Source organism: Pseudoliparis swirei, chromosome 12 (genome assembly GCF_029220125.1).
Source record: "Pseudoliparis swirei isolate HS2019 ecotype Mariana Trench chromosome 12, NWPU_hadal_v1, whole genome shotgun sequence".
NCBI lineage: Eukaryota > Metazoa > Chordata > Actinopteri > Perciformes > Liparidae > Pseudoliparis > Pseudoliparis swirei.
In genome coordinates this window covers 11,495,661-11,567,749 of record NC_079399.1, presented here as the reverse complement: position 1 = coordinate 11,567,749, position 72,089 = coordinate 11,495,661, and the positions used below count along the sequence as shown (strand labels likewise).

The 72,089-nt window shown below is 39.7% G+C and overlaps 1 protein-coding gene and 1 long non-coding RNA gene across 8 annotated transcripts; one reads left to right on the top strand and one right to left on the bottom strand.

The window, feature by feature from the left end:
• Positions 1-19,169: 19,169 nt before the first annotated feature.
• Positions 19,170-55,028, bottom strand: LOC130202868 (mucin-5AC-like). Of its 5 annotated transcripts, none has more exons than XM_056428677.1 (8): positions 54,576-55,028; positions 23,718-23,740; positions 23,582-23,615; positions 23,460-23,492; positions 23,038-23,209; positions 21,419-21,528; positions 21,086-21,260; positions 19,170-19,656 (listed from the first exon to the last, which is right to left on the bottom strand). In XM_056428677.1, exons 1-8 carry the CDS (start codon positions 54,667-54,669, stop codon positions 19,563-19,565), a joined length of 735 nt encoding a protein of 244 aa, XP_056284652.1. In that variant the 5' UTR covers positions 54,670-55,028; the 3' UTR covers positions 19,170-19,562. The 5 variants fall into 5 exon arrangements, with proteins under 5 accessions (XP_056284652.1, XP_056284654.1, XP_056284655.1 ...); XM_056428679.1 differs by having other exon boundaries at positions 21,419-21,525; XM_056428680.1 differs by having other exon boundaries at positions 23,718-23,745; positions 54,576-54,663.
• Positions 36,938-38,165, top strand: LOC130202869 (uncharacterized). 3 transcript variants are annotated; one of them, XR_008833415.1, is made up of 4 exons: positions 36,938-36,971; positions 37,570-37,623; positions 37,820-37,948; positions 38,083-38,165. It is a non-coding gene; the product is annotated as an uncharacterized LOC130202869 (long non-coding RNA). The 3 variants fall into 3 exon arrangements; XR_008833413.1 differs by lacking the exon at positions 36,938-36,971 and adding an exon at positions 36,978-37,483 and having other exon boundaries at positions 37,570-37,948; XR_008833414.1 differs by lacking the exon at positions 36,938-36,971 and having other exon boundaries at positions 37,494-37,623.
• Positions 55,029-72,089: the final 17,061 nt, after the last annotated feature.

Sequence of the window (72,089 nt, the reverse complement as noted above, 5' to 3'; positions counted from 1 at the left end):
ATTGTCATATTTGCTCATGAAATAGTGGGTAGTAAATAGAAAAAGGTAATTTGTTCCTCATGATAATTGCATCTCCTCTTTTGGTGGAATAAGATGCAGAATACACCTGACCTGCCCTGTCTTTTTTAACCCTTGTGTTGCCTTCGGGTCATTTTGACCCGAAGGCAACACAAGGGTTAAGTTCATCATGCTCCACCTTGGTTAAATGGGTCTCTGGTATAAAAAAAAAACTATATCCGCACTCTCTTTTTTTAATGTAGTTCAGTATTTTAATCTTTTTGATTGGGTTATTGGAATCTTAAATGTTCCAGCGATGGACTCTCTATTTTTGATTTCTAGGGATTTTCCATTTTGAATATATAGTCGGCAAAAAAATGATGTAACGTTTTTTAATTTAATTTCAGTTAGTTCATTTTGTATAGGGCTGGTTTGAACTGTGAGAGTCAAATGAAGAAGATGACAATATACATATTTTTTAAACAACATTTAAAAAAATAAAACATATCCCTTTTTGACTCCCTGAAGCTTCCGGATACCCTTAAACCTCTCACTCTGGCATACACCCATAAAGAGCATATGCCTAAGCTGCAACTATTGTCAGTTTCTAGTTTCCTTTACAATAAGAGCAAATCAGTACCGACTGAATCTATTCTCAGCCTTGACCTAAGAGTAAAAAATAAATGGACACAAATATTGAACGCTTGCTTTTAATAAATCCTCATTATATTCATATTATTCTGCATATAATTAACAATCCCTTTACATGATTACACCCATCACATAAACACACATCTTATAATATTGAGAGTATACATTTACTTTACTGCTAAAAAAATCATATTTTAAATCAAACATTACTGTTGAACAGCTATCCAGTACCTCCTACACTTCCGGATAAATTCCTAGTAAGATCGAAAAAGGTCTATTATACTTCCTCCACCTGGCACAATATTAAATAAAATATAACATGAATGAAAAATCAGACATTTGTAGTGATCAAAATGTAAATTTTTTCTCTTCTTATTGGGGCTTTTTTTTTCTAGCACGGGCAGCCAAACCGGACTTTGTAGTCTTTGCAATTAGATCCAGACTTCTGGTCCTTGTTGCGGCACTCCAATCCCTTGCTTGGACTTAAGCTGAAAACAAAATTCCAAACAGTAAGATAATCAGTATCATTTAAAGCAAGGACAATTTATTATTAGTGGTGACAGATTTTGAAAACATAAATTATTATTTATTTATTTAGTATTGTCTCTTCATTATTTTTTCTCATTTTGTTCTTGATGCCAGGTGTAGAATATTTTCAAATTCAAAATATCTCAGATAGCCAACAACAATTAGAAGAAAGTACCCATGAATAAGAAATACAATGATTTGGGTTATTAGTGTTTCTTACACTTCAAAGCCCAAAGACGCTGTTATCTCAAACAAAGCAGTTAGCACAAGAATAAAGTATGGCTCAGCAGAAACCCTGAGACAGTATGTGCCTAGAAGCCTCGTGGGGCTCATTAAAATGCCATCTAACTAATGTGAATCCACATCTACAAAAGTTTATATTCACAATTTTGGGAAAGAGGTTTTATTAAGAAGTAATGATTTTTTTATTTCGTGGTTATTTGGTGAAAGTATATACATTACAACTTACGTTTTGAATACGTCCCCTGTGGAGGTGGCTGGGGTATTTTGGTCAACGGTAACAGCCTCAATAGACAGAGGGTTTTTACAAATCCTTCCTTTGTAGTCTTTGTGAAGATAAGAGAGAGTTTCTTTGTCTCCACTTCCTTTGGGATCATCTCGGTTATACCAATCGGTCCAGCACACTCCAGGAAGCAATAAAAGAGAGAGGATGACTGGTGGGAAACTGCAGAGCAAAAGCAACATTCTAAATGAACGCTGATACACACAAACAATGAAGAGACGGTTATATCATCTTTGCATTAGTATCTTTACAATGAACATGAATGTGCTCACACATTACCATCTGTATCACAGTAAGAGGCAGGGCAGCTGAAATGAACGCGATAATCATTACACCTCTTGTTGTTGGGTTGGTCTTCGTTTCTGCAGACGAACCCTGAAGTTGGTTCATCTCTGATAAAGGGAAACACAGAGAGGTACGTAAATAAAACATTCTTGTCCCCAGAAGATGAATCCTCCTGAATTTGGTGATCCCCTCACCACCTTCCACCAGTGCAACCAGCAAGTTGAGATTCCTGATTTTGAGTGGAATCTTTTGATTTCTATTGAATGGATAAGAATTACAATTCTGAAAAACATTAATTAATTAATTAATTAATGAATTAAAATCACTTTTGTCATCACTGCATCACTTACCTATAAATCACATCCCCGGTGTCAGCCGCACTGAGTCCATTTAGAGTTTCGAACTCAATTGCGGTTGGATTTGGGCAGATCTTTCCTGGGTGCTCAGTTTAAAGAGCGGAGAGAGTTTCCCAGTCTCCACTTCCACTGGGATTGTCTCAGTCAAACCACGGGGTCCAGCATACTGAATCAAGGTTTTTAAATTTAGACCATCTACCAACAAGCCACGTGACATTTTTCAATCAGTGCACATGTTGTTTTGTCAAATGTTCTCAAAAGATACCAAGACAGATTAAATAAATGTAAAAACAAAAAGGTGGAATATTCGTCTGAATATAGGTGGGATAATAGCAAGGCCATCCTAAATGTAATTTCAAACTAAAAAAACAACAATGATTGGTTCTGTCTTTGCTTTGAATATCATGATTGCCTCTAAAAAGAATATCTTACTTTGGTCCACTTACCATCTTTGGTGTCACGAGAAGACTGCTGGCTTGCTGGTAATTTAGGGACAAATTGAGTTTAATGTGATTGTCAATTTGTGTACATTTGATCTTGACCATTGCAGTTATTGACAGGAACTTACCGATGAACAATCCGCAAAAAATGGCAACACTTAACTATCAAAGAAAATTAAAGGGTTACGATCACTAAATATGGCATACTGCATACAGAATGTGTAAATTATCTGCATCGACAAAGATTTTTAATATAATACGTTACCATGTTGATCATGATTGTAGATACTGCAGTGTTGAAACTGTAAGGAATGTTGTTTGCGTTTAGGAATATAAACAAAATCGTGCATTTTCAAAATAAGAACATATTCAGTGATATGTTTCACATTTTTACTTTCTCTCTTTATTTAACATGACAACCATTCACGCTCACATCCACACTTGCAGGATAAGGGATCGAACCCTGGCCCCATATAGCCACTCATTCAGCCATTCATCATGCATGAATTAACACTTTTAACAAATTACACTTTATGGAGACATACATCAGTTACATGTATATGTATACAATAGGTCAAAAGATAATGTATCCTGTTCCTCTGTCTGAGCTGGAGGGGAACACAATATGTGGTTTTATTCAATGTGTCTGCGGCACAAGGCTAGCACACTGCCTAATATGCTGCAGGCTTCTTCCACTGCATATTTTGGGACCTATTCAGATGTGATAATAGGTGTGGAATGCCCAGAAAGTTCACACCAGGAGTGATGAGGTCACAAATGAGTTGTTGCATTCGGGTCAGCCAGGACAGGAGCGATAACTCCCATCATTTCCGAGAGTATTAATCTCAAAGAGAGAAGTACCTCAAATGAACCTCAATGATCCATTTTACTGTTGATAATGGTGCTGTATATATATTCTAACCTCTTTGTGCAGTAGCAGCCAAATTGTCAACATTTCTTTCCTTTGTTATTAATGTATCTCTGAATTATAGCATGTATCATTTTGAACTCTGCATACTGTTACTCGGTCATCTGAAACTTCTCAGTCACGATTGATTAAAATGTTCTATTTAAAAAAAAAACTATTTAATTGTGCTTAGAGTTTAGTGGCCTAGAGACTTTTTGTTGATTTTGTTCATATACAATATTGAGAAACTGTAATACGTCATATGAATGGCTGGATGGCTAAATAGATAAGATAGATCAAGGCTTTAGACTATGAGAATATGAACATTTAATACCAGAGTAGTTACCATGTTGGCCTTTCCAAAACAGTGGCTGAAATTGCAAAGCGAATGCCATAAACCAATGTTAACCCAGAAAGAAATTTGGCTGCAATTATAAAAGGGTGATTCATGTGCAAGTATCTGATGGGAACAAGGGCTTTGTAGCAACTTTACCAGCATTAAAGTTATTTATAAGAAACGGATCATTTGTAACATAACCTCTTTATGGCCTGGGTACATCAAAAGTCCTTCAGTTTGAGAGGTTAAACTATAACCTGCTTTAGTAAAATCTTCCTAAGTTCTCCTTTAAAAAATTTGAGTTTCCATAATTTTCTTACAGTTAAAAAGAGTAAACATTTGCAGCAGGTCGACATGAGAATACTAAGAGAAGACAATATAGAAAAAAAGAAAACAAATCTCCTCCATTGTCTTCTTCCCTTGCCTTCAGAGACATTTAGTGGCAATGTTCTGGTTCATCTGATGAAAGTCGATCAACACTAAATATCGCTGAATGCATGTTTGTGTTGACCATTTTTTATTCTCAATTAAATATTACTTCAAAAAAATGATAAATATATATGTATATATATACATATATATATACATATATATAAAATATATGAAATACTGTGTATGTGTATTTCTACAAAGGATTATATTCAGTTATACGGTTGTGCTGCAATTATAGAAAGATTTCACAACATAATTTTAGAAAAGCAAAAACCTCTACGTATCCATTTGTCATAAAAATGTGATTCATTGTGTCAAAATGCTATATTTCATTTGTTCTCAAGTGTTTCTTTTTTTGAATTTCGTTGTGAAGCACACAACACGTTGCTGCCAAATTTCAGGATCCACCCTCTGCAGTGCTTGCTTAAACACTAATAAATTGCCCTTTGAGAAGAATAGCTACCTCTGTTCAATAGCAGCTGGGGATAGTCTTTGTCTATTTATACATCAGCATTAAACTTTGTCATATGAAGGGGCCAGTGTCATTTTTTACATTAATGTGTGGTATGGACTGGATGCCAAAGTACAAATGACAGCATGGTGTAGACTCGTTTATCATCCCCCCTCTCTCCAAACATACACACACTTCCCTCTATCTCTCTACCCCCACACACCCTCAGTCTCTCTCTGTCTCTCTCTCTTTCCCCATCTCCATGGAAATCATTGGTGTCTCCATACTCCTTTGGAGAAAGAGCTGACTGCAGACCTTCTGTTGACCATCAGTTTATACAGATGGAGGTCTGAGAAAACACCATTTTTTAGGGGCTTCACATACCTACACACTTTCTTGATCTTCTATCTTTGTGAGAGCTTTCCACTTACCCATTGACTGCATTCATCTCGTCAACGTGGCCTGTCCACCACATTCATATGGAACCAATTTGCTGTGAAAAAGTCAAATATCTAAGACATTTCATCACAGCACAGATGACCGATGTCGAAGACATCTATCGGCTATGCCGAATGATGTATGCGCAAGCAAACATTCTCACGCGCAGGTTTGGTATGTGTACCGACAAAGTGAAGATGTCTCTGTTTAAAGCGTACTGTACACCTCTGTGCACAGCACACTTTTGGTCGAACTACAAAAAAGCAAGCCTAAGGAGAACGCAAGTGTCCTACAATGATGCCATGAGGATACTGTTGAAGAGACCGAGGTGGACTAGTGCCAATGGGATGTTTGTGGCTGCAGGAGTCAAGACATTCAATGCGGTTTTAAGAAATCTAATGCACAAGTTTATCTGCCATGTTCATGACTCAGAAAATGAGATCATGTTTTTATCAAATATAAAATTCAGCACTACACGATAGCAGTCCCAGCTGTGGAGACACTGGTACAGCTGTCTATTTATAAAGCATGTGTAGTTCTTTGTTTGTTTTTTACTTGTGTTTTTGTATGTATTATATTATATTTTAATGTGTTGTACTATCTGGACCTTGAGTCTGTAATAAAAGTTGGATCTAATATTATTCAGTAAAGTATTGGAGAGAACTGATGTAGATCAAGTGAAGGATGAGTGTATACTGTTGTAGTCAACACATATTTTCACAAGTATACATATCTTCATCTTGATTGTGAGGCCTGGGATAGTTGTGATGAGTGTGTTATGTTACACTCACGTTTGCTCTTAAATAAAAAAGTATCAGTCACAGTAAGCTGCTAAATATGCCAGGAAATAATAAAGCCTCATATTAGTATTTCGTTTGGTCTCAGCATTGGTATTGTTGACCCTGTTGTGCTTTGTAGATAGGAAAATGCTAACAAAAAAGAAAAGAGATATCCAAAGTTTGTTCAACATCCCGAGGGTAAGTAGCTATCATGAAGCCCAGGCCGTTGTCAGTTAAAGTTCCATTATGTAGTTTTTCCCTTTTAGCGCCCCCTTCAGTTTTTGAGGTATTTAACGTTAGTAGGCTAACTACCCACACAGTGCCAACCTGCATCATTTTTATATGCATTCAGGAAACTCAGAAATCCAGTGCAGATATAGTGCAGGTTGAGAAAGCAGCAGCGGGACCATCAGGGCTTCAGGTGAAGTCTTACTCATGGCATTTTGTGAAGAATTACCATGCATTAGCAATGAAACTGAAGGGCGTTTGGGGAATCTGACCTAATGTCAGAACTCTTTTGGATTGTGAATTATGTAGAATAAAAAAAGCAAAGTTGTTCCATAAAGCCTGAAAATATTACCCAAGTATTTTAAATTGCTTTCAACATTAATACATATACTACTCATATAAGGTCTACATTTATTCATTAAGGCATTATTTTGAAATGGATTCAGGAAACTCAGAAATCCAGTGAAGATGTAGTGCAGGTTGAGCAAGCAGCAGCCGGACCATCAGGGCTTCAGGTGAGGTCTTACATTGATTCTGTGTTGTGGTGGATTATGACAGCTGACAGTGTTAACATTGTCTACCCGTTTTATGTAAATTATTGTTATGTTAAAACATGTACGTTTGTTTTGCTCTTTAGGGAACAGTCAGCGACAGTGACCATCAAGGAAGTGAGTGTAGCAGTGCCTTGGACATGAGGAGTGAACCATACCAGCCTGATCCGAAATTCATCAGCGTACAGCAACTTCAGCACAATAAGTTACGGTTTCAGGCAAAGTGGTATAGTCAGTAACTGTGGCTGCATTAGAGCCCTACATTTAAAAAGGCACTTTTTTTGTGTGTCAAAGCATACACCATCTAAAAGACCACTCTGGAAAAAAGAATGACCTAGCCTTCTGTTTAAATTGTTTTAGTATTTACATTTTTTTAATTAAAAGCTTTAATTGCCTTCAAGTGAGTAAAGAACACCATCATGCTGTAACAACAAATGCATTGGAGAAAATGTCAGTTCACACCCAACTACTATGTGCAATGGCTAAAACATTTTGGCTGGCAGTGCCAATGCTGTGACCAATCTTACTTCCTTGATCTATTCTCATTAAAAAGTTGCAACGCTCAAACAGGATTTGTTGTTACACAAGCTGTGTTTTAATTGAGAAGACAAACAAGTAATTTTGGGGTTGGATTGAAATGATGATTCAAAGGCAGTTTGATGATCAAAAGGCAGTCTACAGTTTGTTTTAATTACATGTATTAATGTATTTTCTATAAAGTAAAAGCAGAAAGGTTTGTGGATTAAACAATTGAGGCATTGTTGCTAAGAAAAGAAAACGTTGAACGTGAAATTTAAAATAAAAAAATTCTTTCATCCAAAGTTGAAGGCTGCTAACCAAAATAATACACCAAAAGTTGCTATAAAGTTCCATTGAGCTCTGGGGAACTGCAGAGTCAGGGGTCAGAACTATTTAGGTTCATCCTTAAAAGTGTAATATATTGATTGTCGCCCCTCTAAATGTATGCTTGTTCGTAAAATGTCATTCAGCTCCAGGACAAATAACACCAAATATATCTGCACTAGCTTCACCAGGGACAACATAGTTTTGTTTTCAATTTGTGTGATATAACCCAACTATCCTGACATGTAGGGTATCATAAAGTGGGAGCTAATATGTTGTAACTCCTAATAATACATACAATAATAATGCTTCATTCATGTAATCCACTGTATACTTTATATATTCTTAACTCTTATCTTCACCCCCAGCTCTAAAGCCAGTGCTCTGAAAAGTATCTTCAATTTTCAATTCAGTTTATTTTGTTTAACCCAATATCACAAATTACAAATTTGCCTCAAAGGGCTTTTTACAATCTGTACACAAACGACATCCCTGTCCCAGGAACTCACATCTATTGACAATTTGTATCATTATAAATAAAATTGATACGATTATTCAAATTGTTTTAACTTGTAACTTTTCTTTTTGTGGTGGGTGGGGCCAGGCCTCATGGCCCTCTATTGGCCAGCCACCACTGGTCATTTCACACAAACCACAACGCCGAAAATGCTAGTGGAAAATTCATGCAATCACTAAAATCATGTGGCCCCTTCCCAGTGCTGTAGTCTCAAGTCATCCAGCAAGTGTACATCGATAATCCTTGCATTGCTTTCACTTTTAAATTTGATACACTGCCCTGCTATTTTATTGTAGTGTATATGTTTAAACATGGTTGCTGCTGCTTCACTAAATGTCCCCCTGCTGCTGAATAAAGTTATATTCTATCCTACATGAAGCCTCCTTTTAATTAGTTGGAATGCTTCAGCAGTCCAACTATTGTTCTTGTCTTCTTTAATAAACTTATTATTCTATTTATTCCGTACCTTTTTTGTCCCTCTTCTAGTCCTTCATATATTCAGCTATTTGAACCATTCAAATATAAAAATATTCAGCTTCTTCAAGAATAGAGGGGAAAGACTTTTCTGTATTTTTAAATACTTTAATGTTATTTGTAATTCATCAGATCCTATGGAGAAAATCTACAACTTTAAAAAGCTTACAGTATCTTCATATTTTCAGCAAATTCATTTAATGTTCACATAGCCTTCACCTATCACTATAACTCCGCCCCCGTAACGAAAGACAGGCTCCGCCCCCGTCACAAAAGACAGGCCCCGCCCCCGTCACGAAAGACAGGCTCCGCCCCCGTCACGAAAGACAGGCTCCGCCCCCGTCACGAAAGACAGGCTCCGCCCCCGCCACGAAAGACAGGCTCCGCCTCCGTCACAGTAATTAAAGTGAGCATTTGTGCACTGCCAGTGACAGGAGGTCCGCTGAGATAGCCAGTGGTCTAATTAGAAGCGCATATCTCCATTTTTATCCATAAAAACACTTGTCATCCATGCTTTAACACCAGCTGTGGTTTAAGTATCCAGCTGCTGAATGGTTGATCAATGAAACTCTTTTGCTGCCGGAGTTTCAAGGGTGCTGAACAGCAAACAAAACAAAACACTCAGGAGAATTAGGAGTTTCTTTCCCACGGCGTTATCTCTGAAATTGTGATCACCTTTGAAGAAGAGTATTCTAAAAACGAGCCTTGCTTCTCACATGAAAATGTGGAACAACTTATGGTCACCATTCATGAATGCTGGTTCATCAAATGTGATAAAATATTAACCATGGAGAATATGTATTCATGTCTTTTCATTCATACCCGACAGGCCTCTGTGGTCAAGCAAATGATACGACCTGATTCATTATGCCAGAGGATCATGTTTACTCGGCTCCGATCTGTATTATTTCTCATTCACAGCCCTCACGATGCCTATGCACCATAAGGGCTGTGAACCGTGTAACAGCCAACTGTCAATCTGTCCTGTTGTGTGGGGCTGCTGACAAATGGCCCGGAGGAGAGGTCCGAGGAGAGTCCTGTCAGAGCCAGTCAGCGCTGTGCTGCTGCATACATCTGAGAAGATAATAGGGGGTGGGGGTCAGGGAGGGGACACACGTTACGAACTCTGCTTTCTCCCCGGAGTCCTTGTGACTTCACGTCTCATGGGGTCATCGGACCCTATGAGACGGCATAGATCCTATCTGCCTGATGGATCATCGAGGTCTGGGTCGTGGAATTCCTGCTACTGACTATGCCACTGCCCTGTTGAGACTCCGCCCACTCCTCCTCTCTACCGCCATCTGCCTGATGGATCGTGGAGGTCTCCATCGTGGAATATGCCTACTATGAACTATTCATACACTCTGTCATATTCATTGAATGTATTTTAACTCTAAATATGTCCTTCTGTACACATTACATCTATTGCACCTGTCCATCCTGGAGAGGGATCCTCCTCTGTTGCTCTCCTGAAGGTTTCTTCCCTTTTTTTCCCCCTGAAGGGTTATTTGGGAGTTTTTCCTGATCCGATGCGAGGTTTTGGGGCAGGGATGTCTATGTGTCCAGATTGTAAAGCACTCCGAGACAAATTTGTAATTTGTGAAATTGGGCTATACAAATAAACTGAATTGAATTGAAAATTCCGGTTGGCTAATCTAATACTACAACATGGCAGGGTTAAACGTCACGTCACTGCGAAGGCGCACTTTCGGTCAGCTGAGTAAAAATGTCCCTTCACAATAAAAGTCCAGTATGTTATTTTCCGGATTAAAATAACGGGTTACAACCGGCTTCGACATTTCTTAAATACTAACTAACATTCGTCCCCATGCAACATACATATAAACAGTACCTCTTGCTATTCACATTTAACATTTGCATAGAGAAAACAGTCTTTCCCTTATGCTTCATAATACATTCACAATACTATTCTCCCATAATATGTCTTAATATATAATATCTTTCTATACAGTCAGGTCCATAAATATTTGGACATTGACACCATTTTCATCATTTGGGCTCTGTACACCACCATAATGGATTTTGAATGAAACAATCATGATGTGCTTTAAGAGCAGACTTTCAGCTTTAATTTGAGGGAATTTACATCCACATCAGGTGAACGCTGTAGGGATTACAACACATTTTATATGTGGCACCTCCTTTTTGAGGGATCAAAAGTAATTGGACAAACTAATATAATCATCATTGAAATTGTCAATTTTGATACTTTGTTGGAAATCCTTTGCAGTCAATGACGCCTGAAGTCTGGAACCCAGAGACATCACCAGACGTTGGGTTTCATCCCTGGTGATGCTCTGTCAGGCCTCTACTGCCACTGTCTTCACTTCCTGATGCTTCTTGGGGCATTTTGCCTTCAGTTTGCTCTTCAGCAAGTGAAATGCAGCTCCATTGGATTCATGTCAGGTGATTGACTTGGCCATCGCAGAACATTCCACTTCTTTGCCTTAAAAAGCTCTTGAAATGCCAAGATTTCCCTTTAAAAGTATGAGGGTAAAACGTGAATGAAACTTCCCCAGGTGATTATTTACATTAAATCAATACATTTTTGTAATACAAGTTTTGCATCATTCATTTAGGTTATTATTCTTATTTTTGGTGAATTTAGGACACATATACAAACGCAACACATACATGTGTATGTTTGAATGGTTTTCTTAACACCAGACTGAAATATCCATCTCTGTGCCCTCAGTATCTCATCTTAAAATAGCCTGCTAAGGTGCTAGAAAAAAACACAGAGTTGGTGCATTATAAAAACACAAGAGGGCGCTATAGCTCAGAACATGCTAGTGTTTAAGACTTGGAAAAAAGTATTATAGCCCTGTTGTGTCTCTTTTAGAATCAAGGAATAACGTGTGTGCCGGCGAGATTCTTCTATGTTCAGCTCAGAATTAACTATAATAACTGAACATCTAGAAAACCAATAAAAACCCAGAACGACTATGTGTCTGTAAGACTCTTGACCACATCTCTTCTTCTATTCAGGACCAAAATTAGGTCCATTCTCTTATTCCCCCCAAATACGGTATTGTCACTCGCACTTTCCCTAAATCCATTAGCAGTCCCGGCATGATTCCTTCCCCTTCCCTTTCTCCTTCTCCTTCACTGCGCCAAGAAGCAACAATCCTCCGGGTCAAGGGACGGCGGGACATCCATGTCGAGGGGTACGATTCCAGTGGGGAGGGGGGAACCCAAGCATGGGCTGTAGGTAGGTACTGGAAAGGGTTGGAGAGGGGCTACACAGCTCCACGCATAGGATACGGCAGCGATATACAGCCCCCTATGAAGCGCTCTGGGTTGCTTGCGCTCCCATTATACGGCACTGCTGCATCACTTGTGTTGTTACTTTACTGTAAATTTAAATACATTTTTGCCGAGCCGTGTTGTCCGTTTTCTACAAGATTGGTCGTTGTAAGACTGGAACAGACCAAACAAAGAGATAACACATAAAACAATGAGGCACAAGGATAGCATCAGAATCAGAATCAGAAACAGTTTTATTGCCAGGAATGTTTTCACAAACAAACGAGGAATTTTTTTTGGTGGAAGGTGCAACATTTGGACATGACAAAACAAACAACAATCAACACGACAGAAAGACAACAAATAATGTGAAGTGTTTGGGTGTGTGCTTCAAGTGGTGTGTTTTAGTTAAAGTGCATGTTAAAGTGACGTGTGTGGAGGAGGGAAGAAGAAGGAGGAGGGAGGAGGAGTGAGGAGGAGGAGGAAGAGGAAGGAGCGGGAAGAAGGAGGAAGAAGAGGTGGTAGTCCTGGGGGTGACAGTCAGTCAGTCCGGGTTCCATTGATGAGCCCGACTGCCGACGGGAAAAAACTTTGGTGTGGCGGGTGGTCTTTGTCCTGATGGACTGCAGCCTCCTCCCGAGGGAGGGACTCGAACAGGAGTGTCCAGGGTGGGAGGGGTCAGCGACAATCTTTCTGGCCCGCTTCAGTGACCTGGAAGTGAACAGGACCTGGAGGGAAGGCAGATTGCAACCGATAACCCTCTCGGCCGAGCGGATGATGCTCTGCAGCCTGCGCTTGTCTTTGGCTGTGGCTGCAGGGTGCCAGACGGTGATGGAGGAGCAGATGATGGACTCAACGATGGCCGTAGAATTGTACCATCATTCTCCTGGCAGGTTGAATTTCCTCAGCTGCCTCAGGAAGAACATCCTCTGCTGGGCCTTCTTGGTGATGGAGCGGATGTTCAGCTCCCACTTGAGGTCCTGGGAGATGATGGAGCCCAGGAAGCGGTAGGACTCCACAGGGCCGACGGGGGAGTCACACAGGATGAGAGGGGCGGGTGGGGCTGCATTCCTCCTGAAATCCACAACCATCTCCACTGTCTTTAGAGCGTTGAGCTCCAGGTTGTTCTGGCTGCACCAGGTCACCAGGTGGTCAGTCTCCCACCTGTAGGCGGTCTCGTCCCCACCAGAGATGAGTCCAATGAGGGTGGTGTCATCCGCGAACTTTAGGAGCTTGACGGACTGGTGACTGGAGGTGCAGCTGTTGGTGTACAGGAGAACAGCAGAGGGAGAGAACACAGCCTTGGGGGAACCCGTGCTGGTGGTCCGGGAGCCTGAGACGTGTTTCCCCAGCCTCACGTGCTGCTTCCTGTCGGTCAGGAAGTCTGTGATCCACCTGCAGGTGGAGTCGGGCACGTGCAGCTGGGAGAGCTTGTCCTGCAGCAGGGACGGGATGATTGTATTGAAAGCAGAGCTGAAGTCCACAAACAGGATCCTGGCGTAGGTTCCTGGGGAGTCCAGATGCTGGAGGATGTAGTGAAGGGCCATGTTGACTGCATCGTCTACAGACCTGTTGGCTCTGTAGGCGAACTGCAGGGGTCCAGGAGTGGGTCGGTGATGGTCTTGAGGTGTGACAGGACCAAGCGTTCAAGGACTTCATGACCACAGAGGTCAGGGCGATGGGCCTGTAGTCATTGAGTCCTGTGATCTTGGGTTTTTGGGGACGGGATGATGGTGGAGGCCTTGAAGCAGGCTGGAACGTGGCATGTCTCCAGGGAGGTGTTGAAGATGTCGGTGAACACCGGAGACAGCTGGTCTGCACAGTGCTTCAGGGTGGAGGGGAGACGGAGTCCGGGCCCGCTGCTTTGCGGGGTTCTGCTTTTGAACAGCCTATTGACGTCTCTCCAGGATGACGAGGGTCGTCGCTGAGTTGATGGAGGGTGCTCCAGAGGTGTGAGCACCTGATGGGCTGGAGGAGGATGTGCTGATGGTCTGTGGCTTGTTGATGTGGCTGTGGGGATGGTCTCAGGACTGCTCCATTGTCTTTCAAAGCGGCAGTAGAACTCATTTAGCCTGCCTGCCAGAAGCACATTGTTCATGGAGTGGGGTGATTTGGGCTTGTAGTTGGTGATCTGCCTGAGCCCTCTCCAGACAGAAGCAGAGTCGTTTGCTGAGAGCTGCTGTTGCAGTTTCTCAGAGTACAGACATTTAGCATCTCTCACCGCCTTGCTAAACCTGTATTTGGACTCTGTGTACAGGTCCTTGTCCCCACTCCTGAATGCCTGGTCCTTCTGCAGTCTTAGCTTCCTGAGCTCCGCTGTGAACCAGGGTTTGTCGTTGTTATAACTCACCCTGGAGCTGGATGGAATACAGCTGTCCTCACAGAAGCTGATGTAGGAAGTTACAGCCTCTGTGTACTCATCCAGGCTGTTGGTAGCAGTCCTGAAGACATCCCAGTCAGTACAGTCCAAGCACGCCTGTAGATCCTCCAGAGCCTCACTGGTCCACTTCTTGAACTTCCTCACCACAGGTTTGCAGAGCTTTAGTCTCTGCCTGTATGAGGGAATCAGATGAACCATGACGTGGTCAGAGTTTCCCAGTGCAGCTCGAGGGACGGCGTGATAGGCCCTGCTGATTGTTGTGTAGCAGTGGTCCAGAATGCTCTTCTCTAGTAGGGCATTTTATTAACTGTCTATATTTAGGAGTTCGTGGCTGAGGTTTCCTTTGTTAAAATCCCGAGTACAATAACTAAAGAGTCCGGGAAGGTCCGCCCACACACCGTATCTGTTCGGCGAGGGTCCGCTGTGCCTCGTTCACGTTCCCGCGCGGCATGTAAACTCCGCCAGGATGAATGAAGCGAACTCACGGGGAGTAGAAGGGTTTGCAGTGAATGATAAAGATTCCAGGTCCGGCGAACAGTGCTGTAGGATCACCGTTACGTCGTTGCACCAGCCGTTGTTGAGGTAAAAGCAGATTCCTCCACCCTTTGCTTTTCCGGAGAGCTCTGTGTCCCGTCCGCTCGAACAGCTGGAAGCCAGCGAGCTGGAGCGCAGAATCTGGTATCGATCCACTAAGCCATGATTCCGTGAAACACAGGGCGGAGGATGAGGAGAAGTCTCTGTCTCTCCCACCAGCAGCTGGAGTTCGTCCAGTTTGTTGCACAGTGAGCGGACGTTGAGAGAAATATGCCCGCAGCGCTGTACGAGATCCCCGCTCGTAGCCGCATAAGCGCCCTGAGCGCTTCTCTCCGCCGGCGTTTCACCAGGGCGAAGGTGAGCACACCTTTTACAAAAATGTCCAGTAACTCCACAGAAGTTAAAAACGTTGGAAATAAATCCGCTGGAGTTGTTCCCCTGATGTTCATGAGCTCTTCTCTGGTGAAAGAGCTCTGGGAATCACAGCAGAAAACAGTATTTAAAACGAAAACAACAAAAAACATCGCGCACCAACACACCGAGGCGGCCGTCCGGTGCAGTTGGAGCTAGCATTGTTAGCATAGTCCAACTGCTATTTTCTAGCAGTAAATTCTCGTGACATTTATATAAACATACTTTCAACATAATTTCGAAATTGTCTAAACAGCATTTATACAACACAAAGAAGATGCCTGGCGAATCTCTCTCTCTCTCTCTCTCTCTTCATTAAACATGACGTCAGTAAACTGCTGCAAGGCTTTGAAATCACGGATTTCGTGAGTTTTTGTTTTTGTCCGGGAGGTCCTCAACTCCCACCTCTGGATGAACTTCTCACACATCCTGAGGGAGGATCGGGACATGCAATCCGAGTGGACCATGTTCAAAGCCTCTATTGTGGAAGCGGCGGACGGGAGCTGTGGTCGAAAGGTCATCGGTGCCTGTCGTTGCGGCAACCCAAGAACCCGGTGGTGGACACCGGGGGTCAGAGAAGCTGTCAAGCTGAAGGAGGCCTTCCGGGCCTGGCTGGCCCAGAGGTCTCCTGAAGCAGCTGACAGGTGTAACGTTTTTCCAAAATTGGATGTCTGGTAAAGTAATAATGTAGCTTTTAAAAAGGGGGACCGGAGAGTGTGCTCGAACTATTGTGGTATCACACTTCTCAGCCTCCTGGGGAAAGTTTTTGCCAGGGTGCTGGAAAGGAGGCTCCGACCATTGGTCGAACCTCAGATTCAAGACCAGCAGTGCGGATTACGACCCGGTCGTGGAACTGTGGACCAGCTCTTTACCCTCGCAAGAATCCTCGAGGGGTCCTGGGAGTTTGCCCAACCAGTCTACATGCGCTTTGTGGACTTGAAGAAGGCTTTTGACCGTGTTCCTTGGGGATTGTTGTGGGGGGTGCTGCGGGAGTATGGGTTTCCGGACTCGTTGCTACCGGCTATCCGGTCTCTGTACGCCTGCAGGAAGAGCTGTGTTCGCATTCTCGGCATTAAGTCAGACACGTTCCCAGTAGGTGTTGGTCTCCGCCAGGGCTGCCCTTTATCACCGGTCCTGTTTGTGATTTTCATGGACAGCATATCAAGGCGCGCCTGGGGGTGGAGCAGGTCAGGTTTGGGGGTCTCGGGATTCATAATAATATTTGCCCTCATATTTCCGAATATATAATATCTTCCTATATGTATTAATTTAAAGCATAAAACTTCAAAATCAACTATTGTAACTTAACAGTTTCCTTCGGTTTGGCTGACAACACCTACACTCCATTACACACACATTCATATTGACACTACTGATGTTACAGAATACCACGCTCCATAGCATTAACTATTTATTAAGTTAAATAAACATTATACCTTACAACCAACTGCTGTGTCTGCGCCGTATTCGCCATTGCCTAGGAGCCGGGTTGTGGCAATCTCATAAACACATTTATAAAAATAAAAACATGTTGATGTATCATCATGAGAATCATCTTTCCAAACACATTCAATGAATTTTTTTGCATCTCTTGTAATGTACCTGCACAAACAAAGAAATAAACAACTCTGGACAAGGACAACAGCGCTATAGTGCAAAGAAATACATTCCAATGGATATACATTGACTGGATTATGTGAGCCGTAAGTACATGTAATGATATATGTTGTTAATTCCTTAAAAAACTGTAAAATGATAATCTATCATACAATATCATGTAATGTTTTCATAATTGTGGGATATGTTGATGGTTAGAGGGTTATTGGCAATGTATGAGAACAAAGAGAAAGATTTAAAAAGGAGTCATGTAGGGTATATTATTGTATATTATTAGTAAACAACTCATGCATTTGTATCATAACACTGGATGTAAAGCTGTGTATTCATTATTTGTGAACTCTAAAGCAGTAATGTCAGATTCCTGCTGATGCCTCTGCAGTAAAGTAAAACTAAGCTGACACCCAGTGGTGAAAATAGTTATCAACTGCTCTACAGTACTTTTCTCTTTTACTTTAAGGCAGGGGTGTCAAACTCAAATACACAGTTAGCCGAAATAAAAAAATGTATACAAGTCAAGGACCAGATGGGTTCAACGTTTATTGAAAACGTATTGAAAGAACCTTTGTACACATATTGAACCTGGAACTAACAACGCCTATAGAGTATTGCCTATAAAACATTAATTATGAAATAAATGAAATACAAATTATAAATAATACATAGATAAATACAAATGAAAGTAATAAAATCTGTTTCATTAATTGCTTATGGTTCTATCTGCAGATTCTCCAGAGTAATTGCGAAAACATAATACAAGTGAAAACATTTTTGTTTCAGGTTTCTAGCCTTCACCAGTAGGTTCCCCTCTTAGCACCAAAGAATGAGCAGCCAGAGTGATGTTCCAGAATAACTTTTATTGTCTTAGGCCCGCAGACTGTGTCTCTGCTCTCCACGCTCCTGATCTTCCGTCTGTCCAGCTCCTTTATGGAGACAGACTCAGATACACAAACACAGATCGTCATCAGCTGGACTGATTACCAATCTGATTACCAATCAGTCCAGCTGATGACAATCAGATACCGTTCCCTGAACCACACCCCCGCTCCACCCACTCTGCAGCCGAGCCTAAACACCCCCGCTGCCACAATTTTCTACAGGCAAACAACAACCAAAAATAATTTACTTAAATCAAATGTCTTGTAGTAGCAAGAGAAAAAAAATGCAAAAATTAAACTACATTAAAAACTGAAAATGCGTCAAAGCACCGTTTGCTGCTGTGTGATGCTCACTGTTCTGGGCCAGACACTTGGTGTCTCATCTTGGATACAAGTGCATCAATATCTGGGGTCAGGCTGCTCTGAGCTGAGGAAATCCTCAGGGTTGAGTGAAGGTGCTCATCAGTAAGACGAGTGCTGTGTGAAGTTTTGTTGATATTCATTCAAGAGAACAGTTGTTCACACAGATATGTGCTGCCAAACGGAGAGAGCGTGTGAGCAGCCTGTGAGCGCAGCTGGGGCATTGTCAGTGCCGCTACTAGATCCCATAATTCGGGATGTCCCGGACAATTCGGGACGGTTGGCAACCCTACTTGCACCTAAGTTATAACATATTTGAGTGTGCTAACATTAGCAATAACGTCAGCTAGTTTGAGGTTTATGCATAGGCTAACCATTAAATTACCAGCACATTTCTCGTATTTATCAATGATTAAACATGGACTAACCTGAAAGTGATGCACGGGCATCATCTCGCAGTTTCTTTCTTTTCCTTTTTTCTGCCCCTGACTCCTGTTGTCTTTTTGACAGTGGCCTGTCAAAGTTCGTCAAGCCACTGAGAGAGGAAAGGGCACCCACGGCGAGCTTGGGAAGTTGAATGTGTATTATTTTTTTTTTTGGGGTGGGCACCATCGTAACTTTTTTTTAGCAATTAAATATAACTCTTATTCTGCCTGTTTTGTGATATACATGCCTAAAAGGTGCCTTGTATTTCTATACTGAAATAATATCGGCATTATAATTATTATAATGCAGCGACCCTCGAGATAGTCTAGTGCCAATCCGAGGTCAATGTAAATTGATGCATGAAAGCACCTGTAAAATGATCTGGGGATCAACCGTCAAACCTCTCACTCTAGCATACACCCATATAGAACATATCGCTAACCTTCATGCGACTATTGTGAGTTTCTATTTTCTTTTACAATAGGAGAAAATAAGTAGTACCGGTTGAATGTATTCTCAGCCTTAACCTAAAAGAGTAAAAAATAAATGGACAAAAACATTGCATGATTGCTTTTAATAAATCATCATTATATTCATATTATTCTGAGTCTAACAATCCCTAATCCCACATAAACACGCATTTTATAAGATTGAGTGTATACATTTACTTTACTGCAAACTAAATCTGTATTTTAAATTATAAAATTACCATTGAACTGCTTTCCAGTACCTCCTACTGACTACGTAGATACTGCTCAGACCATCTGTCGTAAACACACCACACTTCCGAATAAATTCTTTTAAGATCGAAAAAGGTCTATTGTACTTCCTCCACCTGGCACATTATGAAAGTAAATTTAACATGAAAGAAAAATCAGACAAAATTTCAAGTGATCAAAATTGAAATAATGACTCTTCTCCCCAGTGATTGTGGTAGAGTCTGGGCTTTTTTCTAGCACGAGCACCCAAACCGGACTTTGTAGTTGAGGCATTTACCACATTCCTGGTCCTCGTTGCGGCAAATGAATCCCTTGATTGGACAGGAGCTGAAAAAGAGAATTCCAAGCAGTAAGATAATCAGTATCATTTAAAGTAAGTACAATTTATTGCTAAGGGTGAAAAATGTTGAAAACAGGAATTATTATTTATTTATTTAGTATTTTTGCTCAAATATAAATTAAATTTCATTATCATATTTAGAAATTTTGTTCTTGATGCCGGGTGTAGAATATTTTTTAAATTCAAAATATCTCAGATAGCAAACAACAATTAAAAGAAAGTAACCATGAATAAGGAATACCAATAAATTGGGTTATTTCTTACTCTCCAAACCCCAAAGATGCTGTTATCTCAAACAAAGCAGTTAGCACAAGAATAAAATATGACTCAGCAGAAACCAGTGGACATTATGTGCCTATAAGCCAGTTTCCTCGTGGGGCTCATTAGAATAGCATATAACTAATGTGAATCCACATCTACACAAGTTTATATTCACGGTTTAAGCAGTCGCTCAAGGCATTACATCTTGAAAGAGGTTTTATTAAGAGGTATTGATTTTTATTAGGGCTGTCAGCGTTAACACGTTAATCTATGCGATTAATTTGGCCGCGATTAACGCACTAAAATATTTTAACGCAATTAACGCAACTTTGTTTACTTCCTTGTGCATTGAAGTTGTTGCACTCCTGTGAGTGTCAAGCCGCGGCAGTCCGCCTCCTTCCTCCCGTCTGCTCCTCGATATTCACAGAGAAACAGAGGGCGACGTGTCGGTGACGCGGGGCGGAAGGTGCAGGTGACATTTTTTTTCTTTCTCCGCCCGATGCGCGCGTAGACACGCCGGCATGGAGCTCTGCCGCACGCGAGACGGCGAGCCGAGAAATGTTAATGCGACACGTCGAGACAGAATGACATGCTGAATATATGCTGATAGAATGGTGGGGGAAACACTGGGATGTGTCACATGCAAAAGCCTTTAAAAGGTGAATTTAATTTTTTTTGTAAAATCGAGAAAATGAGCCCAGACTCCAGAGGGTTAACATTACATATTTGTCAGTTTACCAAGGCCACTGGTTCTGCTGCTGTTCAATGTTAAAGATGACAGGACCAATGGGGTCTCTAATACACCTTTTCTTACTAATCTGGATGTTTCACTGAAGAAACAATTTATCATCTACGATATTAAATACCTCGCTGGCACTTTATAGGTAGAAGCCTCTTTGAAAACACAGCTCTGTGTGAAGTTTTGTCTTTAAAAAAGAATACAATTAAACAAGTGTCTAAAATACACGCTGTCTGAAGGGATTACTCGTTCATTTAGAAGATTTAGTCTTTTGAAGAAAAAAAACTTTTAATCGCGATTAATGAATTTCAAAATGTGCGATTAATTAGAAGAAAAAAAAGTAACCGATTGACAGCCCTAATTTTTATATTTGGTCGTTGGTAGCAACATTTGAAAGTATATAAATTACAACTTACAGAAAGATTATGTCCCCTGTGGAGGTGGATGGGGTATTTGTGTCAGTAGTAACAGCCTCAATGTACAGAGGATGTTCACAGATCTTTCCTGGGTTCTCTTTGTGAAGATCGACAAGGGTTTCCCAGTCTCCAGTTCCACTGGGATTGTCTCGGTCATAAAACTCGGTCCAGCACACTGCAAGAAGCAATAAGAGACAGAGGATGACTGGTGGTAAACTGCAGATCAAAAGCAACATTCTAAATGAACGCTGATACACACAAAAAATGAAGAGACGGTTATATCATCTTTGCATTAGTATCTTTCCAATGAACATGAATGTGCTCATATATTACCATCTGTATCACAGTAAGAGGGAGGGCAGCTGAAACGAACGCGATAATCATAACACTTCTTGTCGGGTTGGTCTTTGTTTCTGCAGACGAACCCTGAAGTTGTGTCACTTCTGAAAAAAAGAAACACAGTGTGATATGTAAATAAAACATTCTTGTTCCCCAGAGGATGAATCCTCCTGACTTTGGTGATCCCCTCACCACCTTCCACCAGTGCAACCAGCAAGTTGACATTCCTGCTTTTGAGTGTACTGTTTATATTTCTATTGAGTGGATAACGATTATAGTTCTGAAACACATTAATTATTAATTAAAATCACTTTTGTGATCACTGGACTTTTCATCCATCATCTGGTCAAACTGCATTACTTACTGGTCACAAGCATCCCAAACAACTATACAACACATCATATATGTATAACCAGACATATGAAATCATGGACAAAACAATCAATGATGTGGCACCATTGTCAGATCTTGCAAAAACATAACATGTTCTGCTTTGAATGCTGTATGAGCTATTCCAACTTAAAGCTTTTTCTAAATGCCAACATGGTCATGCTCCTTCCCTGCTTAATGAATTTGAAACAAGACACCAGCCGACCAGTAGACTGAACACACAGGCCTCAGTAAACGGGAACTGTCATATTTCTATGCGCAAGATCTTATTTGGACAATCAGTCTTCTCTGTTCAAGGAGCGAAACTATAGAACAGTCTACCAACTGAATTTAAAATGCAACACGATTTCAATGTTTCTAATAGAGCTAATACATCATGGATAAAAGAATAACAACATTGTTCTCACACTTAACACCCATGTAAACACACTTGTAATGTGTCTATGTATCTGTGTATGTATTTATGGATGTATTTTCTTATTTTTCTCAAGGAAAAAAAGAAGAAGAAAAAAGCCTCTTGTGGACAAGGGTTGCAAATTAGTGTTTCCTTACAAACACTTAACACAGTACATCTAGATGTTGTGAATACATTTATGCTACGATTATAATGCCTCTGTGATGCACATCTCAAATATAGTCAAGTCAAACTTGCTTTTTTAAACACCAAAACGAAAGACTTTCCTATCAGCCTCAGCTGAACCTCATGTTCATTGATAATTATCCAATCTTAGAATGCAAACAAACATGCTAAACGAAGATGATGCACATTGTAAACATTATACCTGCTTAATATCAGCATGTCCCTTTTTCATTGTGTTAGAATTCAGCTCAAACCATCACTGGTCCTACAACCTCACACAGATTATTTGTTGTACTAAATTAGTGTGTGTTATAACTTATGATGAATCTATCTTTTTAAATTTCAATTATTTAAAAAAATTCAATATTAAACATACTATTTGTTTGTGGCTGCTCAATGACATTTTTAATAGAAGTAATATTTACATTGTACTACCACACAAATAGTTCAATAGTTTTTCTACGTATATGCTGCTGTTTCCTGATGCTCAGTGATTAGCAAGTACAGATATGATCAATATAACAGAATAAAATGTCGAAATATATTTAGTCTCACAAACACATCGAGTACCAACATTAATGCATCACATTCAGTAGAATACAATAAGACTTATTGAAATTATTCATACTCGGTCAGAACTTACATTTGAATCACCTCCCCGGCTGCAGCCACACTGAGCCCAGTTAGAGTTTGGGCCTCAATAGCTGCTGGTTTTGGGCAGATCTGTCCTGGGTTCTCTTTGTGAAGATGGACAAGGGTTTCCCAGTCTCCATTTCCACTGGGATTGTCTCGGTCAAACCACTTGGTCCAGCAATCTGCATTAAGGTTTTCAAGTTTAGACCATTTACCAATAAGACATTTGACATTTTTCAGTCATTACACATGTTGGTTGGTCAAATGTTATCAAAATATAGCGAGAAGATTAAATAATAGTAAAAACAAAGAGGTGGAATCTTCTTATGAATATAGGTGGGATAGTAGCAAGGCCAAAAACAACAATCAATGGTTCTATCGCTGCTTAAAATATTGTCTTTTAAAAAGAATATCTTACTTTGGTCTACTTACTTTTGAAGGCGACACCATCTTGCTGCTGGCTTGCTGGTAATTTAGGGGGAAATTTAGTTTAATGTGATTGTCAATATTTGTACATTTGACCTTGACCATTGCAGTTATTGACAGGAACTTACCAAAGAATAATCCGCAAAAAATGACAACACCTAACTATTAAAGAAATTAAAAGGGTTACGATCATTGAATATGGCATACTGCATACAGCATGTGTAAATTATCTGCATCGACACAAGATAAAATGTAATACGTTACCATGTTTATCTTGATTGTAGATACTGCACTGTTAAAATTGTAAGGAAAGTTGTTTGCATTTAGTAATATAAATAAAATTGTGCATTTTCAAAATAACATTTCACATTTTTACTGTCTCTCTTTAATTAACATGACATCACATTATTCAAACCGCTTATCCTATTCAGCATATAGGAGCTGACATTCACCCTCACAGGTCGACAGTTTATCGCAGGGCACATATCGAGATAGACAACCATTCACTCTCACATCCACACCTGCGGGTAATTTTGAGTCTCCAATTAACCCGAGCTGCACGTCTTTGGACTGTGGGAGGAAGCCGGAGAACCCTACACTGGAACACGAGGAGCATCTACCCGGGATAAGGTATCAAACCCTGGCCCCATTGCTATAAGGTGACAGTGCTAGCCACTACACCACTGTGCATGAATTCTCTTCTTTTTTTAAAAATGACAATTTATAAAGACATACATTGATCTATAAGAGTAGGCACGTGCACAGATAGACCCCAAGTGGTGCTCAAGCACCAGCCCTTTTGCCCTGGATGAGAAAAGTGCTCTTTTTGCTGGAGCCCCTTTTTTAAAAATTCATCAGTATTTAAGAATAAAAATGACTCTCTGTCATCAAGTCCCCCCAAATGTGTTTTGATATCCGACAGGGCATTTATTTGAGTTCTTGTGAGAATTTCACCCCGACATGCTCCGCGCCGCTCACGAGCCCCCGCCTCCCTCCTCCTCCTCCACTTAGTGCTCGCGCAGTGCTCCTCACGCCACGCTAACCGGGTGCACCTCCTTCTCCTCTGACCAGCAGCATCAGACACACAGGTCATGACGGTGTTTGTCCCCTGACGTTGTTTGGTGATAAATTAACCACGTCGACATTAGCGCTGGTAAAAACATGACGTCGCAACTGGTCCGAAGAAAATAAACAAAAAACTCACGAAATCCGTGGTTTCACAGCCTTGTCCAGCTGTTTACTGACGTCATGTGAACAAAGAGAGGGAGAGATATCCAGGCAGGCATCTTATTTGTGTTGTATAAATGCTATTGAGACAATTTCGAAAGTATGTTGAACTTATTAATTCATTTTATGAATGTCACAAGAATTCACAGCTAGAAAATTGCAGCTAAACTATGATTGCTATCCTTGTACCACATTGTTTTATGTGGTATGTTTCTCTTTGTTTTGTCTGTTCCAGTTTTACAAAGATCAATCTTGTATGAGCATTGCAGAGGGTGAAAAGAGTAAACGCAAGAAAAACTAGAACGGGCACTCGGTAGAGCGCATACCTTCGCCGCAGCCACTTTTTTGGTACTTGGCATGAGAGTGTGGTGAGCTTGATGTCATGTGAACATGTTGGCATTAGTTGCATGCCAATTGGATACAAATTGACCGTGCTATGGAAAAAAGAAGATTTTGACCTTTTCATGACCTTGACCTTTAAGCCGATCGATCCCAAAATCTAATCAAATGGTCCCCGGATAATAACCAATCATCCCACCAAATTTCATGCGATTCGGTTTAATACTTTTTTAGTTATGCGAATAACACACAAAGACACACACAAACACACACACAAACACACACACAAATACAAATAAATACACAGCGATCAAAACATAACCTTCCGCATTTTCAATGCGAAGGTAAACAACACTTGTAATAACTACTTACTAACCCAGAGTGAGGTCATGCCGGGAAATATCAGACTGAGGCTTTTTAATGCTTTTACAGAGGTTTGGTATTTCCCGGCATGACCGAGTGGTCGAGGTTAGTAAGTTGTTTATTATATGGCATTTTTTGCTCCTATCATTTTGTAAATAAAAACTAATTGTAATTGTTCATAGAAAACAATTTCATTTTGTTTAGCTCTCATGTCTTCTCACAACACAATGTGTTTCAATTACTTGCTAACTTCTAGTTACAGCAATCAATATAAAAATCATTTTGCCGATGGGTGCCCCTTTTTTTGGTTTGAGCACCTGCCCCCCAAAATGTCTGTGCACGTGCCTGTATAAGAGTATCTATGAAATTACATGAAATTCTAAAACTTAAGTTCAGAAGAGACACTGTGTTACCTTTTTCTGCAAAAACAAAAGTTTCTCCGTCCAAGATGAACAGTTTGGTTTTGTCAATCTCAGTAGGGCTGATCAAGCTTCTCCAATTTATCATCGGTTTGGAGGCTATTTAAATAGTGAAACTTGTCAAACCTGCTGACTGGAATTGTGTGACACAGAACACACCCAAAGAAATCATGAAACAATGCGACTGAGCAAGATACGTTTCCACAATATTGTGCCAAAATGACGAGCAGAGAGGTGTTGATTTGGCAACCCTCCTGTTATGTTCGTTTCTTACATACAGCCGTGATGCTCCCGGGTCAATTTGACCCGGTTAATGTTGAATCATCCAAAAGTGGTCAGAAACAAAAAAATCCTAAAAACTATAGTTTGTACCTCATCACCAACACCATTACTAACAATTCAATCCGTTTTTAGTGGAATTGAGTTATTCACCCCTTCATAGATCAGAGTTCAATCAGGAGAAAATACATGTTCAAAGTATTTTTTAGGTACATTGAAAAAATCTAAATCTAAATTGCATTAGTATACCGTAACATGTATTTTCTCCGAAATTGTATTAGCATTTTGTAAAAAAAAAAATCATGTGGTGATGTAGATAAATAGAGATGAGACGCCTGTGCTGTTCAGGGTCATAATCAAGCCAAATGAGTCATAAAGGATTTCTATTGAAAGTAAACTTTAGTTATGTTTATGTTTAGTGTTAAATGAGCACAAGGCAACATTCAACATGATAAACAAATCTATCTTTTTGAATATTGTTGTGGCAAAAATGAAGAGTAGAGAGACAATGATTTGATGTAGCAATCCAGCGGGACTGTATTAATGAGCACAAGGCAACATCCAACAAGTGAACAAATCCGTCTTTCTAGAATATTTCGCACATATTTGTAGTGTAAATGTAACCCTCCCATCAGACCTTTTAACCAATGACATCAATTATTTGAAGAGCCGGACACATGATTTACTCCGGTTGGATCAAGGTGACAGTGACCCAACCGCACTAGATAACAAGGGATCGTAGTCCGCATTCAGGAGAACATCTGTTAAATAACCGAGTATCATAGCAAGGTACATAATTATTTATGTTGGCTAACTCTAAGGAGTTCAACCAAGGTTATATGATTTCCCCAACATAGTCCCCCCTCTGGGAGTCTCTGGACCCCCATCCTAATTTCATATAACATTGGTCTGATAGGACATGGAACCCAAAGTATTGATCTCTTACAGCATGATAACAACGTAGTGGTTATACACTCTATACAGAATCCATGACTGAGTGGTTATGTAAATTATATATGCTTGATTATATAAGAATACATAACATTTTAATTTAACAAGATAATTTCAAATACATCATGCAATATTAAAGGTTCACTTTCATATAAGGACGAAAAAACCCATAGGTTGCTGTTGCAGGAAAGACTTCCTTATGGTCCTTGCCCGCCAAGCGACCACCATACTGGCATGAAGTGAACCTGTTCTTGCAGACAAACATGCATTTAATAGTAACATACTCTTATTTGTTTTAAATTTCGCGCTTCGTCCTTCTGGAAAGATAATCCAACATGTGACGTGTAGGGATGAGAATTGATAAGATTCTAACGATTCCGATGCCTTATCGATTTATCGATTCCTGCTTATCGATTCGATTCCTTATCGATTCTTTTATCGATTCTTATTGGGCAATGGGTGAAAAAAAGAGCACAAACGGGTTTATTTACATTAATTTTCTTTTATATAATTTTCTATAATGCTGCACACACCATATACAGTATGTATACATACACATTTACATTTTTTTAAATAACCAAAAACATTTATACATATTCCTCTTGAACTTAATATAAAACTTACATAACTTAAATAAAATGTATTGTTTAATTTAAACATGTTCCTATAAATTACTATCCAAACGTGAAGTGATCAATAATGGGAGACCAATGCCGGAGCTAAAATGTATGATTCAAACGAAGGGACAGAAGATAACTTGATTGACTACACACAATAAAGGCAAATTGCTTCACACAGTGAGTGGTTGTGATCACTTTTGAGGAGTTTACCTTGGACCAGTGGTCCCCAAACTACGGCCCGCCTCCACATTTGGACCGGACCACTAAACAATACCAGAGACGCGTACCGATTTATTATTTTTTTCACCCTGCCCGCTGCCGTTGAGATTGCAGTGAGACGCGGAGAAAATGTGAAGTGGTGCTCTTCGCAATAAAACATCTTTGATGGGACGTGTCGCGTCTCGGCCAATCAGCGTTCAGATGTCCACAGCGTTTGGGAAGTTAGGTTAGCTTCAATGTTAGTCCGCTACATCTGCTGCTGTCACGCTGCACGGTGTAGCGATACTAACAAAGTATCCGTACGTTAAAAACAATATGATTTAGCATATTTTTAGTATCGATACTTCATTAAAAGAGCGATCAGAGCGCACACGCTGCTCCGCTCCGTTAAATGCTGTCTGCACGCGCAGCGCTCACAGCGCTCAGCCGTAATGCGCGCACACAGGTGAGCACACTCTCACCTCACACGAGCACTTTTTGTCGTGTGAAATAGAGCCAAACTTTAGAACGCCTCTGCCTAGTTGCCATGTTTGCTGCAGTCTGAAGAAGAAACTAAAAAAGTTTGCGCATGCGCAACGCCACAGAGGACCGTTAGCAGAACCGTTAAAGAATGTGGCTGACGATCCCAAACAATTGGTTCACTGGGAACCGGTTCTAAAACAGAACCGGTTCTCGATGCCCATCCCTAGTGACGTGTGAGTGTTTCGAAACACTGATGAATTGCCCTTTGAGAAGAATAGCTACCTCTGTTCAATAGCAGCTGGGGATAGTCTGTGTCTATTAATACATCAGCATTAAACTTTGTCATATTATGTTTTACATTAAATTGTGCTATGGACTGGATGCCAAAGTACAAATGACAGCATGGTGTAGACTCGTTTATCATCCCCCCTCTCTCCAAACATACACACACTTCCCTCTATCTCTCTACCCCCACACACCCTCAGTCTCTCTCTGTCTCTCTCTCTCCCCATCTCCATGGAAATCATTGGTGTCTCCATACTCCTCTGGAGAAAGAGCTGACTGCAAACCTTCTGTTGACCATCAGTTTATAAAGATGGAGGTCTGAGAAAACACCATTCTTTAGGGGCTTCACATACCTACACACTTTCTTGATCTTCTATCTTTGTGAGAGCTTTCCACTTACCCATTGACTGCATTCATTTAGTCAACGTGGCCTGTCCACCACATTCATATGGAACCAATTAATAGTATTCAGTAAAGCATTGGAGTGAACTGATGGAGATCAAGTGAAGGATGAGTGTATACTGTTGTAGTCAACACATTGTTATACATATTCATATCTTCATCTGAGATAGTTGGGGTGAATGTGTTATTTTACACTCGCGTTTGCTCTGAAATAAAAAAAGGATGTGCCAGGATATTATCTATTCACATTCAAAAGTTGTCAAGGCAACACTCAAACAGGATTATCAGGCAGTTTTGAAGTAACTATGTTTTAATTGAAAAGAAAAACAAGTAATGTTGGGGTTGGATTGAACTGATGATCCAAAGGCAGGCAGTCTACAGGTTTAATTACATGTATTAATGTATTTGCTATAAATTAGTAGCAGCAAGGTTGATGGATAAAACAATGGAGGCATTGTTGCTAAGAAAAGAAAACGTTTGGAACAAAATCATTTTGAAAGGTTGCTAACCAAATTTATACACCAAAAGTTGCCCTAAAGTTCGATGGAACTCTGGGGAACTGCAGAGTCAGGGGTCAAAACGATGTAGGTGTATCCCTTAAAGTGTCATCTTTCATAAAAATGTGCTCTAGTGATCTATTTACAAATATTAATATATTGATTCTCGCCCCTTTAAATATATGCTTGTTCAGTCCTGTACGCTCCACAAACAAAATACCATTCAGCTCCAGGACGAATAACACCAAAGCAATCTGCACTGGCTACACCAGGGACAACATAGTTCAGTTTTTAATTTGTGTGAAATAACACAAATCCATGAAATGCAGGGTATCATAAACAGGGATGGGTATCGTTTGGGTTTTTTCCGATACCGGTGCTAAACCGGTACTTTTAAAACGATACCGGTGCCTAAACGGTGCCTGAACGATACTTCTTTTTTTTTTAACGCACAATGAGGACATTAAAAACCTCTTTGGCCATATTCCCTGTAGAAGCCGTTATCATGGAGCACTGACAAACAACGGATATCAGACTGTTAACATACACAACACATGTTCTCCATTATATGATGTGATATGTATTGTCATGTGCAGACTTTATAGGGTTAATCCTGTCACTGTTTTGATGGGCAAAGAGAACAACCAATCAGAGGGACTGAAGATGACACGTGACAAATAAAGTTTTGCTTCTGACAGCGAGAGTTACACTGAAATAAAGTGATGCCCCACGGTCTTTATTCCTCCGTCATTATATTCCCGGTAACACCGGGTATACAGCCGGGACCGCTGTACATCAACACATCTGAAGCAGACTGTCAGCTCAGAAGCTCGAAACTAGCCAAACATGGTTATAATGGCTAATTTATTATTTCTTGGGCTACTTTTATGAATACAAGACTTGCAATCAACGATACGGTACTAATCTGAGTTAAAGCTGCTCGTCATCAGCGGTCTCCACGTGTTCAGGGGGACCGGTGACGGTCTCCCCATCGCGCCCAGCCTGACGCTGGTGTGCTCGACACGGGTTCACGTAGTCACACACGGCGCAGCCTCCGCTGTCAACGTTAAATATGAGCGGCTCGTGACCTGCTGACAGGGCGGAGTCACCAGAGAAGTTCACAACAATATTTTTTTTCAATTTCAATCGGCTCAGGCACCGGAAAGAAGCACCGAAATGTGCGTTGCGTTTCGGTCCGGGTAATACCGGTTGTATTGGAACCGGTACTATATTGGCACCGGTTTCCGGTACCCAACCCTAGTGACGTGTGAGTGTTTTGAAACACTGATGAATTGCCCTTTGAGAAGAATAGCTACCTCTGTTCAATAGCAGCTGGGGATAGTCTGTGTTTATTAATACATCAGCATTAAACTTTGTCATATTATGTTTTACATTAAATTGTGCTATGGACTGGATGCCAAAGTACAAATGACAGCATGGTGTAGACTCGTTTATCATCCCCCCTCTCTCCAAACATACACACACTTCCCTCTATCTCTCTACCCCCACACATAGGCACGTGCACAGACATTTTGGGGGGCAGGTGCTCAAACCAAAAAAAAGGGCACCCAATGCAAAAAAAAAATTATGACAGAGTTGAAGCATTAGCAGCAATACACTGATGATGCAATACATCCTCGACCTGCGTTTCCTCTGGGCAACATCAGACCACTCGCTTACATTTTCTTTATGAATAAAGATGAATTATTATATAGCAACAACAGTACAAGCGTTCTGATTGGCTAATGGGCGTCATGCCAACCACGTATTGCCCTCCTCACTGGTCTGATACGGATCCGTATTGCCCTCTGACGTCATTTTCAAAATGAGTGATATTGATAGACATCAACAGCCAAGAGCAGTGGTCCTCAAACTAAGGCCCGCGGGCCGGATAGGCCCGCCTCCACATTTGGCCCGGCCCTCTGAACAAGAGAGGCTTTATGATTTTTTTTTCAGTCTGGCCACGCAAATCCTAGACTAGCCCCTGTTAAATAGAACGGAATAAGAATTATCTCTCTCTTTTCTCTCTCTCCTCTCCTCTCTCTTCTCTCTCCCTCTTTCTCTTTTCTCTCTCTCTCTTCTCTCTCTCCCTCTCTCTCTCTCTCCTCTCTCTCTTCTCTCTCTCCCTCTCTCTATTCTCTAAACATAACTAACGTCAGTAAACAGCTGGATGAGGCTTTCAAATCACAGTTTAAAAAAAAATTTTTTTAGGAAACGTTGGACCAGTTGTGACGTCATGTTTTCAGCAGCGCTAATGTTGTAGTTGATTTATCACAAAACAACGTCAGGGGACAAACACCGTCATGACCTGTGTGTCTGGTGCTGCGGGTCAGAGGGAAAGGAGGCGCACCCGTTTGGTGGCGAGAGGAGACCTGCGCGGAGGAGGAAGTGGAGGAGGAGGAGGAGGGAGGAGCGCGGCGGGGGAAGGGAGAGGAGGGGGGGGGGGGGGGCTCGTGAGCGCCGCAGGGTTGCCAGGTCTGTGTGACAAAACCAGCCCAATGGCCAATTAAAACCAGCCCAATATCAGAACTCAAAATATGCCCGTGCCAAACCATATACACTACAAATATTAATATATTGATTCTCGCCCCTTTAAATATATGCTTGTTCAGTACTGTACGCTCCACAAACAAAATTCCATTCAGCTCCAGGACGAATAACACCAAAGCAATCTGCACTGGCTACACCAGGGACAACATAGTTCTGTTTTTAATTTGTGTGAAATAACACAAATCCCTGAAATGCAGGGGATCATAAAGTGATAGCTATGTTATAACTCCTAATAATACAAGTAATCTGCTTCATTTATTTAATCCACTGTATACTTTATATATTCTAAACTCTTATCTTCAACTCCACTTCTGAAGCCGGTGCTCTGACAAGTATATACCTTGTCTAAAACTCAAGAAGGTTCCCAGCAGAAAATAATTATATGTGCAGGTAAACGATGAAAGGAAATTAAAATGACTAGACCCAATCATGGATCATAAATAATTATGTATTACATACTACTCACAAAAAAGACCTTGCTATAAACCCAAAAACTACATTATATTATCATATTCTAAAATGTCCGATCCAACATAATTTAGGCAAAATGGTGGGATTTCACAAAATAATCAAGACAAATAAAACAAAAACAGTTGGTTGAACAATGTCAATTCATAAAAATTAAATGGCAAAACAGAACAATAGAGGGCAGGGCCTTAAATACACGATTAAAACCAAACAGGGAAGGGCAAAACAAAACCAAACAGATGAATACCGGTCAGGGCAAAATCGGCCTCCGTCTACACTGCAAAAATTTAAATCTAAATTAAATATCTTAAATCAAAGCAATGTATGCTTGTTTTTTGACTGACAAGATATTTATTCTTACCAGGCAGTTTTTTTGTTGGAGCATTTGGAGCACTTGTTTCAAGCGTTTTAGTCCTTAATTATTTTAATATGGTATTAAATCTTGTTAATGAGATTTTGTACTGGTTCTGAGCAAGTTAATGCTTGAAACAAGAATCACCATAATAATAAGGCTGTTTGATCAACACTGACAAGTACAGAACTGCTTTGTCAAAGTCAGACTTTCTTATTTCAAGCTTCCCATCCTTTCCATCTCTTTACAAATTTAAAACAGATGACGACTCAATGGAATGTATTGTTGTATTGTCAATATTAACACAGCACAGCAATTATTCATAGACAAAATACAGAACACAATTGTATATAATAAACATATCTGGGAACAACACTATTAGTCATTTGAACTGTTGTGCAATTATATTCCATCCCCAAGATGGTATTTTACTTGTACGCTTGGCTCTTGCTGCTAATTGTGTGGTAAAAGATCAACCAGCTTTTCAGCATCTACTAAGTGGCCTGTGCACGGTGTGGCACCTCAATTCGATAAGCCATGACGTTGCTATTAAAGCATACAGTTTGAAATGGTTGATATTCCAAATAATAAAGCCTAGAATCAACAAGAAATATGTTTTTCACCAGTCCAAATTCTGGCATTTTACAATTCAGTACTTTGGCAAAGATCATGGACTTTTGATTCATGGATTTATTACCATTTATCACAAGCCATTTGACTGATACAGCACGGTTTACTTCATTGAAACCTAGGAAGTCTCTAACTTTTCCGCGTAAATACTGGAGATCTTTAACCTCAGATACATGTCCCTTTTCCCTTTCATTTTAAATAATTGGGTGCATTAAAGCTTTAATATTTTGGCAGCTTTCATATATTTGGTTCTGATTAATCAGAGACTTGCAAATATACTTGCTCTGAGATGTCTCTAATCAACGTATATTTGCCGTTTGTTGTCTCGCTTTTCTACAATGCTGTTATTAATTGGAAAAATCGTACTCTAATCTTATTTAATTATTTTTTATGTTGTATGTTGCCTGCGTATTATTTAATTCTCATAAAACCAAAAAGCAGGTATCCTTTAAAAAGGCAAATAATCTGGGAAATAATTTGGGAATCGTTAATAAAACATGATTTAAAAAGAAATAATGGAGCTATGAACTTGTTTTTTCGTCCATCCGTTCCTGGGACATGCGAGTCTTTCCGAGGAAGGCACAGTCTCCTGCATTGGTAATATCTACCTGAAAATATGTTAACCTCTATCACTAATGTCAGGTTAAAATCAGTTCAAACAGTGTATGCATGTTACATAACTTTGACTTTGTCAACATATGCCTATTTTTATTATGTATTTAACATTTTTATTCTACTCTTTTTCAACATTTTGTACAATTATTATTTTTTATTCTTAGAACCCCTTTGTTACGGTGTGAGTGCTATTTAAAGTTATATTATTGTTATTGGTAATCTTTCCTATTTTGTCTTTTTTCTGGCAGGAGAGAGAATCATGTCACATAGTGGACAACCGATTGACTTGTGAGTCTTCAAGCAGTAATGATGACCACGCGTGCCTTTAGTTCCAGTTTCCTGAACATCATGCCATGTCTGCATGAGATTCCGTCCCCACCTGTCTTCAGTCTGGACCCAATGACTCAGACACCTGTCTTGTCAAGGCTGAATTGATGTAAGCGGTGATGTAGTTCAGTTTAGCAAATGATAGGATATCATGGCCGGATGAAGCAACTAACGCTACATGTGCGTCCGCTTCGTAAAACACCACAGCAATTGGCGACGAGGATAATGACTGTACGTTCACGCAGGGGAGGAGAGACACACTGTGTCAGTAGGCTACTAGTGAGTATGATGGCCCTGTTTGGGAGAATTGATGAGTTTAAGCTAGAAAAAGACAAGAAGAGCTTATGGAAGCTGGAGGAAACTAACATGATATTTCCAGTTAAGCACAGCAAATGGGCAGCACACATAGTGCCAGTGGAGAAAAAAGACAAGTCGCTCCGCCTGTGTGGGATATAAAGCGTCAGCTAATCGGGCAGTTGAAACCGAAACCTATACCCCTTGCCACGTTTCGAGGAGTTGATAGAAACCCTTAGTGGACGGCTTCAAGTAAATGGACTACGAGTTAAACGGTCCAAGTGTGAGTTTGGAAAAGCTTGAATAGAGTACCTGGGCCATGTACTGAATGAGCAGGGCACACACCTTCGAATGACGAAGTGAGAGCTATTCAGTAGGGTTGGGTACCGAAAACCGGTGCCAATATGGTACCGGTTCCAATACAACCGGTATTACCCGGACCGAAACGAAACGCACATTTCGGTGCTTCTTTCCAGTGCCCTGAGCCGATTAAAATTGAAAAAAACTATTGTTGTGAACTTCTCTGGTGACTCCGTGCTGTCAGCAGGTTACGATAGCCTATCATTAAACTTTGAGAGCGGAGGCTGCGCCGTGTGTGACTGCGTGAGCCCGTGTCGTCACCGGTCCCCCTGAACACGTGGAGACCGATGATGACGAGCAGCCTTAACTCAGATTAGTACCGTATCGTTGATTGCAAGTCTTGCATTCATAAAAGTAGCCCAAGAAATAATAAATTAGCCATTATAACCATGTTTAAGCTAGCTCGTAGCTAGCGCGAGCTACGAGCTACGAGCGTGACAGTCTGCTAGCAGATGTGTTGATGTACAGCGATCCCGGCTGTATACCCGGTGTTACCGGGAATATAATGACGGAGGAATAAAGACCGTGGGGCATCACTTTGTTTCAGAGTAACTCTCGCTGTCAGAAGCAAAACTTTATTTGTCACGTGTCATCTTCAGCACCTCTGATTGGTTGTTCTCTTTGCCCATCAAAACAGTGACAGGATTAACCCTATAAAGTCTGCACATGACAATACATATCACATCATATAATGGAGAACATATTGTGTATGTTAACAGTCTGATATCCGTTGTGTGTCGGTGCTCCATGATAACGGCTTCTACAGGGAATATGGCCAAAGAGGTTTTTTATGTCCTCATTGTGCGTTTAAAAAAAAAATATATCGTTCAGGCACCGTTTAGGCACCGGTATCGTTTTAAAAGTACCGGTTTAGCACCGGTATCGGAAAAAAACCAAACGATACCCATCCCTATTCAGAAGGCTCCGGCTTTTAATGTCAAACACCTCCAGTGTTTTTAGGATTTGTGAATATTAGTGCTGTGAAAAATAACGCGTTAACTCAGTTAATTAAATTACAGGTTTAACTTCGTTATTTTTTTAAACGCTTTTAACGCATGCGCAGAATGAGCTTCCAATCCGTCTGTTGTTGGTCGTCTCTCCAGCAGCATGTCATTCTGTCTAGTGTCGCGTTAACACGACTCCGATCTCCGTCTCGCGTGCCGCAGAGCTCGCATGCCGGCGTGTGCGCGCACATCGGGGCGAAAAAAAGTCACTTGCAAAATGAGCTTCCAATCCACCACTTCAATCTGAACTCTGTCCGCTCTCATGCAGACGGTCTGTTCATCGGTAATGATCCTTCCGCAGGTTCACCTACGGAAACCTTGTTACGACTTTTACTTCCTGTAGATCAAGGGTCTCAACACGTCGATCGCGACCCGCCAGTCGATCGCGGCGTAGTGTCGGTAGATCGCATGACATTAAAAAGATTGGCCCGCCCCCTGACCAGGGGCGTGTCTAGGGGGTGGCCAGGGGTGGCACGTGCTACCCCTGGAATCTGATTGGCCACCCCAGGTGCCACCCCATATGCTAAACTATGATTGGCTATCTGCCCACGGAGGCGGGAACGTTTGAATTGTGTGACTACCGAACTTTCATTTTCAACCGACAAGAAGACATCAAGAAGACATCAAGAGATTGCGGCTACTCGCTCCTGAAAGATGTGAGTAGCTAGAATTATTGATAACAGTTACACATAATGAGTCAGTGGTTTAAAAAGTTTGAACTGTAATAAGCTAAAACGTTTTTTGATTTTCACGATATGTGGTGCAGGTCTGTCATCATCGCGACTGTCGACAGTGTCGACTGACTCAGTTTGCTGCCTAGCAAACCTGTCCAGGGATTCTTAGCTCCTGAAAGATGTGAGTAGACTTATTGATACACATGTGTGAATGGTTTAAAAGCTAAAACGTTTTCCCATCTTATTTTATTATTTCCTGACTCAGCTTACTAGCAAACCTGTCGTCATCATTGTTTGGTTATTGTCAACGATGCTAACGCTAATGCTAACGCTAATGCTAACGCTGATGCTAACGCTAGCTAACTTAACGTTACAGTATGTAAATCTGTCTTGTATCTCTTCTAACTTTGTAACATTAGACCTGAGTAAGTTTTGCATGTCACATTCATTCATGCATTCATAATTAGGCTAAATGTATTGTGCAAGATATAGTGACATGCATCATGACATGCGACTATTACAGTATGAAAAGAAATCAGAACATTCAGGGATTCTTCAAAAGAAAGAAATCCAAAACAACAGAGCAGGACAGAGCAGCAGAAGCCAGCAGTGCTAGTCAGTCTGAGGATGAGAGCCAGCTTGACTCTGCTAGGGATGTACAGCAGGAGCCTCCAGCTTCAGCTGTACACATGGGTATGTAAAATCCTGATACCACTTAGCCTACTTACAAAAAGGCTGATTTTATTATCATTCTGATGACAACGTATGTGTTTTTGTAGACTCAGACAAGGATACTGGTGATGAAGGCCCTTCATCTTCACTTGCACATCAGGGTATGTAATGTATGCATCTTTATAAAACTATCTGCTATGACTTGAGATGTTTCACTTTTGCTATACTTATAGTGGCTTATACTGAGATTCAGGGCAAAGCCCTATTTTTAACAATACAGGTGTGAAAAAGCTAAATATGACTAATTTGACATACAAATAAATTGATACAACTGTTAAAATCCCTATATTACTTCAGGTGTGTCAAGTCAGCCACTCTCTGACAATGACACTGACACTGAGAACCATCCAGCAGTACCTGCAGGCCATGCAGTGACACGTGGGGATGGTGATGCAGCAGCCCTTGTGGCCCCACCTGGACCTCATGGTATGCCTTAATATTTCATATGAAATATATTGTACTTAATTCAATTCTTTCATCTGTACTAATGCCCCAATGAGCACTTCTGTCCCAACAAGTACATGACACTGATCCAATTCTCATGCTTTTGTCACTTTCAGATATTTCACAGTCAAGAGCAGCAGGTCCCTCTCAGCCTCGTTTAAAGGTTTTTCCAAGAACCCTCCAAGGTGAGAAGAGGAGGCGTTCAATCCAGTGTGGTTTAACCACAATTCCTGGCTTGAATACTCACAAAGCAAAGATTCAGCCTACTGTTACGCATGCAGACACTTCTCCCTGCCTGGCGGTCAGAATCTGTTTTCTCCTCAGAATCAGGCTTTTCACACTGGGAAAAGCAACGTACAAAGATGCTGGCTTTAAGTTGCATGAGAAATCTGAGTCTCACATTAATGCCATGTTTGCTTGGAATGAGCACAAGAGGCTATTGCTTACAGATTCTTCTATCTTAGATATGATTAACAAAGAGTACAAAAAGAAAGTTGAAGAGAATCGCAGTTACATTAAAACAGTTGCAGATGTACTGCTTTTGACAGCAACACAGAATATAGCACAAAGAGGTCACCGTGAATCGGAAGAATATGACAACAAAGGGAATTTCTTAGGAATTCTATAAATGATCGCTAAACACAATCCTATGGTAGCCCAAAAAATGAAGGGACAACGCAATGCAAAATAAACAAGCAATACCATACAGAATGAAATTCTGCAGTGCTTAGCAAGTATGGTGCGTGATGAGATTGTGAAGGAAGTGAAGGAGAGTGTGGTATTCTCTGTCATTGCTGATGAAACCAAAGATCTGAAAAAGAAGGAGCAGCTGTCATTAGTAGTTAGGTATTACTACAACGGGGCTGTGCATGAAAGCTTTCTTGATTTCCAACATGCCCAACATCTAGATGCTAAGTGGCTCAGCGAAATGATCATCCAGTGTTTAGAAAGATATGGCCTTCAGTACAAAGAAAATCTTGTTGGACAAGGTTATGATGGGGCCTCAGTGATGAGTGGCAAACACACAGGTGTGGCAGCCAGAATTAAGACAGAGGCTAAACATGCGTTTTATGTCCACTGTAATGCGCACTGTCTGAACCTGGTCTTAGTTGACACTGTGAAGTCAGTTCCAGAGGCTGATTGCTTCTTCTCACTGCTTGAGAAGCTCTATGTGTACATGTCAGGATCTTATGTGCACCAGAAATGGCTGGATGTTCAAAAGGAGATGTATGGGGCCAGCCTAGGAGTTACAAAAACTTAGTGACACAAGATGGGCATGTAGAGCATTGGCTTGCAGGAACTTCATGGATAGGTTACCAGCTGTGTTGTGTGTCCTTCAAAATATAAGCGAAGAAAATCATAGAGACAGATCCACTGATGCTCGAGGTTTGCTTGCACAGATTGACCTCACATTCATATCCCTCCTTGCAACCTTCCGAAAACTGTTCGGAAACACAAAGCTGCTTTCTGACCTGCTACAGTCACCCTCAGTTGATTTAGCTATGGCAGTAGACATGGTGGAGTCACTTCACGATACACTTCAGGAGTACAGGACTGAGACATTTTGTGATCAACTGTGGCATGACATAGTAGAGACAGCCAAACAGTGTAATATAGCTGTTGAGAATAGTGAGAAGAAGAGATCACAAAAAGTTAGCTCCAAACTTGGTGGGTCTTATGTGACATGTACTATAGGCCTGCGGAAGGGTAATGATGACAAAGATACATTCAGACAGAGACTACTCTACCCCATCCTTGACTCCATGATTGGTGAATTGGAAAGAAGGTTCTCAAAACCTAACTGTTTAATAATGAAGGGTTTACAGGCCCTAAACCCTAAAAGCAGTACATTCCTTCAAGACAACCAAGTATTTGGTTTGGGTGAAATGTATGGTTGTGATCAAGAAGATCTTACTCATGAGCTTCACCAGGCTAGGAGAATTTTGAAAAGGAAGGCTGAGAGTGGGGCAAGAGAGTTGGCAAGCATTCTAGACTTGACTGTGTTTTTAGAACCGTACCAAGAGGTGTTTCATGAGCTCTTCAGGCTGTGCAAAATAGCTGTAGCCCTTCCAGTCAGCAGTGCTGCCTGTGAGCGGAGCTTTTCTGCTCTAAAGCTAATTAAAACCATTTGAGGACAACAATGGTAGATAGCAGGCTAAGCCATTTAGGTGTGCTAAGCATTGAGTCAAGAAGAGCTAAGGCATTGAACATGGATGACTTTATAAAACTGTTTGCAAGCCAACACAAGAACAGGAGAATTCAACTGTTTTAAATGTATCTGGGCTGTTGTTTGTTGGCACTTTACTTTATACTGTGACAGTTTTTAATTGTATTTATTTTATTGGCACTTTACTTTATACTGTGACCGTTTTCAATATTGTTGGCATTATTACTTTATTTTAAGTTTGTTGGCACTTACTCTGAGAATGTGCATTTTCTTTTGTATATACAGTACTGTACAAGTTGTTAAAGAATAAAGTATGGAAGTTTTATATTACATTTGTATGGTGTCACTCTGTTGAGATTGGTAGGTCTGTTTATCTTTTAAATTAAACTTTAAACACAGGAATGTAAGACACTATAAAGTAATTAAAGTAGATATGGATAGTAGAGACAAAAATGGTAAATTAATGCTATGCCGTGCCCCCCGCCCCGATGTGCACTCGTACTTCATGCCACCCCTACATAAGTCAGTTCCCCACTTGGGCCACCCCAGTCAAAAAGGTCTGGACACGCCACTGCCCCTGACATGTTCTCTATAGCACGTCTTTGTTCTTTTATTAAACTAAACGTCTGTTGTTGATCGTATCTCCACAGCAGCATGTCATTTCTGTCTCTTCGCGTTGCGTTAACACTTATCGATCTCCGTCTCGCGCGCCACAGAGCTCCGTGCGCGCGCATCGGGACCGAGCAAAAAAAAAGTCACTTGTCAATCTGTCCACCTGTCCGGGCCGGTGAGGCTTCAGCTTTGCAGCGGTGTCCCCGCCGTCCCTTTCATCACGGCCCAGTTCATGAAGAAAACCCACACAGTCAGTTTGCCTCAGCAGCTGCTAGAGGAAGACTAGAGGCCTTTAGATTGTATCATGGTGGAGTTAATGGTTGACAAACAAGAGAAAATGTTCTGTTTAACCCTCCTGTTACCTTTACATTTACTAACATATTTTACCCTCGGGGTCAATTTGACCCCAGCAATTAAAACTTCCAGAAAATTATTAGAATTAATATTGCTTCCCAAGTTTAAGTGTGAGGTACTTTATGTTTGTTTGTTGACTACCTAAATAGCCCTTTAAATAAATAAAAAAGTTGATATTTCTTATATGTTTGACACAGTGAAAAACAGCCTGGGGTCAAATTGACCCCAAAGAACACCGACATTAAACATTGAATGGGGTCAAATTGACCCGAAAGGTAACAGGAGGGTTAAACATTCTGTTTAGGATGAAGATGTATTAATGTTCCATATGGAAGAAAACTGCTAAATAACTGCTGAGTTGCAGCACCATTGTATAGAAGAATGTATAAATGTATATATCCATCTTTTGTCATAAATCTCTATGTTCTCACAAAATATACCGAGAATACCTGTGATTAACCCGATTAAAATTTTTAATCGTTTCACAGCCCTAGTGAATATATAAGATTTCTTCCACATCAAAGCACAATCTTCGCAGCATTGTACAGACTGATCGGAACCCAAGTGATTTGTAAATGCACTGAGGTTGAACAGGCAGCTTGTCAAGTGTACATAACTGTTGACTACTGACCGGGTGTTAGCCCACTACGACCTTTAGCTTGCGATAACTCTGCCTATAGCATCGGAGCAGTTATCCAATACGCCATGCAAGGTGGGGAGCAACAACCCATGGTTTGTGCCTCCCGTACATTGTCTCCAGCTCTTGGCATACCTAAATTCCACTATGTACTTGTGGGGTAGACATTTTAACTTAATGACTGACCATAAACCAATGCCGACCCTGTTTGGTGAGCATAAGAGCCTGCCTACACTGGCCGCAGCACACATTCAGTGCTGGGCGACTTTATTGTCAGCGTATGACTACCACATTGTTTATTGCAAATCAGAAGAACACAGTAATGCTGATGGACTCGCCCGCTGTCCCCTGCCAGCTCCAGTCCACTCACTGCTGGCAAAGCATATACAAGAAGCACTACTCAACACAACACAGATTGCAAGGACGACACACACCGACAGCGAGTTGTCAGGAGTGTATAAGTTTGTCATGGAAGGCTGGCCCATTCAAGTAGAGGAAAACCTGAAGGAGTTTTACACCAAAATAAATAGGTTGTCCACAGAGCAATGTTGTGTCATATGGGGGAGCAGAGTCATTGTACCCTCCAAGATGAGAAGAGCTTTGTTAAAAAAGATTCACTCTGGCCACCGGGTCAGTCCTGTAAGAGACGACACACAGACTTTGCTGGATCATTCCTGAATCATATTTTCAAGGTTGTGGTCGATGCACATACAAAGTGGTTGGATGTGTTTCATATGTCACAGGTCACCTCTCAAGCAACAGCCATGAGGCTCAGGAGAGCTGTAAAACACGTATGCGCCATGGCATCCAGCAACAAAAGGGCCCGGAAAATTTTTTTTTTTTCCCAAAAAATAAAAAATTTTTTAAAAAAAAATTTTCCCCCCCAAAAAGGAAAAAAATTTTTTGGGCCCTTTAAAAAAAGGGGGGGGCCCTTTAAAAGGGGGTTTTTTTTTAAAAACCCCCCCAAAAAAAAGGGGCCAGGGGGTTTAAAACCCCCAAAGGGGGAAAAAAACCCCCCTTTGGTTTTCCCCCGGGTTTTTCCCCCCAAAAAAAACCCCTTTATTTTTAAAAAAATTTTAAAATTAAAAAAAACCCCCCCCTTTTTGGGAAACCAAAACCGGCCCCCCCCCCCCTTTTTTTTTTTCCCCCCCTTTTTCCCAAAAGGGTTTTAAAAAAAAGAAAAAAAAAAACCCCCCGGGCCCCCGGTTCCCCCCCGGGGCCCAAAAAAAACCCCAAAAAAAAAACCCCAACCCCCAAAAAAATTTTTTGGGGGTTATTTTTTGCTTTTTCCCCAAAAAGGGGGGGGGGAAAAAAAAAACCCCCAAGGGAAATTTTGGGGGGAATTTTTCCCCCCCCCCCCCCTTTTTTTTTTTAAAAAATTTCCCCCCCCCCTTTTTTTTGGGCCAAATTTGGGGGCCCCCCCCCTTTTTTTTTGGGAAAACAAATGGGGGTTTTTAAAAAAAACCCCCCCCCCCGGGGCCCCCGGGGGGGAAAACCTTTTTTCCCCGGGGTTTTTTTTTTTGGGAAATTTTTTTTTAAAAAAAAAGGGGGAAATTTTTTTTAAAATTTAAAAAAAAAATTTTTTTTGGGGGTTACAACAAAAAAAAAAATTTTGGGGTTTTTTTTTTTTTTTTAAAAAAAAGGGAAAACCAAAAAAAAATTGGGGAAAAAAAAACCCCCTTTTTTTTTTTTTGGGGGGAAAAAGAAAGAAAAAACCCCCCCCCCCCCCCCAAAAAACCCCCCCAAAAATTTTAAACTTTTTTTTAAAAATTTTTGGGGGGGGTTTTTTTAAAATTTTTTTCTTTTTTTTGAAATTTTTTTCTTTTTTTTTATAATTTTTTATTTTTTTTTTTTTTTGGGTTTTTAAAAAATTTTACAACCTTTTTTTAAAAGGGGGGAATTTTAATTTTTTTCCCAAAAAAAGGGGAAAAACCCCCAAATTTCTTTTTGGGGTTTCCTTTTCCCCTCCCCCGGGGGGGGTTTTTTTCCCCGGGGTTTTTTCCCTTTTTTTAAAAACCCCGGGGGTTTTTCCTTTGGGGGTTTCCTTTTTTCCCCAAAAAAACCCCCGGGGGTTTTTTTGGGTTTTGGGGAAAAAAAAAAATTTTTTTTTTTGTTTTTAAAACAAAAATTTTCCAAAAAAAATTTTAAAAAAAAACATTTTTTTGGGTTTTGGGGGAAAAACCCCCCCCCCGGGGGGGCAGGGGGAAAAAAAAAAATTTTTTGGGCCCCCCTCCATTTTCCCCCCCCCCCCCCCAAAAAAAACCCCCTTTTTAAAACCCTTTTTTTTTAAAATTTTTTTTTAAAAGGGGGAAAAAAAAATTTTTTAAAAGGGGGAAAAACCCCCCTTTTTTTTTTTGGAATTTTTTTCCCCCCCCTTTTTTTTTGGGACCCCCAAAAAAAAATTTTTTGGGGGGGCCCCTTTTTTTAAAAATTTTTTTTTAAAAAAAAAAAGGGGGGGGTTTTTTTGTTTTTTTTCCTTAAAAATTTTTAAAAATTTTTAAAAAAAAGGGGGGCCAAGTTTTTTTAAAAAAAAAACCAAAAATTTTTTTTTTTTTTTTTTTTTCCCCCCCCTTTTGGGTTTTTCAAGGAAAAAAAATTTTTTTTTTTGTGGGAAAAAAAAACCCCCCCCCAAAAAAAAAATTTTTTAAACCCCCCCCAAAAATTTTTGGGTTTTTTTTTCCCCCGGGGGGAAAAACCCCCCCGGGGGGGAAGGGGGGAAAATTTTTTTTTGGGGAAAAAACCCCCCCCCCCCAAAAAATTTTTTAAAAAACCCCCCAAAAACCCCCCCCTTCACCCCCTTTTTTTCCCTTTGTGTTTTTTTCCCCCCCGGGGGAAACTGGAAGGGGCCCCTGGGGGGGGAAGGGGGGGGGGTTTTTTTTTTTTAAAAAAAAACCCGGGGGGGGAAAAAAAAAATTTTTTTTGGGGGTTAATTTTTAAAAAAAAATTTTTAAAAAATTTTTTTCTTTTTTTTAAAAAAAGGAAATAAAAAGGGGGGGGAAAAAAAAAAAAATTTTTTTTGGGGAAAAAAACCCAAAAAAGTTTTTTTTTGTTTTTTTTTAAGGGGGCCCTTTTTTTTGGGGCCCCTTTTTTTTTTTTTTTTTTTTCCCCCCCCAAAAAAAAAACCCCCCCTTTTTTCCCCTCCCCCTTTTTTGGAAAAAATTTTCCTTTTTTTTCCCGGAAGGAAAACCCCCCCCTTTTGGGCCGGGGGTTTTTGTTTTTTTTTTTTTTAAAAGGGGGGGGTTTTTTTCCCCCCCCCCCCCCAAAAAAAGCCCCCAACTTCGGGGGTTTTTTTTTTTTTTTTTTTTCCCCCAAAAAAAACTTTTTTTTTTGGGGGGGGAAAAAAAAAAAGGGGGGGGGGGGGGGTTTTTGGAAAAGGGTTAGGGAAAAAAGATTTTTTGGGGGTTTTAAAAGTTTTTTTAAAATTTAAAAAATTTTAAAAAAACCCCAAAAAAAAATTTTTTTTGAAAAAAAAAACCCAAACCAAAAAAAAAAAATTTTTTTTTCTTTTTTTGGGGGGGGCCAAATTTTTTTTTTTTTTTTTGGGGGGGGTTTTTTTGGGGCCCAAAAAAAAATTAAAAAAAAAATTTTAAAAATTTTTAAAATTTTTTTGGGGGCCCTTTCAGAAAAAAAAGGGGAAAAAAACCGGGGAAAAAATTTTTGGTGGGGTTTTAAAAGGGTTTTCAAACTTTTTTTTTTTTTTTTAAAATTTTTTTTTTAAAAAAAAAAAAAACAATTTTTTTTTAAAGCTTTTTTTGTTTTTTTTCCCTTTTTTCCCCCGGGGGGCCGGGGTTTCCCTTTCCTCCCCAAAACCCCCCCCCGGGGGGCCCGGGGGGTTTTTTCCCCCCCGGGGTTTAAAAGGGGGCCCCCAAAAAAAGGGCCCCCCCCCCGGGGGCCCGGGGGGAAAAGGTTTTTTTGGGGGGGGGGGTTCCCCGGGGGGGGGGGGGGGTTGGGGGAAAAAAAAACCCCGGTTTTTTTTTTTTTGGGGGAAAAGGAAAAATTTAGGGGGGGCCCAAAAAAAGGTTTAAAAAAAAAAATTTTTCCTATTTTTTTTTGGGTTTAAAACCTTTTTTTAAAACCCAGGGGAAAAAATAAAAAAAAGGTTTAAAAATTTTTTTTGGGCCCCCTTTTTTTGGGTTCCCCCCCCGGGGGAAAAAATTTTTGGGGGGGGTTTTTTTTTAAAAAAAAAAAGGGGGGGGAACCCCCTTTAAAAAGGTTTTTGGGGGGGGAAAAAAAATTTAAAAAAATTTCCCCCGGGGTTTATTTTTTTTTAAAAAAAAAAAAGGGGGGGGGGAAAAAAATTTTTTTTTTTTTTTGGGGGAAAAAAAAAAGAGGGGGGTTTTTTTTTTGGGAAAAAAATTTTTTTGGGGTTTAAATTTTTTTCCCTTTAACAAAAATTGGGGGTTTTTTTCCCCGGGGGGGGGAAAAGGGGGAAAAAATTTAAAAAAATTTTTAAAATTTTCCCCCAATTATTTACCCCCCAAAGGTTTAAATTTTTTTAAAAAAAAATTTTGGGGAAAACCTTAAATTTTTTTTCCCCCCCAAAAAAAAAATTCAGGGAAACTTTTTTTTTTCCCCCCAAAAAAAAAATTTTTAAAAAAAACCCCTAATTTTTTAAAAAAAAATTTTTAAAAAAAAATTTAATTTTCCTTTTTTTTTTTTTTCCCCTTTTTCCCCTTTTTAAAATTCCCAAAAAAAAATTTTTTTTTTAAAAAGGAACTTTTAAAAAAAAACCCCCAAACCCAAATTTTAAAAAAAATTCCGGGGGTGCCCCCCGGGCCCCCCAATTTCAAATTTGGGGCCCCCCCTTTTTTTTTTTAAAAAAAAAATTTTTCCCCCCCTAATTTAAAAAAAACCCCCCCAAAAAAACCCCCCAAAAAAAAAAAAATTTTTTTCCCTTTGGGAAATTTTTTTTTAAAAAAAACCCTTTTTTTCCCCCTTTTTAAAACCCCCCCCTTTTTTTAAAAATTTATAAAAAAAAAAAAAAAATTTTTCCAAAAGGTTGGGGGGTTTTTTTAAAAAAAAAAATTTTTTGGGGGGGAAAAAAAAAAATTTTTTTTTTTTTTTTAAAAAGAAAAAAATTTTTTTTTTGGGGGTTTTTTTGGGGTTTTAAAAAAAAAAAAAAATTCCCCAAAAAAAAAAAAAAAAAAAATTTAAATAAATTTTTTTTTTTAAAAAAATTTAAAAAAAAATTTTTATCCAAAAAAAAAAAAAAAAAAATTTTTTTTTTAAAACCCCTTTTGGGTTTTTTTTTTTAAAAAAAATTTAAAAACCCCCCCCCAAAAATTTTAAAGGTTTAAAAAAGGGGAAATTAATTTAAAATTTTTTTTTGGGGTTTTTTTTTTTTAAAAAAATAAAAAATTTCCCCAATTTAAAAAATTTTTTTGGGGGGAAAAAAAAATTTTTTTTTAAAAAACCTTAAATTTTTTTTTTTTTTCCCCCCCTTTTTTTAAAAAGGGGTTTTTTTTTGGGGTTTTCCCCTTTTCCCCCCCCCAAAAAAAGGGGTTTTTTTTGGGGGGGAAAAACCCCAAAAAAACCCAAAAAAAAAAAAAAAAGGGGGTTTTTTTTTTTTAGTTTTTAAAAAAAAGGGGGGAAAAAAAAAAAAAACGGGGGAAAAAAAAAATTTAACCCTTGGGGGGTTTTTTTTTTCCCCGGGGGGGGGAAAAAAGAAAAATTTAAAAAAAAAATTTTGCCCGGGGGCCCCCCCTTTTTTTTCCCCCTTTCCCCCCCCCCCGGGCCCTTTCCCTTTTTTCCTTTTTTTTAAATTTTTCCCCCCCCAAAAATTTTAAAAAAAAAAATTTTTTAAAAAAAGGACCCCCCCCTTTTTTGGGTTTTTGGGCCCAAAACCCAAACCCTTTTTTAAAAATTTTTTTAAAATTTTTTTTCCCCCCCCAAAAAAAAAAACCCCCCCGTGGGGGAAAAAAAACCCCCCCCCTTTTCCCGGAAAAAACCCCAAAAACTTTTTTTTTTTTTTGGTTAAAAAAAAAAACCCCCCCCCCTTTTTAAAACAAAAAAACCCCCTTTTTTTTGCCCCCTTTTTTAAAAAAAATTTTTGAAAAAGGCCCAAAAAAAAAAAATTTTTTTTTTTTTAAAAAAAAAAATTTCCCTTTAAAAAAAAAAAATTGGATAAAAAAATTTTTTAAAAAACCCCCCCAAAAAAACCCCCCAAAAAAAAAATTTTAATTTTTTGGGGGGTTTTTTTTGGGGAAAAAAAAAAAAAAATTTTTTTTAAAAAACCCAAAAAAAAAAAAAAATTTTTTTTGGAAAATTTTTTTTTTCCCTTTTGTATAAATTCTTTTTAAAAATTAAACCGGTTTTTAAAAAAAAAAAATTTTTCCCCAAACCGGGTTTTTTTTAAAAAATTTTTTTAAACCCAAAAAAATTCCAAAAGGGGGCCAAAAAAATTTCCCTTTTAAAAAAGGGGTTTTTTTTTTTTCCCCCCCTTTTTTTTTTAAACCCCCCCTTTTTTTTTGGGGGGTTTTCCCCCTTTTTTTTCCCCCAAAAAAAAAAAATTTTTTTTTTAAAAAATTTTTTTTGGGGGGGGGGGTTTTTGGGTTTTTTCCCATTTCCCCCCTTTTTAAATTTTTTTTTTGGGGGGTTTCCGGGGGAATTTAAATTAAAAAAAAAAAAAAAAAAAGGGGTATATTTTTAAAAAATTTTTTTTTTGGGGGGCCCTTTTTAAAATTTTTTTTTTTTTTAAAAAAAAACCCCCCCAAAAAAAGAAAAACCCCCTGAAAAAAAATTTTTTTGGGGGCCCTTTTTTTTGGAAAAATTTTCCTTTTTTTAAAAAACCAAAATTTTCCCAAAAAAAACCCCCCCCAAAACCCCCCAAAAATTTAAAAGGAAAAAAAAATTTTTTTTAAAAACCAAAAAAAAAAAAAAATTTTTTTTTTTAAATATTTTTTTGGGGGGGTTTTTAAAATTTTTTTTTAAAAATTTGAAATAAATTTTTTTTTTTTTTTTTTAAAAAACCAAAACCAAAAAAAAATTTTTCCTTTTTTTTTTTTTTAAAAAAATTTTTTTTAAAAAAAAACCCATTTTTTTTAAAAAAAAGGGGGCCCGAGGTAAAAAAATTTTTGAAAAACCCCCCTTTAAAGGGGAAAAAATTTTTTTTTTTTTTTTAAGGGAAAATTTTTTTGAAAAAAATTAAAATTAAAAATTTTTAATTTTTTTTCCCCATTTTTTTAAAAGGAAAATTAATGGTCCCAAAACCCCCCCAAAAACCCAAAAAAAAAAAAGGAAAAAAATTTTTTTAAAAATTTTTTTTTTTAAAAAAAATTTTAAAAAAAAATTTTTTTTAAAATTTTTTTTTTTTTTAAAAAATTTTTTTTTAATTTTTTTAAAACCCCCATAAAAAAAAAAATTTTGGGTTTTTTTTTTTTTAAAAATTTTTTTTTTTGGGGGGGTTTTTTCCCCCTAAAATTAAAAAAAAATTTTAAAAAAAAAAAAAATATAAAAAAAAAAAATTTTTTTCCCCCCCCCAAAAAAAATTTTTTTGGGGGGGGTTTTTTTTTTAAAGGGGTTTTTTAATTTTCCGGGGGAAAAAAAAAACCCCCTTTTGGGGGGGAAAAAAGGGGCCCCCAAAAAATTAAAAATTTTTTTTAAAAAAATTTTAATTTTTTTTTTTTTTGGGGTTTTTTAAAAAAATTTTTTCCTTTTTTTTTAAAAAAATTTAAATTTTTTTCCCCCCTTTTTTTTTTTTTAAAAATTTCAAAAAAAAAAAAAAAAAAAATTTAAAAAAAAAAAAAAGGGTTTTTTAAAAAACCCCCCCGGGGTTTTTAAACCAAAAAAAAAAAAAAAAAAAAAAAGGGGGTTTTGGGGAAAAAAATTTTTTTTTTTAAAAATTTTAAAATTAAAAAAAAAAATTTTTCCCAAATTTTTTTTTTTTAAAGGTTTTTTAAAAAAATTTTTTTTTTTTTTAAAAAAATTTTGTTTTTTTTTTTTTCCCTTTTTTTTGGAAAAAAATTAAAAAAAAATTTTTAAAAAAGAAAAAAAAAAGGGTTAAAAAAAAACCCCTTTTTTTTCGGGAAAAACCCAAAAAATTTTTTTTATAAAAAAAAAAAAAAAAAAAACCCCCCCCCGGCCCCCCAAATAAACCCCTTTTTGGGCCCCTCCCCCCGGGGGCCCCCGGGGGGTTTTTTTTTTTGGGGAAAGGGTTTTTTTTTTAAAATTTTTTTTAAAAACCCCCCAAAAAAAAAAAAAGGGGTTTCCCAAAGGAAACCAAAAAAAAAATTAAACAAAAAAAAAATTTTTTAAAACCCTTTAAAAAATTTTAAAAACAAAAAAAAACCCAAAAAAAACCTGGAAGCTTAAAAAACCCCTTTTGGGTTTTTCTTTTTCCCAAAACCCTTTTGTTTTAAAAAAAAAAAAAAAAAACCCCCCCAAAAAAAACCCCCTTTTTTTATCCCAAATTTTTTTTTTTGGGGGGGGGCCCCCCTTTTTAAATTTTTTTTTTTAAAAATTTTTTTTTAAAAATTAAAAAAAAATTTTTAAAATCCCCAAATTTTCCCCAAAAAACCCCCAAAAAACTTTTTTTTCCCAAAAAACCCAATTTTTTAAAAAAAAAAAAAATTTTTAAAACAAAAATTTTTTTAAAAAAAAAAATTTTTTTTGGGGAAAAAAAAATTTTTAATTTTTTTTTCCCAAATTTTCCCCCCCCTTTTTAAAAAAAAAAAAACCCCCCCCCCGGGGCCCCCCAAAACCCAAAAAAAAAAATTTTTTTAAAAAAAAACCAAAAAAAATTTTTTTTTTTTCCCCCCCAAAATAAAATTCCCTTTTTTTTTTAAAAAAAATTTTTTAAAATTTCCTTTCCCAAAAAAAGGAAAAAGGAAACAACTTTTTTTTTAAAAACCCCAAAACCCCTTTTTTTAAAAATTTCAATTTTTTTTTTTAAAAAAAAAATTTTTTTTTTTTGGGGAAAAAGAAAAAAAAATTTTTTTTTTTTAAAAAATTTTTAAAAAATTTTTCCGAAAATTTTTTTAAAAATTTTTTCCAAAAAAAATTTTTAAAACAAAAAAAGGGAAAAATTTTTTTTTAAAAAAAAAAAATTTTTTTTTAAAAAAACCCAAAATTTTAAAATTTTTTTAAAAAAAAAAATTTTAAAAACCCCCCCCAAAAACCCCAAATTTCCCCTTTTTCTTTTTAAAAAATTTTCCCCCTTTTTTAAACCCCAAAAAATTTTTTTACCCCCGGGTTTTTTTTAAAAAAACCCCCCAAAAAAAAAATTTTAAAAAAAAAAAATTAAAAGGGGGAAAAAAATTTTTAAAAAGGAAAAAAAATTTTAAAACAAAAAAAATTTTTGTTTTTTTTTTTAAAAAGGGGTTTTGGGGGGTTTTTGGGGGAAAAACCCAAAAACAAAAAATTTTTTTTTTTTTAAAAAAAAAAAAAAAAGGGAACTTCGGGGGAAAAAAAAAAATTTTTTTTTTTTTAAAATTTTTAATTTAATTTTTTTAATTTTTCCCGGGGGTTTAAAAAAAAAAAAGGGGGTTTTTAAAAAAAAAAATTTTTTTGGGGGGGGTTTTTTAAAAAAAAACCCCCCAAAAAATAAAAAAATTTCCCAAAGGGGCCAAAAAAAAAAAAAAATTTTTTCCCAAAATAAAAAAAAATTTTTTTCAAAAAATTTTAAATTTTGTTTTTTTTTTTTTTAAAAAAAAACCCCCTTTTAATTTTTTTAAAAAAAAAATTTTTTTTTTTTTTTAAAAAAACCCCGGGGGGAAAAAGGGGGGGGGTTTTTTTAAAAAAAACAAAAAAAAATTTTTTAAAATTTTAAATTTAACCAAAAAAAAAAAAAAATTTTTTTTTAAAAAGCCCCCCAAAATTTTTTTTAAAAAAATTTTTTAATAAAAACGAAAATTTGGGGGGGTTTAAAAAAAGAAAACCCTTTTTTTTTTTAAGGGTTTTCCCCAAAAATTTTTAAAAATTTTTAAATTTAAAAAAAAAAAAAGGGTTTTTAAAAAATTTCCCCCTTTTTTAACTTTTCCCCCTTTTAAACCCCCCAAAAACCAAAATTTTAATTCCCCCCCAAAACCAATTTTTCCCCAAAAAAAAAAAAATTCCCCTTTTTTTTTTCCCCCCCAAAAAAAAACCCCCCAAGCCAAAAAAATTTGAAAATTTTTAAATAAAAAAAATTTTTTTTTTTTTGGCCCGGGGTTTCCCCAATTTTTTTTTTTGGGTTTTTTTTTAAAAAAAAAAAAACCCCGGGGTTTTTCCCCGGAAAAAAAGGGGGGGCCCTTTGGGGCCGGGGGGGGGGGAAAAAAAAAAAAAAGGGGGGGGCGGGGAAAAAAACCCCGGGGGCCCCCCCCTTTTTGGCCCGGAAAAAAAAAAGGGGGGGGTTTTTTTTTTTTGGGGGTCCAAATTTTAAAAAAAAAAAAAAACCCCCCCCCCTTTTTTTTTAAAAATAAAAAGGAAAAAAAGGTGGGGCTTTAAACCCGGGGGGTTTTTTTTTTTTAATTTTTTAAAAAAAAGGGGTTTTTTCTTAAAAAAAAATTTTGGGAAAACCCCCCCCCCAAAAAAATTTTTTTCCCCCGGGGGGCAAAAAAGGGGGCCCCCCCCCCCCGGGGGGGAAAAAGGGGGGAAAACCCGGGCCCGGGGGGGGGGGGAAACCAAAAATTAAAAAAGGGGGGAAAAAAATTTAAAACTTTTTTTTTGGGGGGGGAAAAAGGAAAAAAAACCCCCAAAAAAAAAAAAAAATTTTTTTTAAAAAAAAATTAAAAAAGAAAACCCCCCTTTTCCCCTTTTTAAAAAAACCCCCCCCGGGGGAAAAAAGTTTTTTTTTTAAATTTTTTTTTCCCAAAAAAAGGGGGCCCCCCCGGGGAAAACCCCCCTTTTGGGGGGGGGCCTTTTTTTTGGAAAAAAACCCTTACCCCCCCCCCCGGGGTCCCCCCCCCCCCCCCAAGGGGGGGGGGAAAACCCCCCGGGCCCCCGGGGGAACCCCCCCCCCGGGGAAAAAAACCCCCCCTTTTTTTTTTTTGGGGGTTTTTAAAATTCCAGGTTTTTTTTTAAAAAAAAAAAAAACCCAAAAATAAAAAAAAAAAGGGGTTTTCCCCCCACCCCTTTTTGGGGGGGGGGGGGTTTTTTTTTTTTTTTTTTTAAAAAAAAATTTTTAAAAAAATTTTTTTAAAAAAAAGGGTTTTTTTTTTTTTAAAAAAAAATTTTTTCCAATTTTTGGGTATTTTTTTTTTGGGGAAAAAAGGAAAAAAAAACTTTATAAATTTTTAAAAAATTTTTAAAAAATTTTTTTTTTTCCCTTTTTCCCTTAAAATTTCCCCCCCCAAAAAAAATTTTCCCTTTCCGGTTTTTTTTTTTTAAAAAATTTTTTTTGGGGTTTTTTTTTTCCCATTTTTTTAAAAAAAAAAAAATTTTTTTTAATTTTTTTTTTGGGGGTTTTAAAAAACAAAAAAAAAAAAAAAAATTTTTTTAAAAAAAAATTTTTCTTTTTTTTTTTTTTTGGGGGGGGGCCCAAAAAAGGGGAAAAAAAAAAAAAGGGGGGGAAAAAAAATTTTCCCTTTTTTTTTTTCCCCCTTTCCAAAAAAAATTCAAAACCCCCCCTTTTCCCTAAAATTTTTTTGGGTTTTCCTAAAAAGGGGGGGAAAAAAAACCCCCCCCCCCCCCAAAAAACCCAGGGGGAAAAAAAAATTTTTTTTTTTTGTGGGAGGGGGGCCCGGGGGGAAATTTAAAAAAAAAAAAAAAAAAAAGGGGGTTGGGTTGGGAAAAAAAAACCCCCTTTTTTTAAAAAAAAAAAAAAGGGGAAAAAAAGGGGGGGGGGTTTTTTTTGGGTTCCCCCCCCCCCGGGGGGGGGGGGGGTTTTTGGAGACCCTGATCTACAGGAAGTAAAAAGTCGTCACAAGGTTTCCGGAGGTGAACCTGCGGAAGGATCATTACCGATGAACAGACCGTCTGCATGAGAGCGGACAGAGTTCAGATTGAAGTGGTGGATTGGAAGCTCATTTTGCAAGTGACTTTTTTTTCGTCCCGACGACCAACAACAGACAGATTGGAAGCTCATTCTGCGCATGCGTTAAATGCGTTAAAAAACAACAACTAGTTAAACCTGAAATTGAATTAACTGAGTTAACGCGTTATTTTTCACAGCACTAGTATAAATGCTATTGAGACAATTTCTAAAGTATGTTGAACTTATTAATTCATTTTATAAATGTCACAAGAATTCACAAAATTGCAGCTCAACTATAATTGCTATCCTTGTACCACATTGTTTTATGTGGTATGTTTCTCTTTGTTTTGTCTGTTGCAGTTTTACAAAGATCAATCTTGAATGAGCATTGCAGAGGGTGAAAAGAGTAAATGCAAGAAAAACTAGAACGGGCACTCGGTAGAGCGCATACCTTCGCCTTCGTCACACACAAAAACAAATAAATACACAGCGATCAAAACATAACCTTCCGCATTTTCAATGCGAAGGTAAACAACACTTATAATAACTACTTACTAACCAAGAGTGAGGTCATGCCGGGAAATATCAGACTGAGGTTTTTTAATGCTTTTACAGAGGTTTGATATTTCCCGGCATGACCGAGCGGTCGAGGTTAGTAAGTTGTTATATGGCATTTTTCGCTCCTATCATTTTGTAAATAAAAACTAATTGTAATTGTTAATAGAAAACAATTTAATTTTGTTTAGCTCTCATGTCTTCTCATGACACAATGTGTTTCAATTACTTGCTCACTTCTAGTTACAGCAATCAATATCATTTTGCCGATGGGTGCCCTTTTTTTTGGTTTGAGCACCTGCCCCCCAAAATGTCTGTGCACGTGCCTGTATAAGAGTATCTATGAAATTACATGACATTCTAAAACTTAAGTTCAGAAGAGACACTGTTTTACCTTTTTCTGCAAAAACCCAAGTTTCTCCGTCCAAGATGAACAGCTTGGTGTTGTCAATCTCAGTAGGGCTGATCAAGCTTCTCCAATTTATCATCGGTTTGGAGGCTATTTAAATAGTGAAGCTTTGTCAAACCTGCTTCCTGGAATTGTGTGACACAGAACACACCCAAAGAAATCATGAAACAATGCGACTGAGCAAGATACGTTTCCACAATATTGTGCCAAAATGACGAGCAGAGAGGTGTTGATTTGGCAACCCTCCTGTTATGTTCGTTTCTTACATACAGCCGTGATGTTCCCGGGTCAATTTGACCCGGTTAATGTTGAATCATCCAAAAGTGGTCAGAAACAAAAAAATCCTAAAAACTATAGTTTGTACCTCATCACCAACACCATTACTAACAATTCAATCAGTTTTTAGTGGAATTGAGTTATTCATCCCTTCATAGATCAGAGTTCAATCAGGAGAAAATACATGTTCAAACTATTTTTTAGGGAACATTGAAAAAATCTAAATCTAAATTGCATTAGTATACTGTTGGTTTTGGAGGACAGGAACACAGGAACACACCACCCGGACGGACCTGACTGAAAGAAAGAGCGGTAGACTTCTACGTTACATCTATAAGCGTTTTATTCAGAAATCAGGATACAAGTAGACATCATGCATGGACCCCCCTCCGCCTGTTACCTATTGTACTCAGAGGCCCAGAGCAGAGCGCTCGGCCATTGAAATAGTCAACAGGGACAGTTCTGATTGGACGGGAGCAAAGAGGGTGGTGTCTTCTCATTGGTTCTTCTTCCTCTGCTTCCATCGCTGTCGCTCATTCATTGGTTCTTCTGGCCCGCCAATGAGATCATTTGTTGTGAAAGAGTGTGAGAAAAGAAGAGTGTTGATTTAATAGGTTCCTCTCTTTAAAGAAGACTCCCTTCGGGTCCTTATCACCCCTTGCCCAATAAGAATCGATAAGAGAATCGATAAGAGAATCGATCAGGAATCGAATCGATAAGCAGGAATCGATAAGGCATCGGAATCGTTAAAATCGTATCAATTCTCATCCCTACAAATGAGCCATAAAGGATTTCTATTGAAAGTAAACTTTAGTTATGTTTATGTTTAGTGTTAAATGAGCACAAGGCAACATTCAACATGATAAACAAATCTATCTTTTTGAATATTGTTGTGGCAAAATGAAGAGTAGAGAGACAATGATTTGATGTAGCTGTATTATTTACGTGTGTGTACTGACATTTAGGCCCCGTTTACACGATGGGAAAACGCATATATTTTCATGCGTTTTGGCCTTTCATTTACACAAAACGGAGGTTTTATCACGGAAAACGATCATTTCTAAAACTCCGCCAAAGTGGAGATTTCTGAAAACTCCGTTTTGTGTTTGCGTGTGAACAAGGTCAAACGGAGTTTCAGGTTGTCAAACGTCACAGTATGCGACTAAAAATACTTCACGTCATGTGAGCGTCCTATGTTTACAGTTAGTTTGGCCACTCCTACCAGGGTTGCCAGGTCTGTGTGTACCAGCCCAATATCAGAACTCAAAATATGCCCGTGCCAAACCATATACACTGCTTTAAAGTGTGTGTATGTGGACGTGTCCAATGTCCATGTGTGTACGTGCTGATCTGGAGTCAGTTTGGTAGGATTTGTGTATAAATAAATTATTTCATTTTAAATATGGATTTTTATTTAAAGATATTCATGTAATTTGCATGCAAAATAGGTCTACCCGAACCAGCGGACAACAAATTCAACCCGGCAACACTTCAAGTAGCCCAATTCCGGAAAATCATGGACCTGGCAACACTGGCTCCCTACGTCCAGTGTCGACTGCCTTCATTTTCATTGTCAGGTGCGCCTGAGTTATTTCCTCCTTGACATGAGGATACTCCTCGGATGTCTCGAGTCTTGAGAATTCTGATTGGTTTGCATGTCTTTATCCTTCTCGTTACACTGCCGACTACAGGTTTGGCAGAGTTATGACGGCTACCGGGCGTATTTATGCGGGTTCATATTAACAGAAACTTTTTTGAAAACGACCTTGTGTGTACAACGTTATTTTCGAAAACGGAGGGGTAGAAATCTTCGTTTCTGTAAATACCCGGCTATGTCTAAACGTGGCCTTAGACAAGGTATATACTTGTCAGAGCACCGGCTTCAGAAGTGGAGTTGAAGATAAGAGTTTAGAATATGTAAAGTATACAGTGGATTAAATAAATGAAGCAGACTACTTGTATTATTAGGAGTTATAACATAGCTATCACTTCATGATACCCTGCATTTCAGGGATTTGTGTTATTTCACACAAATTAAAAACTGAACTATGTTGTCCCTGGTGTAGCCAGTGCAGATTGCTTTGGTGTTATTCGTCCTGGAGCTGAATGGAATTTTGTTTGTGGAGCGTACAGTACTGAACAAGCATATATTTAAAGGGGCGAGAATCAATATTTTCATATTTGTAAATAGATCACTAGAGCACATTTTTATGAAAGATGACACTTTAGGGATACACCTACATCGTTTTGACCCCTGACTCTGCAGTTCCCCAGAGTTCCATGGAACTTTAGGGCAACTTTTGGTGTATAAATTTGGTTAGCAACCTTTCAAAATTATTTTGTTCCAAACGTTTTCTTTTCTTAGCAACAATGCCTCCATTGTTTTATCCATAAACCTTGCTGCTACTAATTTATAGCAAATACATTAATACATGTAATTAAACCTGTAGACTGCCTGCCTTTGGATCATCAGTTCAATCCAACCCCAACATTACTTGTTTTTCTTTTCAATTAAAACATAGTTACTTCAAAACTGCCTGATAATCCTGTTTGAGTGTTGCCTTGACAACTTTTGAATGTGAATAGATAATATCCTGGCACATCCTTTTTTTATTTCAGTGCAAACGCGAGTGTAAAATAACACATTCACCCCAACTATCTCAGATGAAGATATGAATATGTATAACAATGTGTTGACTACAACAGTATACACTCATCCTTCACTTGATCTCCATCAGTTCACTCCAATGCTTTACTGAATACTATTAATTGGTTCCATATGAATGTGGTGGACAGGCCACATTGACTAAATGAATGCAGTCAATGGGTAAGTGGAAAGCTCTCACAAAGATAGATGATCAAGAAAGTTTGTAGGTATGTGAAGCCCCTAAAGAATGGTGTTTTCTCAGACCTCCATCTGTATAAACTGATAGTCAACAGAAGGTTTGCAGTCAGCTCTTTCTCCAGAGGAGTATGGAGACACCAATGATTTCCATGGAGATGGGGAAAGAGAGAGAGACAGAGAGAGACTGAGGGTGTGTGGGGGTAGAGAGATAGAGGGAAGTGTGTGTATGTTTGGAGAGAGGGGAAATGATAAACGAGTCTACACCATGCTGTCATTTGTACTTTGGCATCCAGTCCATAGCACAATTTAATGTAAAAAATAATATGACAAAGTTTAATGCTGATGTATTAATCGACACAGACTATCCCCAGCTGCTATTGAACAGAGGTAGCTATTCTTCTCAAAGGGCAATTCATCAGTGTTTCAAAACACTCACACGTCACATGTTGGATTATCTTTCCAGAAGGACGAAGCGCGAAATTTAAAACAAATAAGAGTATGTTACTATTAAATGCATGTTTGTCTGCAAGAACAGGTTCACTTCATGCCAGTATGGTGGTCGCTTGGCGGGCAAGGACCATAAGGAAGTCTTTCCTACAACAGCAACCTATGGGTTTTTTCGTCCTTATATGAAAGTGAACCTTTAATATTGCATGATGTATTTGAAATTATCTTGTTAAATTAAAATGTTATATATTCTTATATAATCAAGCATATATATAATTTACATAACCACTCAGTCATGGATTCTGTATAGAGTGTATAACCACTACGTTGTTATCATGCTGTAAGAGATCAATACTTTGGGTTACATGCCCTATCAGACCAATGTTATATGAAATTAGGATGGGGGTCCAGAGACCCCCAGAGGGGGGACTGTGTTGGGAAAAATCATATAACCTTGGTTGAAGTCCTTAGAGTTAGCCAACATAAATAATTATGTACCTTGCTATGATACTCGGTTATTTAACAGATGTTCTCCTGAATGCGGACTACGATCCCTTGTTATCTAGTGCGGTTGGGTCACTGTCACCTTGATCCAACCGGAGTAAATCATGTGCCCGGCTCTTCAAATAATTGATGTCATTGGTTAAAAGGTCTGATGGGAGGGTTACATGTACACGACAAATATGTGCTAAATATTCTAGAAAGATGGACTTGTTCACTTGTTGGATGTTGCCTTGTGCTCATTAATACAGTCCCGCTGGATTGCTACTGTAGTATCTTGACTTCCGGTTCAAGTAAGTGTCGCTTATAAATGATGTCATCCAGGTCAAGGTTCGGATCACGGAGAATAAAAATGGACGCATACTGCGCCGTATATGATCACACGAGTACCGAGTGTTTTTACTTAGACAACTAAATGTCAGTATACACATAAATAATACATGGTGTCAGAATAGTTTGCTTCTCATCGAACCTGACGACGGAAGATGGAGAACGCAGGCGTCCCCACGCCATGGATGGATTGGGAGTCATCTAACCTGCCCGACGCATGGAGAAAGTTTCGCCAACATGTGGAGCTAATGTTTTCCGGCCCGCTACGCGCTAAAGAGGAGGAAGAAAAGTGCAGTTATCTACTCCTGTGGATCGGTGAAAAAGGCAGAGATATATATAACACATGGACCCTCACGGCAGATGAGAGAAAGGTACTCCAAACGTACTATGGGTAGTTTGAAGCATATGTAACGCCCAAAGCTAACCCCATTTTCGCGCGATATAAATTCCATGAAAAGATACAAACGGATTGTGAAAGTTTCGACCAGTTTGTGACTGAGCTAAAGCTGCTAGTAAAGGACTTCAACTTCCCTAACGCTGATGAGATGATTAGAGACCGGATTGTTTTCGCTACAAACTCTCCAAGAGTCCGGGAGAAATTACTCTGTCATGGTCCGGATCTCACGCTCGAGAAAGCGATAGACATTGCGCGTGTTGGAGTTGGACAGCGACACACCACCTGGACGGTACTCACTGGGAAAAACAGCGGTAGACTTTTACTTCACATTTGTTAGCGTTTTATTCAGAAATAAGGATACAAGTAGACATCATGCATGGACCCCCCTCCAGCTGGTACCTAGAGTACTCAGACCAGAGAGAGGCCCCTTAACTAGGGCGCGATGGTTTAAATAGCCATCAAGGCCAGTTCTAATTGGTCAGGAGGTAAAGAGGATGGTGTCTTCTCATTGGTTCTTGTTCCTCTGCTTCCATCGCTGTCGCTCCTTCATTGGTTCTTCTCGTCTGCCAATGAGTGCACATGTTTGTGAAAGAAAGTGTGAGAAGGAGAGAGTTGATTTACTCGGTTCCTGTCTTTAAAGAAGACTCCCTTCGGGGCCTTATCTGTGCAGGGATGGGGCCTGGATCTACTCAGAAGGTCGTCCATACACCGGGGGGCCTCTTCCCATGTGTGAGTGTGTGAGCGAGTGTGAGGGTGTGAGAGGGGTCGTTGAGGGGGATCAGTGAGGGGGTCAGTGAGGGGGGTCAGTGAGGTGCCTCAAGTGTCTAAAGCAGTGGTCGCCAACCCGTCGATCGCGATCGACCGGTCGATCTCGGAGACGTTCCCTGTCGATCTCCAAAATAAAATGAAAATAAATTCAGAAACACATTGTTCCTTGTTTTCGAACAATTTCTGAAGTGTCTTCTGAAATGTTTTCTTTCTGACTGGAAGATTGACGTCAGAAAAGATCTCTGCCTGATTCATGAACGCCTGAAAACGGGTTCGCTTACACAGCCGCAGGGCTCTCAAGTTTTGAAGACAGGCAAGCGTGAGATTTCCATCGGCACCCGATACAGCTGACCGTTATGCTACCGCATCGAGCCGAAAAAGTTGTTGACGGGGTGCTAGTGACTATTTCTACTCCGAGAAAAGTTGTTGACGGGGTGCTAGTGACTATTTTTTTGCTCCATCCCAATGCGCGCAGACCGGCGTCGGAGCTCTACAGCGGAACAATCGATCGGCATATTGAGCACCCCTGCATTCAAGCATTAAATAGCCGAGAGGTTTTTTCAGCGTGAGGAATTCGATGTGTGGCGGGAGTGCGTGAGATGAGACCGAATTGCGTGAGTCTCACGCTCAATGCGTGAGACTTGAGAGCCCTGCAGCCGTGTTGTCAGCAGCGCTGCCCCGACCGAAGAGGGGAACGTACCACTACAGGTGGGGCGCAGGGGGAAATGCAGAAATACCTTTATTGATAACTTCACATATTACACAAGTTCAAAGTACACCGACATAAAACTAAGTCATCAATAAATAAATGTTGAAAAGCCTGTACCTTCGTGTACATGTTTACGTTACGGCATTAATAGGTTACGCCTGCGCATGCGCGACAGCCGAGATTCTTGGCGACTTGCCAGGTACTACCTCCGTGAGTTGGGCTTTTCTGCTGTTGTCCTTCAAAACAAAAGCGCACAACGGTTAGCTGTATCGGGTGCTGATGGAAATCTCACGCTTGCCTGTCTTCAAAACTTGAGAGCCCTGTCACAATGAAAAGGATTTATATTCAGTTACCTTTTTTAATCTTTTAAAACTAAATTATTATAACAAATGAAATCATGCATTTGGCTCTTCCATTACCCGGCCCCTAATTGGTTAGACAGGAGGACTAAGCAATTATACTTAAACATAACAACAAACAAGAGCCACAATACTTCAACTGTCCATAACTATTAAACTAGTATCTTCTCTTCTCTTCTTCCTCGGCTTCCAATAGGCAAGCAGCAGCTTGTTTATCATTCCTTGGTTTTAGTCTTAGTCTTTATCTCTTCACTGTTTCCATTCAAGTCTCTGTAATGTTTCACAAACCTTCAGGAGGTTGCGTGAGAGGAACTATCCACCAGGAGCACGACATCTCTTCCTCTTCCTCCTCTCCTCCTCTTCCTCCCACCTCCTCCTCCTCTCTCCTTCTTCTTCCCTCCTCCACACACGTCACTTTAACATGCACTTTAACTAAAACACACCACTTGAAGCACACACCCAAACACTCTCACATTATTTGTTGTCTTTCCGTCATGATTGATTGTTGTTGTTTGTCATGTCCAAATGTTGCACCTTCCACCAAAAAAAATTCCTCGTTTGTTTGTGAAAACATTCTTTGGCAATAAACCTGTTTCTGATTCTGATTCTGATTCTGATGAAGTTTCTTCTAAGCTTCCGCCATTTCTGGCGCTCCTGTAGAAGTGGAAGATACTCATGTGTCCATCTGGTCCAGAATAAATCCACTAGATATTGGAATTGTTTCCATCTTCTTCTTGTGTATGTGTCGTCTTTGCTGAATATGCCGGGAGGCATGCTGGGGTTTTTTCTTTTTTCTTCTTTTCTTCCTGTGCTGTTTTAATTTTGACTTTTGCTTTTCAGGGTCCTTTTCAGATTGATGGATTGTTTGTGAAAACTCTTTTCTTCTTTCAGTTTCAACAGAGTTTCCTTTACTGTCAAAATCCAGGCTACTGATCTTTTCAATTTATGCCAATCTGAATGGTAGTTTATCAGTTCGTTCAATGGTTCCATATCTTCTTTGACTTGGATTGCGTTGACTGACTTTGTTCTTGACTTCCGGATCGTTTGGAAGGCTTTCTTCTTTTCTGTCTGGCTGCTCTGGCCAGTCACTTTCACTGTTCAATAAAAAGCTTGGCCCGTTGAGCCAGGTTCTCCCTTGGAACAAGTTCTTTGCCTTCAGGCCTCTGCTGGCTTGATCTGCAGGATTCTTCTGTAGCTTTCTTCGCAGACAGGTCATGCGATGTTCAGCAACGCATTGGTTGTTGGGCATTTTGACCTTCTCGTTCCTGAGTGGCAATCCAACACAGTAATGACCACTCTCGAATGTTGGCGTCTTCTACACAGAATGCAAAAACTGCTTGTCCTCCTCGGACATCTCTTCTTTGTCGTCGTACTTCCGCTCTGTAAAATCAGTGTTGTACTCTTCGACTAGAAGTTTCTCTATTTCCATCACGGAGATCCTATTCACTGAAAGATGACGTGACTCACTCTCTTCGTCTTTCAGTTCTTTTCTTATGGGTCCGTTCACCACCCAGCCAATGGCGGTCTTGACAGCATACGGCCCTCCATCTTGACTGTTGATGACGTGCCATGGCTCCATTGCTCTCGAACAGTTGGCTCCAATAAGTAGACCTATGTCAGCTTTTATCTCTGGCAAACTCACTTCTCTGAGGTAAGGCCACTTCTGGATGTCTGACTGCTTAGGTATGTTTCCAGAGTGCACGGATATGTTTCTGTGTGTGAACACCTTCGGCAGCTCAATGAAGCTGGTGTCTTCCCATCCGCACACTTCAAGGTCTGAGATAGCTAAACTGTTCATGAGCTTTGGTTCTTCAGGTTTGTCTTGTCCCATGGTGCTGAGAAGTATTCGTGTCGGTTTTCCTTTAACATTCAGTTTTCGTTGTAGGTCTTCCGTACAGAAGGTTGCTGTGCTTCCCGGGTCTAAGAAGGCGTATGTTTCTTCACACTTGTTACTCTTCTTTGATTTAATTTTCACCGGTACTATTGACAACACACATTCAGCTTCTCCAGCCCCTGTGAGGCTACAAGACTCTTGTTGGACAGAAACCTGAGCACACGATACTTGGCTTCCATGAGCATCTTCTTTCTTTTCAGGCACAGCAGATCCTTCTTTGATTATGTGTAGAATGTCCGGATGCTTCAAATTACATTCTTTACATTCACTTCTTCTATTGCAGAATTTGCTGAGATGGCCAGGCATTAAACATCCGAAACACAAGCCCTTTGACTTCAAGAAGTCCACTCGTTCTTTGTGTGGCTGAGCTTTGATTGTACAGCATGCAGCAAGAGTGTGAGGCTGCTGGCAGTATAGACACGGCTTATGGAAGGCGCTTGTGGTTTTGCTTGAGATCGCTGGCTCAGCATGCGTTTCTTGAGGCCCTTTGCTTTCTGCTGAAACATTGGTGGCGAAGCTGTTTCCACGTATTACTTTCTTTGGGGGATACCTCTCGTTCTGTTCTGTTTTTCCACTTGTAGATGGGCGGCTGTCTAGTATATTACCAAAGAGTGGATCTAATGCTATTTTAGCTTGACGGTCAATGTATTTCACCAAGTCAGCAAACTTTGCTCTTCTGCCACTTCGCTCTTTGATATCGAAAGCTACAGCCCGCCAACATTCTCTCATTTTGTATGGCAATTTGGACAACATTGTCCGTAGATTGGTAGGGTTGTCCATCTCCTCTAAGTATTCAATGTCCATCATGGTGTTGAGACATCCAATCAGGAACATTGCGTAAGCACTCAGTGCCTTTTCATCCTCGGACCTCACTTGCGGCCATTTTAGTGCTTTTTCAATATACGCGCTGGCAATCCGTAATTCGTCCCCGTAGTGCTTATGAAGTAGCCGCTTTGCTTCAAGGTAGCCTTTGCTTTGTGTCATATGAGTGCAGCTGCGGACAAGCTCTTGGGGTTCACCAGCTGTATACTGTTCTAAGAAGTACAATTTATCCTGTTCATTGTCAGTCTTCTGTTCTATCGCATGTTCGAACGCTCTGATGAAAGACTTGAACTGTAGCGCATCGCCCTTGAACACAGGAATGTCCTTTGTTGGTAGCTGAGACAGCTGCTGTTGTTTTACAAGTAGCTCTGTGATTACATTCTGCCTTTGCATGACCTTTAGTATGTCATCACTTCTGTCCACTTGAGTGTTAGGCCGATGACTTGTGGCTGACTGAGACGGTGATGGTTGCGAGTGCAGCATTGATGGTTGAATGTGAACGTTTGTGTTAGCTTGTTGCGGTATCCTTATGCTAACCCTTTCCTTCTCCACTTTCCTGAATTGTAATTGTTGCACTGGCATATGGTAACTGTAACCATCTTCAGATCTTTCATATTCTTTAAGCACCTTTAATTTTGCTTGACTTTCAGCTAATGCTGTTTTCATCTCTAATTCTTCTTTTTCAGCTTGGATTCTTGCAGATTCAAATTCAAGCTCTTGCTTTTTCTTCAGTGCTGCAGCACGCTCTAGCAGGGCTGCATGTTGTGCTTCCTGTATAACCCGTGTTGATGAAACACGTGATGCACATGTTGCATGACTTACTTGTGTTCCACATAGACTACCACGTTCTGCATTTCTATCTCCTGCCTGGGAAATACTGTCATGTGGTCTAACAGCTTCTTGCAGGCTATCCACAACATAACTTAGGCAAAATGGTGGGATTTAGCCTAAAATAAAATGGAAATAATAACAAAATAATCAAGACAAATAAAACAAAAACAGTTGGTTGAACAATGTCAATTCATAAAAATTAAATGGCAAAACAACAATAGAGGGCAGGGCCTTAAATACACCCGACGCTAAACCGATTAAAACCAAACAGGGAAGGGCAAAACAAAACCAAACAGAGGAATACCGGTCAGGGCAAAATCGGCCTCCGTCTACACTTCAAAAATTTAAATCTAAATTAAATATCTTAAATCAAAGCAATGTATGCTTGTTTTTTGACTGACAAGATATTTATTCTTACCAGGCAGTTTTTTTGTTGGAGCATTTGGAGCACTTGTTTCAAGCGTTTTAGTCCTTAATTATTTTAATATGGTATTAAATCTTGTTAATGAGATTTTGTACTGGTTCTGAGCAAGTTAATGCTTGAAACAAGAATCACCATAATAATATGGCTGTTTGATCAACACTGACAAGTACAGAACTGCTTTGTCAAAGTCAGACTTTCTTATTTCAAGCTTCCCATCGTTTCCAACTCTTTACAAATTAAAAACAGATAATGACTCAATGGAATGTATTGTCAATCTTAACACAGCACAGCAATTATTCATAGACAAAATGCAGAACACAATTGTATATAATAGACATATCTGGGAACAACACTATGAGTCATTTGAACTGTTGTGCAATTATATTCCATCCCCAAGATGGTATTTTACTTGTACGTTTGGCTCTTGCTGCTTATTGTGTAGTAAAAGGTAGCCTATAATCAACCAGCTTTTCAGCATCTACTAAGTGGCCTGTGCAGGGTGTGGCACCTTAACTCGATAAGCCTAAATAGCAGTGGCGGGGTTGTAAAAAACAAAGCTTTATTTCAAGAACACAGCGTGCTCAACACGGTCCAATAACAACTATCAACACACTGTAACTTTGGGCATGAGAGGTTCAGAGCAGCTTTAAGAAACATTGGGTTGGGTTTCAGAGGTTTGCAAAATAAAAGAGTTTCACCCTCACATGAAAGAGGTTCAGAGCAGAATAGAGTCAGAAAGAGATCACATGTTACATTGGGTGTTTGACAGAGTAGACCCCACTACGTGTAAAGAAAAGTAGCCTCCTCTCTTTAAAGTTGGCAAACTTCTCCATAACTCTCTGGTTAAAGTCAATCATGTCTGTAACCAGCCTGTTTCCATTATTCTTGAGGGAATGCGTCTGTTTTTCAGAACTTCTTCGTTGTGTTTTCGATGCCAGTTCGGTCTCCTTCTGCTGCTCTGCTCTGCAAACAGGGTTAGCTCAGGGCTCTCAAGTTTTGAAGACAGGCAAGCGTGAGATTTCCATCAGCACCCGATACAGCTGACCGTTGCGCGCGCCGGCATCGAGCCGAAAAGAGTTGTTGACGGGTGCTAGTGACTATTTGTTTGCTCCATCCCAATGCGCGCAGACCGGCGTCGGAGCTCTGCAGCGGAACAATCGATCGGCGTATTGAGCATCCCTGCATTCAAGCATTAAATAGCCGAGAGGTTTTTTCAGCGTGAGGAATTCGATGTGTGGCGGGAGTGCGTGAGATAAGACCGAAATGCGTGAGTCTCACGCTCAATGCGTGAGACTTGAGAGCCCTGGTTAGCTTCATGCTGTTAGCGAGTTAGCTTCATGCTCTTAGCTAGATAACTGCGGCAAGATTCGTGCTTTACACTTGTCTGCAGCTCTTTAGATCCCTCACCCCGTTGTAGTCCAGAGAGTTTCAGTCCCAGGACTTTCGAACAACAGACAGGGGAAACTAAACAGCGCATTACTCACTGAGCTCCAGCTGACAGCTCCGTTAGCAACCTGCTCCCGTAGCTCCGTGGAGCTCTCTGGCTGAGGGAACGATACCGGTCTCTGATCTGCCGAATAGTCCAATCACGTGAAATAATAAAATGATGTCATTGGCCAGAGCGCACATTTCATCCGCCAATGAGAAGCCGTCCTTGCCGAAACGACTGTGAAATGTTTGCTCGCTGCCGCACACACACGTTTGGCCGGTGCCCCGAAAATGGGGAGGGGCTTCTCTCCGTGATAATGAGTGGCGATATATTATATTTTTTCTAGGGCTGTCAATCGATTAAAAAAAATTCACTAATTAATCGCACATTTTGAAGTTCATTAATCGCGATTAATCGCAATTCAAAGTTTAAAGTTAATTCTTTTTAAAGACCAAACTTCACACAGAGCTGTGTTTTCAAAGAGGCTCCTACCTATAAAGTGCCAGCGAGGTATTTAACATTGTGGATGATAAATTGTTTCTTCAGTGAAACATCAGATTAGTAAAAAAAAAAGAAGTATATTGAGACCCCATTGGTCCTGTCATCTTTAACACTGAACAGCAGAACCAGTGGCCTTGGTAACTGACTGACATTCACATATGTCACGTTCACCCTCTGGAGGCTGGGCTCATTTTATACATTTTACAAAAAAATGTAAATTCACCTTTTAAAGGCGTTTGCATATGACACATAGGCTACCCACGTGTTCTACATCAAACATTCCAGAACAATCTCATCTCTCTATTCAATGAGTCTCAGGCCACGTTTACACATAGCCGGGTATTTACAGAAACGAAGATTTCTGCCCCTCCGTTTTCGAAAATAACGTTGTACACACAAGGTCGTTTTCAAAAAAGTTTCTGTTTATATGAACCCGCATAAATACGCCCCCGGGCGCCGTCATAACTCTGCCAAACCTGTAGTCGGCAGTGTAACGAGAAGGATAAAGACATGCAAACCAATCAGAATTCTCAAGACTCGAGACATCCGAGGAGTATCCTCATGTCAAGGAGGAAATAACTCGGCCGCACCTGACAACGAAAATGAAGGCAGTCGACACTGGACGTAGGAGCCAGTGTTGCCAGGTCTGCGGTTTTCCGCTGAATTGGGCTACTTTTGAAGTGTTGCCGCGGGTTGAATTTGTTGTCCGCTGGTTCGGGTAGACCTATTTTGCATGCAAATTACATGAATATCTTTAAATAAAAATCCATATTTTAAATGAAATAATTTATTTATACACAAATCTTACCAAACTGACTCCAGATCAGTACGTACACACATGGACATTGGACACGTCCACATACACACACTTTAAAAGCAGTGTACTGTATATGGTTTGGCTCGGGCATATTTTGAGTTCTGATATTGGGCTGGTACACACAGACTTGGCAACCCTGGTAGGAGCGGCCAAACTAACTGTAAACATAGGACGCTCACATGACGTGAAGTATTTTTAGTCGCATACTGTGACGTTTGACAACCTAAAACTCCGTTTGACCTAGTTCACACGCAAACACAAAAACAGAGTTTTCAGAAATCTCCACTTTGGCCGGAGTTTTTAGAAATGATCGTTTTCCGTGATAAAACCTCCGTTTTTGTGTAAATGAAAGGCCAAAACGCATGAAAATATATGCGTTTTCCCATCGTGTAAACGGGGCCTCAGTTGTCCTTGTGCCGTGTTCTCTGCTCTCTGACTGACAGGCTGCTATAGAGCCTTACCTGTGAGGTGGGAGGTCCTTTGTGATTTACTGAGTGTTCATTGGTTGTTATTTTCGCTAAATGTTGACAGACAAACGGATTGACCAATCACGGTGAAGGTTTCGTGTGACGAGTTCTTTCCGCGCCGCGTCACCGACACGTCACCCCTCCATTCCTCTGTGTATCAGAGGGGGAGACGGGAGGAAGGAGGAGCAGGAGGAAACCCGACTGATTCATCCACGAGTTTAAACTGATTTCTGCTCCTTATTTTCGCGGAGAAATAATTGTTTTAAAAACGGAAACAGTGTTAAACCGTACTGCCGCGGTTTGACACTTAGAGGAGTGAAAAAACTTCAACGAACACCGGAAGTAAACAAAGTTGCGTTAATTGCGTTAAAATATTTTTGTGCGTTAACGCGGCCAAATTAATCGCATAGATTAACGCGTTAACGCTGACAGCCCTAATTTTTTCACATTAACTTAAAGGGTACCTGTAGTGCAAAACAATATGTAGCCAGATCAAAAGATAATGTGTTTCTAAAGGTTATTCATGCACTGACGGTCCAGTATTCAATAACAATACGTAGTTTAGGCTGTTCAAAGTCCTCAACTCCGACATGCGACATTGCACTGGAGCTTGAATATGTCGCGGGTGGTGTGACGTCAGATCGTTGATAGATCGACAGCCAGCCACAGCGGATGTGTTCAGATACCAATATAAACAACGTCGAGCGCTCGCAAACAAATGCTGAGAGATTGATAATATGGACGATGAAAGATTGTCTGATTCAGCAACTGGATACTTGTTTGAACCTTTAAAAGCAGACTATCCCCATTTAGTGAATTGTGACAGCGATGATAGCGATGATTCTGATGAAGTTGATGCCGAAGGACCGCCGGTCCAGATGCTGAAGCGGACCGTGCACGCAAGTCGGCGGACGTTTGGTGCAGTTGTGGGAAATGTGTGCCACAGAAAACAGACATAGAGTGCATTTGTTGTAAAGAGCACGAACTTATGTCCGATGATATAGTGACATTAGACCTAATCTGCTTCACACAAAAGAGTGAGCTTGATAGCTACATCGCGCATAAGCCAGCGCTGGAGATGTCTTTCATTGATGCAATGTTCGGCCGACATGTTCGGGGGTGCTAGTGACTTTTTCTTTGCTCCGTCCGTCCCGATGCGCGCAAACCGGTGTCGGGAGCTCCGCGCGCGAGACGGCGGGCAGAGGACTGTCAACGCAACACGTAGAGACAGAAATGACGTGCTTCTGCTGTAATGTGGCGCTATAGAGAAAGTGACAGGGGGGCGGGCCAATTTTTTTTAATGTCATGCGATCTACCAATACTACGCGCGATCGACTGGCAGGTCGCCGCGATCGACGTATTGAGCACCCTGATATAGATTGTGTAATTCTTGAGGCCACCGATCTATCCCAAGAAGCAACGCGTGTAGAAGTGGCTCCGGATTGGCTGAATTCCTTTCAACGACTCTACGTCATAGTTAGCTTTGAGCTGGAGTAAATAACTAGCAAAATGGCTGCGCCCACGGACTCGGAATGTTGACAAAGAAATGTAAATCCTCGGGCTATGCGTGACTTGTTGACAATAGCGGCGGGGTAAATATGATTTATTTGATGCGCCGAATGGATGTAGCACGTTGTTGTTTTGCACTACAGGTACCCTTTAAGTGGTTGTTGACAGGCTGACGGTCTCCCACACACATTTAGCGCATCAACACGGTATATTTACTATTTAAATGATTTGGCATATGTTTTTTGACAGAATGTATTTATTTTTCTTTCTTTTTTTCATCTCAAAATTTTAAGAGGGGCGGCGCCCTAGCGCCCCCTATGGACGCACCGCCACTGCTGAATAGAGTACCTGGGCCATGTACTGAATGAGCAGGGCACACACCCTTCGAATGACGAAGTGAGAGCTATTCAGGTACCGGTTCCAATACAATCGGTATTACCCGGACCGAAACGCAATGCACATTTCGGTGCTTCTTTCCGGTGTCTGAGCCGATTGAAATTGAAAAAAACTATTGTTGTGAACTTCTCTGGTGACTCCGCCCTGTCAGCAGGTTACGATAGCCTATCATTAAACTTTGAGAGAGGAGACATGCGCCGTGTGTGACTGCGTGAACCCGTGTCGAGCACACCAGCGTCAGGCTGGGCGCGATGGGGAGACCGTCACCGGTCCCCCTGAACACGTGGAGACCGATGATGACGAGCAGCCTTAACTCAGATTAGTACCGTATCGTTGATTGCAAGTCTTGCATTCATAAAAGTAGCCCAAGAAATAATAAATTAGCCATTATAACCATGTTTAAGCTAGCTCGTAGCCAGGCCCGGGGTGGGTAATCGGGAGAATCGGGAGAGTTCCCGGTGGGCCGCTTCACTTCTGGGCCGGTCGAGAATTTTATTTGTTGACACTTCGATAGGTTGATCGCGGTCGCTGCAGAGCTCCGACCGGTCTCGCGCATCGGGACGGAGCAAAAAAATAGTCACTTGCACCCCGTCAACAACTCTTCTCGGCTCGATGCCGGCGCAAGTATTTGCATTGCATTATCCAATTTCCACTACCATAAAAAAAGTGGGCTGGTCTTGAGCCTGAAATTCCCGGGCTGAAAAGTGGCCCCACTCCAACCCTGCTCGTAGCTAACGCTAGCTACGAGCTACGAGCGTGACAGTCTGCTCGCAGATGTGTTGGTGTACAGCGATCCCGGCTGTTTACCCGGTGTTACCGGGAATATAATGACGGAGGAATAAAGACCGTGGGGCATCACTTTATTTCAGTGTAACTCTCGCTGTCAGAAGCAAAACTTTATTTGTCACGTGTCATCTTCAGTACCTCTGATTGGTTGTTCTATTTGCCCATCAAAACAGTGACAGGTTTAACCCTATAACGTCTGCACATGACAATACATATCACATCATATAATGGAGAACATGTATTGTGTATGTTAACAGTCTGATATCCGTTGTGTGTCGGTGCTCCATGATAACGGCTTCTACAGGGAATATGGCCAAAGAGGTTTTTAATGTCCTCATTGTGCGTTTAAAAAAAAAATATATTGGTTCAGGCACCATTTAGGCACCGGTATCGTTTTTAAAGTACCGGTTTAGCACCGGTATCGGGAAAAACCCAAACGATACCCATCCCTATTCAGGAGGCTCCGGCTTTTAATGTCAAACATCTCCAGCGTTTTTAGGATTTGTGAATATATAAGATTTCTTCCACATCAAAGCACAATCTTAGCAGCATTGTACAGACTGATCAGAGCCCAAGTGGTTTGTAAATGGACTGAGGTTGAACAGGCAGCTTGTCAAGTGTACATAACTGTTGACTACTGACCGGGTGTTAGCCCACTACGACCTTTAGCTTGCGATAACTCTGCCTATAGCATCAGAGCAGTTATCCAATACGCCATGCAAGGTGGGGAGCAACAACCCATGGTTTGTGCCTCCCGTACATTGTCTCCAGCTCTTGGACTGATATATGGCATACCTAAATTCCACTATGTACTTGTGGGGTAGACATTTTAACTTAATGACTGACCATAAACCAATGCCGACCCTGTTTGGTGAGCACAAGAGCCTGCCTACACTGGCCGCAGCACACATTCAGTGCTGGGCGACTTTATTGTCAGCGTATGACTACCACATTGTTTATTGCAAATCAGAAGAACACAGTAATGCTGACG

Coding starts and splice junctions, on each gene's coding strand:
- LOC130202868 (XM_056428677.1), bottom strand. CDS start 54,669: ATGATAAATTGGAGAAGCTTGATCAGCCCTACTGAGATTGACAACACC. Junction 23,741..54,575: donor TTGGGTTTTTGCAGAAAAAG/GTAAAACAGTGT, acceptor TTAACAGTGCAG/TATCTACAATCAAGATAAAC. Junction 23,210..23,459: donor AGATGGTGTCGCCTTCAAAA/GTAAGTAGACCA, acceptor ACCTTAATGCAG/ATTGCTGGACCAAGTGGTTT.